At 40.0% G+C, this 71,177-nt stretch overlaps 5 protein-coding genes across 6 annotated transcripts; 1 reads left to right on the top strand and 4 right to left on the bottom strand.

Moving 5' to 3' along the window:
- The first annotated feature begins 32,220 nt into the window (after window positions 1-32,220).
- Window positions 32,221-33,736, top strand: LOC110966283 (protein Hook homolog 2-like). The gene is made up of 3 exons (XM_022215602.2): window positions 32,221-32,400; window positions 32,498-32,572; window positions 33,171-33,736. Exons 1-3 carry the CDS (start codon window positions 32,356-32,358, stop codon window positions 33,285-33,287), a joined length of 237 nt encoding a protein of 78 aa, XP_022071294.1. The 5' UTR covers window positions 32,221-32,355; the 3' UTR covers window positions 33,288-33,736.
- On the bottom strand, window positions 33,592-40,964 carry best2 (bestrophin 2). Its single transcript, XM_022215600.2, has 9 exons — window positions 40,812-40,964; window positions 40,612-40,706; window positions 39,731-39,964; window positions 39,009-39,163; window positions 38,828-38,905; window positions 36,309-36,461; window positions 36,127-36,207; window positions 35,751-35,905; window positions 33,592-35,024 (listed from the first exon to the last, which is right to left on the bottom strand). Exons 1-9 carry the CDS (start codon window positions 40,961-40,963, stop codon window positions 34,280-34,282), a joined length of 1,848 nt encoding a protein of 615 aa, XP_022071292.1. The 5' UTR covers window position 40,964; the 3' UTR covers window positions 33,592-34,279.
- Window positions 40,965-42,092: 1,128 nt separating this feature from the next.
- get3 (guided entry of tail-anchored proteins factor 3, ATPase) lies at window positions 42,093-48,780 on the bottom strand. Its single transcript, XM_022215601.2, has 7 exons — window positions 48,607-48,780; window positions 46,705-46,852; window positions 45,869-46,017; window positions 44,869-45,019; window positions 44,674-44,781; window positions 44,056-44,253; window positions 42,093-43,970 (listed from the first exon to the last, which is right to left on the bottom strand). Exons 1-7 carry the CDS (start codon window positions 48,747-48,749, stop codon window positions 43,842-43,844), a joined length of 1,026 nt encoding a protein of 341 aa, XP_022071293.1. The 5' UTR covers window positions 48,750-48,780; the 3' UTR covers window positions 42,093-43,841.
- A 1,458-nt stretch (window positions 48,781-50,238) lies between these two features.
- On the bottom strand, window positions 50,239-52,359 carry LOC110966290 (noggin-2-like). Its single transcript, XM_022215614.2, has one exon. It carries the CDS (start codon window positions 51,894-51,896, stop codon window positions 51,030-51,032), a length of 867 nt encoding a protein of 288 aa, XP_022071306.2. The 5' UTR covers window positions 51,897-52,359; the 3' UTR covers window positions 50,239-51,029.
- A 98-nt stretch (window positions 52,360-52,457) lies between these two features.
- On the bottom strand, window positions 52,458-67,060 carry LOC110966288 (target of Myb protein 1-like). Of its 2 annotated transcripts, none has more exons than XM_022215611.2 (15): window positions 66,838-67,060; window positions 62,152-62,236; window positions 61,250-61,328; window positions 60,870-61,019; window positions 59,714-59,848; window positions 59,478-59,627; window positions 57,401-57,517; window positions 56,201-56,334; window positions 56,048-56,090; window positions 55,800-55,926; window positions 54,054-54,123; window positions 53,402-53,477; window positions 53,234-53,293; window positions 53,094-53,136; window positions 52,458-53,013 (listed from the first exon to the last, which is right to left on the bottom strand). In XM_022215611.2, the coding sequence occupies exons 1-15, from the start codon at window positions 66,908-66,910 to the stop codon at window positions 52,865-52,867; spliced, it is 1,491 nt and encodes a 496-aa protein (XP_022071303.1). In that variant the 5' UTR covers window positions 66,911-67,060; the 3' UTR covers window positions 52,458-52,864. The 2 variants fall into 2 exon arrangements, with proteins under 2 accessions (XP_022071303.1, XP_022071304.1); XM_022215612.2 differs by having other exon boundaries at window positions 53,094-53,133.
- Window positions 67,061-71,177: the final 4,117 nt, after the last annotated feature.

Here is a 71,177-nt window from a genome sequence, read left to right as displayed (position 1 = left end):
GCCGCTGATGTTCATTTGGCTTCCATCCCAGCTTTAACTCGCTCCCTCACATCTCACCTCGCTGAAACAACCTCCGCAGCTTATTCAGGCACTAAAACACTTGCCGACGTTATTAAATGAACCTGAAGTAACGTCTCTCCTGTGTCTTTGGCAAGGTCTTCCATGCTGGAAGCTCGATGACCTGGAAGCGGCCTGTAGGTATGGTGAGTCAGGTAGGGGTGTTCGTCAGGGCAAAAAAGCTGGCTGTCCCCCCGAGGAGAGGACAGCTCACTGCCTCACACAGCATATTGAGTCCAAAGACTGTTAGTCAGTCCTTAAAGACTGCGTGGGTCATTTAAATTTACGCTAACAAGCAACCATCAGTTTCTCCTTCACCCCCTCATCTCATCGTTGAACCAAACCCCTCCAACAGCCCTCTTGTTCCTCCTTCCTCCTTGTCGTTATTTGGCTGCCTGTGGGAAATCGAACCGCCTTGTGCATGTAATCGTTTTAATGAAGGCATGTTTAATCAGCATATTCTTCGTCTGTAGCTCCCAGATAGTGCCAAGAAGCCTTGTAGCGACGAGAGACCTTTAGCACAAGACATGATGACTGCTGGGGCCAAATGAGTGTGGCAGGAAAAGACGGTTGGACCCAGCTGTCCCCTCGGGCTGACGTAACGCATATGGAGCTGTCCTTCCCACTTCTCCTCCATCTACATGGCTGCTTTAACTCCCTGTCACTCTGCCAGTTTGTAAAGAAAAGGCTAACAGCAGGAAGTGGGGCAATTAGATCTAATTTGATTTTACATGCCCATTTGGTTTATTAATTGCGCCAGCTCACTGCTGCCTTTTATGTCTGAGGAGGAAGAAAATGTTAACTTAATTGTGTGGCAAGGATGAAACCTTAAGCACAATGGTGTCAACTATGAGGTTGAGAAGTGTATTGTTAGATCTTAGTCAAAGCCGTTGGAGGCAGTACCTCTGTTGTTCTGTTCAGTTCACCAGTCAGAACCAATATTACAACGATCCAGAACATTAAAACTGCTGATGGGTGAAATGAATGACATTGATCATCTAAATGCAAAACAATGTTCTAACGGGAAACCTTGAGTCGTGGCATTTATGTGGATGTTACTTTCACACGTACCCCCCGAACTAAATGTTTTTGCAGACCAAGCTCACCCCCAAATGGCAAGGACACTCCTCGTGCAGAAAAGTACACCCTGTCACATTGCAAATACTGCTCAGGAACAGCTCAAGGAACATAAAAAAAAAAAGAGTCCAAAGCGTTGACACGGCCTCCAACTTCCAAAGATCCCAAGCAGATTGAACATCCATGGGATATACCAGAAGAAATCCCATCCAACAGGAATCAACCACCCAATAGATCCGTCCATCAGGTCCTGTGTTCATAAACCTAAAGGTAAGAGCTGTTTTGGGAACTTGAAGCCTAACCCTAACCCTTACCACCTTTTCCCAACCCTAACCCTGAACACCTTCTTCTCACCTTAACCCTAACCCAAACATAACCCTGTATGTATATTTGTGACCCAGAGCAGATTTTGTCATTTTATTCCAGATGACCTGTAATAAACATGTGAAATAACCAAAATGCGAGCATTTGCAGGATATATCTGCAGAAATTCCATCCTTGGAGGCCCATCCAACAACCTGCAGGACCCAATGGATCTACGGAGTTCCTGGTTCATAACCCGACAGGTAAGAGCTTTTTTGGGAACATGAACGTACCTATACGATATTAAGCAGCTGGTTTGAATGTTATACAACTTAACTAATTTACAATACTTTCCATCTTTGTTTAGGATGTTGGCTTTTTTAAAGGGATGGTGGTTCTAAATGAAAAGGGGATAAGTAGACGTACTATAATTCTTTCTCAGAGTAACACGAACATCTCCATGGCAATCCAAGTAATACACATTTCATTCAAAGCTGCAGATGTCAACCTACAAGAAAAGTCAGATGTTTGTCAAAGTTAATACAATTTCTGAATTTCTGAATCAAATTTCATGAAAATTCATCCAACCATGGTTGAGATGTTTCAGCCTACCCAACCAACCCACCGACCAACATGGGTGACTTACAATCTCACTGCTGACAAATGTTAAAACTTCCCCCAGTATGAACTTTATTGCATCTATTAAATCTGTATTTAAATATATGGTTGTGACACACTCATCAGTGCATATTGCTCTCTGATAAAAGGAGAACAAACCTACTTTACCTGGCCTAAATAGAAGAGCCCCAAGCGAACCAAAGAAACCCACAAAGGGTCATAGCTGGTGTCTGTATAAGCATACTCAAAAAATGACAGAGGTGAGTAAGAAACCAAACACTGCATTTTCTGCAAACGCACCCAAACAAGACACATCATACATTTGCTGTGAAACTATGAGGGAGGACAGACATACTGTAAGTGACTAAAAGGTTGCTCACTGTGTTGTGACATATAAGGAAGATTAACCTTTAGTATAAAAGTCCATATAATTATGAATACTCTAAAAAACCTGCATCAAACAACATGCATCATAGTAGTCAGCATGATCCTGCCTAGGCCTTTCCACGTTTGTTTTTCACCTCAGTCAGCTAACAGATGATATTTGCATTCAGAATTGACCTAAACTGTAGGATCAAGGATGTGAGGGGGTTTGTGTTGCGGACATTTCATTCCTCAGTCAGACCCTGGCCAAGAGTTCCTCTTTGCATGAAGATTGGAGAAGTGAATGTGAGGTGGCAGGAGGCCAGGGTGGGGAGGATGTGGGTACACCGCATTTTCATTTCCTCAATTAGTTGCAGCAACGGGCCAGCTGTGGCAACCTTCAGCAGCCTTGAGAGGGTTCAGGTCAGGAATCACGATAATGGACCCAACAGGTCAGCAGTTATTTAAGAACAATTCAGGTGTTCCAATCTCTCTGACAGGTGCTTTATGAACCCATCCTCTAATGGGACAAGTAATGGTAGATATAAAGCTCTTAATACACCAAAGCCAGACTTTTGAGAAGCTTAAATCATACCATTACTATCTTGATCTTCATCTTTATGAGTCTCGTGTCACTGACTGAGTCATGGATGTGTAACAGAGTAATCATCAATAAATAGTGTACACTGTAAAAAAAAAAAAAGCTGTTAAAAAAGTGAATATTTTGACAACTTGGATGCAAAAAAATACTGTAAAATAACAGAAAATAACCATCTCATAAAAACACGTACATTTTCATAATGAAAAAACATTTTCTAGGTTTAATTCTTTATGAGATCATGACTTTTTAATGTTCAGTAATGAATATTTACATGAGTATAGTACATGATAGTACGAAAAGCTAAGTTTAATGATAGATGATATATTTGAGAAAAACTGTATCTTCACAAACTACCAATGCTTTTATTGCACACAAATGAAAACACATTAATTTAACATTTGTGTTGTGAAAATTGTGTTATTATACAAGACAAATCTGCAGTATGTGAAATTACAGAATCCATCTCTTTTTCCCTTGGTTCATTAAAACTAGTTGTATGTATTTTTTAGAAAAACATCTAAAATGAAATATACACCAAATATATTTCAGCTTTATCTATTAAATAAAAAGGAAATATATGAGAAATTATGATCAATTTCCAAATGTATTGCAATTGTTTTTTATGTCAAAATGTTTTGTGAGCTTATTATTTTTCATGTTTTTCAGAAATAATGAAAAAAAAACTGTATAAAACTATAAAATCATGGACATTTTCCTTAAAATGACAGTTTTTTTTACTGTAGCAATTCACTGCAGTGTCTTGAGTTGCAATGAATGCAAATGTGCCTGTTCAGACATTTCATCCTGCTGTTGTACATCACTGTGAAATATGTCTGCCGCCTCATGTTCACTACAGATGCCATTAGAACTCTGTCATTTTATATTTCGTCACTAAGTTCATTTTCTTGTCTCACACACAAAAAGAATAGTTTGACATTTTGGGAATCATGCCTTCTTTGCCATGAGTCAGATGAGAAAATACCAGTCTGAGAACTGGAAGCAGGGAGAAACAGCTCGCCTGACTCACTACCCAAATGATTAATGTAGCAGCACCTCTAAAGCAAACTAATTAGTACCGCGTTATGTCTTGTTTTTTATTCCATACAAAAATTACAAATTGGTAAATAAACCTGACAAGTTGTGTTATGTTGTGGCTGATCATTAGCAGAGAGAGCTGTTTGTCTGGAAAATACATGCCAGCTGTTTTTTCCCCTGTTTTCAGTCCTTATTCAATTCAGTTTCATTTATTATTTAGCGATAATTCAAAACATAAGTCACCTCAGAGCACTTCCATTACGCTCTAAAACATAATTTTCCCAATGTAGATGTTTGCATTTAAATTATACACGAAATTAAGTTGATACAATGATCAGCGTTATGTCAACACAAACCCATTAAAACTTTGCATTTAATTAACTAGTGAGAATAGTTACTTTTTAGAGTGCAGTGAGGTCAAGACTTAGAGACTGATAACTAAGGTTTAATTGAAATAAGTTATAGCTAAGCTTAGTTCTAGGACAGGTTCATCTTAACTGGAAGATTTCTGCCATTCCACCTCTTCTGCTTGCATGTGGAAGAATGGAATAGTTAATATAATAAATGAATTTATTCAATGTTCAGTTATAAGATCATTAACTAACAGACTTAGATAAAAGAGATCTGTATTTAGTGATCCACATTTAATTATCTCCGTTCTGTTACAGCTCAGACGTGCGCACTGCAGATGCTTTTATCATTGGACAGGACGTGTGCAGCTATGCAAGTACAGGACCCGCAAACCGCTGTGTGTTCTGACGCGTTTCTGTCATAGCAGCATCACAGTTTTCAGCAGTTTGTGCTACGGCAACTCCTCTGTTTGATCAGACCACATTGTGAGCGTCTGGTGTCCATGTCCCTTTCACCAGTTTACCTCACCGGCTATCCTTCCTTGGTCCATTTGTAGTCAACACTAACTACGGTGAAAATCCCACCAGATCTCCTATTTTGGAAAGGCTCTGGCCCAGTATCTCATCACATCACAATCTGGCTCTTATTATGCTCAGAATCTTACATTTACTCATTTTTCCTGCCTCCATCACATCGACTTCATAACTGACTGTTCGCTTGCTGCCTAATACCACACAGGTCCCAATGTAACGAGATAATTGTATTGTTCACTTCAGTCGTCAGTGGTTTTAATGCTCTGGGTGATGCGTGTATACTGACCTGTGAGAAAGAGAACTCATTCACATGAAGGTAGAGTGTAACATTAATCACAGTAGCTGGTAAATGACTTGGCTTATTTACTCTCGAGATGTCAAATGAGAAGCTGTGGTATTGGTTTGAGGTTAGAGCCTCACTCCAGCCTACACAATTTCCCAGCAGGTAATTTAAATGAGAGATTGCAGCTATGTTTATCTTTCGGTGCAGAGACGCTGTTACTAATGATAGACCATGTAGATAAAAGGTTAAATTGGCATAAGAGTTTGAAACCCAAACAATTCGCCCAAGAAATGCAATTTCCAGGAATTGTTCTGTCCCTCCAATTTCATATATATATATATATATATATATATATATATATATATATATATATATATACACACACATGTGTATACATATTCTTACTCAATTGTGCATACCCAGTTCATATAGCCTATCTAAAGCTTTATTTTATTCATTTTATTTTACATGGCATGGCGTGAGTATTCGAATTTGTCACTTTTCCTTTTTAGTCTCCTTCTTATGGGCATTCCTGCCAGCAACTGCGAGCACCTGCATTATGAGAAATGTTTACCAAAAAGACGTGAAGTAGCTACAGGGAAAGGACAGTGCGTCTAATTACGTGGTTACTGGCGAGATCAATGGTGCGAGTTCGGCTGAAACTGTGTAGGCGCCCGAGACGCATTCTGATGCTCTCACTGTCACTGATGATCATTGACACTCAGCACTTCTAGACTCCATTTCTTCCTGGAAATTAGGCAGAGAGACGTGTACAGAAGTGGATGTCATGATATGGCTGCCCTGATTATCATGAAAGTCTTGTTTACGAGCAAACAGGAGACAATATAGGGAACTTGTTAATCTATATAGGTGAACTCTTTCCATGTTTCACTGTCTAACTTCCGTTACTGCACCAAACCACAGAGGACTTCTTCAAAAGGTGTTTCCCATCCATTGATTCATTCATTAAAACAGCAACTCATAAAACTGTACTCCACATACATTTTGCTAACATCTTAGACTCTTGATGCCTACGCTGTCCCAGTTTGTTTCTGAGATTTGGTCCTACATTAAAAGCTTGACACAACTAAGAAATGTGAAGAACAGTGTTTCTAATGCGATCTCTTCATAATGTATCAATTTGAAAATATGATTCACATATCCTACTATAATATTAATCTCATAATCAATTGTTTACAGTGAGAGGGACTACAGTCATAATACTTGCTAACTTCATCTCCTAATTAGTCATTCAAGCCTCTCAAACTTTCATCTGAAAATTCTGCAGTCAAACATTTCACTCAGCCTCACTATTTACTGTCTGTCTCACAGCAATGCAGAGACGACAACAGCAAGCAAAGCCCACTTCTAGTTTATTTACCAGAAGTGGTTCACAAGCTCGGGTTTTCACTAACACTTATGTGCACACAGACACACACACACACACTGACAGGAACTTTCCTGTCAAAGGATAGTAGTTCTCATACTAAGAAAGCCAAGTGCGCGAGTGCAAAGGCGGTCAGAGGCAATTGCTTTTTATATCTACGCGCAGTGAATGCCTCCACTCAAAGCTATAAGCAGGCTCCGCAATAATTTGTGCCAGCATATATATGTGAAAAGAGCTGTTTCAGTCCTCGAATGGGAAGATATCGATGCTCCATCATTTACTGTATCTGCCTGTTTTTAAGTCTTTTTACTGACGTGTGTGATAATTCTGTCAGCCCTTTTGTGCTCGGATGCCTTTTATCTGACAGCTCTCTGATGTAAAAAGAATTTCCTGATTCTTAGTCACCGTCATATTACAGCCTACAGACCTTTTAGTGCGATGCATGTGAAAAGGTAAGCTGTATGAGTGGTCGTGTTGGCCTGCCACATATTGAGCAGGGGAAGATTTGCTAATTACTAAATTGCACGCATTAGCAGGCCTTTTGAGAGCATAATAATAATAAACACTGGTATAAACATGAGACTCATTTGTGTCATCGGCACATCCACATTCTCTGTTTGAGTTCCCTAGTTACAGATGTTTGTATGCAAAAGGCAGTGTGCCTTAATTCTAGCTGTATCACATGTTCAATTCTATTAATTGGCTGTAATAATAAAATTTCACAAAACCAAATGTGCTTTCGTTGTATCTTGAAGTCATGTGAAGACAATCAATATTTGACATTGAATTGCAGTGTTGGCAAAGTTGCACCTTGGCCACTCATGTTTGGCAAAACATCTCACCGCATCGTCAGCTAAAGAGTCCAAAAGCATCTAAAAAATACCCTCTCTGTTTCAGGATACTTGAAGTTGAAGCACATGTGGACTATACAACACCAACAGGTGGTATATTTCACTCACAACTGAGGTACAGGTCTGTCATTCAGTCATGAGTAAGAGGTAGCCTATCTATGCCTGTTGTTCATCAGCTAAGTCACTCTTTCGACTTTAGTGTCTCAAGTCCCACTCCCATTCCCATGTCAGACTGGGAATTTAAGAGGAAACATTTGTTTTTGAGGGGTGTATATGTGGAGTCCACAGCTGTAGTCAATGAGACAAGCGGCTTTCATGTCTGATGAGACAAGCAGAAAAACGAAAATGACGAATCTGTGCAAGGAATATATCAGGTCATGGAACTCCGAAGAGATACAGTGGAAGGCAACTGGACTCTCCTTGGGGTTCTTGAAGACGTTTTGCCTCTCATTCCAGAGTTCCTTGAGTTCTAACTGCCTGATGGGGAGTGCTAGATATACACTGTCTCCTCCAGTTCACATGGTAAATGGCCCATTAACAACCCAAGCTTGGGATGTAAATAGTTGTGAAACTGCCAGGTGATGGATGATTCAAGATCCTAATGATAATAAAACGTTAGAGTCAGTAGAGACCTAAACACTGCATTATAAATACCTGTTAAGTGGTGCTATAGACATCTTAACAGGTACTTTTAACGGAGTCTTGTGATCTCAAGACTGTATTATTTGTAGCTGTTAAGTGGCGCTGTAGATCCTGCCTCTGTTGGAGATGGCCGTTCCACTTTAACAAAAAAGGCTGTCTTCACTCCTCTTAAACCATCCGTCTTCTCTGTCCAGTATGTGAACATAGGTGTCTTCAAAGAAATGTCCCTTATCCTTTAGATGCTGTTGGACTACCGAGTCTTGTCCTGAGGAGTTGCTCTCCTGTATTGAGCTATACAGTTGTGGAGCAGTTCTTTAGTCTGGCCTATATACGTATAGGTCTGTGCACTCCTCACTGCATTGGACTGCATATACAACATTGCTAACTGCTTTGGGCAAACTTTTCGTGCCTGAAGGCATGTGAGTCTTGGGTTTGACAATGTATGTGTGGGACTCCCCGTCAGTAAAAAATAGTCTGCTGGATGAGTGATGTCCAGTTTCCCTCGGGGTGAGTGAATGTGACTGTATAGTTCCTGTAAGGGACTCATTTCACATAAACAAATCACTTGTAAACATAATATCATTATCACACTGATTGGTTGCGAACTGTAATGTTAAAGACACTTTACCAACAGGGGTAAACAAATATGTAAGTTAATATTAGTGTCGTCTTGCTGTCTTTTGCAATATTAGCAACCAAATCATTGCTTTTGTCCAAAAGAAATTGACACTATAGCACTGAAACAAGTTCTGCAAAACATGAGACAAACATACCATGAAGAGATAGACCTTAAATTGCTGCCTGATATTTTCTTTTAGTGCTATGAAAAGCAATAGGTAGACAGTTAATAAATCAAGTGTTAGACGGATACAGAGCTCTTTGGGCTGTCACTTGCATTTAGGACTCCTCTGTGGCTCTAAACTATGTTGCAATTTATATCAGTTTAAACTTTGCACTGAAATCCATGACGCTGTGAAACCGTTCCCCCTCAAAGACTCTGAATACATGATGTGACTGCAAATGTGTCACAAATACATGCATGTGGGACATTTTGTTTTTGCATGTTTTCAGGTTTGGTAGATTCCACTGTGGTCAGCGACTGCATAGTAAACAGCCCTCTACTTTCCTGTTGTGAACATGTGATGTCACAGCTGTTGTATTTGGGTTCATCTAAATGGCTTGGTTTAAGGTAGAATGGATTATATTTAAGGTGAGACACTGAGGAAAAACATGGCCTTTTCATGTGCTGGTCAGTCTTGAGATGTTTTCATTCAATAACATGTCTTGCTTTAGACTAATGGAAAGAAAACATTCCACACGCAGGGGTTTATTTTACTACACTTTTTCAACTCGGGTCTGCAAATAGTATATATCTTTAAAGGCTGTTTCCACAGTATGCCTTTTGTCTGAAACTCTGAGCTAGAAATCTTCATTTCAGTAGCACCAAACTTTCTATTTTGTCTTAGCTATATTCTGATGGTCTTTTTTTTTTTTTTTTTACTGAGGGGGTTATCTATGTATCATCCAGAGCCTGATTCATAGGAGGTTTCATCGATATATACCTGGCAAAAAAAAATGCTATTTTTATTTCATTTGTAGCTCTAAGATGCCAACAAATTTAAAAAAAATGAAACCGACTTTATCCAGTTTTCATATTTCTTTTCTGGAAATTAATGCAAATTAGGGAATTTTAGTGCATGTAACACCTTATTTACATATTTGATGTACATTTTTAGAAAACTTGTAGTATATAAAGAAATGGCATTGCTCTAACCAATCAACTGGGAACTATCTGGTAATTTCTATTCACCTGTGGTGTCTCCACACTCTTCTTTTGCACATAGGCTTTTTTCAAGTAAAGCAGACTCAGGGGCGTTGCAGCCAGAGTCCCACTTGGTGTGTTATGACAAGATGTCCGTGGTGAATAGGAAAGTCTGCAAGATTCTGCTGTGTAACTGTCACTACTGAGTAAATTCGCTGACTTTATGAGCCGCTCGGTGTGGTTTAGCATTTGCCGTTACCTCAGAATTGTCACTTTGTGGCCACAGTCTGGTTTTTAGGCAAAGTCACACTGACTTTAAAAGAGAAATGGTAAAGTACTTACTGAAAGCATAGTTTAGATATGATTTGATTCCTCAGAACTCAGTTTGCGGTTTATCATCCAAGTTTGCACTGGGGCATTTATTTTGTTTTTGAATGTGTGCCCCACCATGTATACATCATAGTTCTCCTTTTTATTAATTAGCCTAAATACACTGAATAATGTTGTTAGCATGGCAGATTTTTTACTTTCAGTGGCAAATACACGTTACATTATCCTTCATCACCAGTGCATGTCTTAAATGATACAGCGAAGACTTTAAACAATTCAAGCCTGTTTCTTGCAAATTGTTCATTTGGCATAAAATTTAAGGTGTAATTGATCAATTTCATTATGCTGGATTCACATTTATTTTTTAATTTAAGTGTAACTTATTAATTGAATCATTGTCCTCATTTGTTTTTGATCACCTAGTTTGGGTGAGTTTCATCCCTCATATTTACTCCCCTGAGATCGAGGGGAAACAGAAACACAGCGAGGGGGAAATGCAGAGTCATTTGTAGTCTGAAGAAAAAAAAACACAACGCTTCTGCACGAGTATTGAAATAGAGAAGTGGCAAACACTTCATTTTAAGCATCTACATAAGAGATCTGTGCTAGCCACCGGAAGTCTAGAGTTTTATCAGACTGCTTGGATTCATTTCAGGGAGGTGCACAGATACACACCCTGCTATCGCTCCTGAGATGCAGCGCTTAAAGGCTTACAGATGCCTCGTCGTAGCGTTCAGTCGTCTGTCAGGTTGTGGAAGAGACAGGCGTGACTGGGAGAGGTCGTGTGACACTTTCATCAGCACTCACTGGAATGAAACCACTAATTTATAGAGACTGAGAGAGAAAGCTTTTAGTCAGACCAACCACAGCCAACTCAATTCTGTCCGGCAGTGAAACGGTTAAACTGCACTTTTGCTTTTTCTGCCTCCCAGCTGTCTGGTATTACTGGTGGAGTCTGATGCCCAGAAATGAGGTGGAGGGTGTTATCACTCAATCAGATGGGTATGATAGTAACCATCGGGCAATGTGTAAAAAGATCTCTGGTTGGCTTTGAGCTTTTCTCTGAAAAAGCTTCCATTTCTTCTTTCTTAATCTATCTGTCCATCTATCTGCCCGTTTGTCTGCCTCTTTTTCTCTCTCTGTGTACATTCATACATTATGTGTGCTTTACTGAGTACGGTGTATTCGCCCTTTGGGTGTTTTTTTTGTGAGTTTGCAGACATTCTTGGCACAAGTACTGAGTGTATTTAAAAATCTGCCCAGAGGCAACACTTGACCCTTGTTAACAATGAAGGAATACAAAGGTGTACGCACACTAATGATGAGATGAAGTCGTCTTGTCATACAGTTACTTAATCAAAACCACACACACATGCACATGCAGATGCTGCTGCTCTGCAGACTTGGCTAATTGACTCTCATGAAGTACTGCTGTTGTTCCATTCAAACATCTCACAGAGTGCATATTAATTTACAGTATGTTGTTTTATTAGCTTTTAAATTAGGCAAAAGTAGCTATAAGCAGACTTGCTTTTTGGAACTGATGAGTTTTGTCAGCTAAAATGTTTTGTGGCCTATTCCACCTTTCCACCTCCTGCTCAATGCAACCAGAGTCCTAACTGAAGCAGCACCCAGTCGGGCCTTTGAATCCTGTGGATGCAACTGAGGATTGGAAAGATTCAAAAACTGGTTCAGCTGGATGTACAGGGTGGCTTTGATTTAACATAAGCAGCTTTGATGCGCAGTTTCTGTAATTCTCGTTGTATTCATATTGTTATCCAAGTTCATTTGTGTGCAAACATTTTGATTTTCTTATTTGGCTACATTGTAAATGAGGCATTCATAACTTCATGTACCCTGAGATGAAATAAAGCTTGAATGAAACAATAAGTATTGAAGTGCTCATTTAACTACTTGGGGATTGGGTCAGGATCAGACAATAAAACTCATCAGCACAAACCGAGCATTTCTTTGTTTAGCAACATTTGAACAAGGTGCTGGTTACCTGTTCTTTGGGTTTCCACTAAGGTCTAGCAATTGCATTTTGTTTTCTCTTAGGAAAGGTGTTGAAACTCACAAGAGTCTACCTACGTGCCCCTTTCTCCTTGCAGTTTGTCAAATGCATTACACACAGTGTAGGAGCGCCAGCCTTTACAGGAGGAGGATGAGCAATTAGCTGCAGCTGCAGCAGGTCCAGCAGCTCCTGCTCGTCCTCTTATCAGCACCGTGACATTAACAATTGAAACTTGAAATGGATACTTCACTAAAATAGTTAGCTAAAAGTTTAGGAACTGGAAATTGTTCACCAAATGTGAGACTAAACAGTTTAAACTGTGAAAACTGTCAATAAACGGTTGAATTATCCAGCTAAAATTGGGAACAAACTATTGGAAATTACTTGTTGGGTGTTTGACTAACAGTTGAAAGTGTTGGTTAACAGTAGGCTGTGGGTTAATAGTTGAAATGAAAAGCACAGAAATAGTTAAAATAATTACCTAAAAGTATTGGTAAAAGAAAAACAGAAATTGTTCACTAAAAGTGCAGCAGGATAGTTTAAATTGTTAGCAAATATGCTAAGTATAAACAGCTGAGACTTCTAAAGGAATGAATATACAGTATATTTGAAATTGTTAGTTGACAGCAGCCAGAGGTTAGCAGTTGTAGCTCAAAGTAAATAAATAGCCCAGATAGTTAAAGTATTGATAAAGAATTGAAATTGTCTGTTAAAAATAATTGAAGTTGTTTGCTAACATTTGTATTAACAGTTGAAACATTTGAAGGTTAACACTTATGACTACAAATGAAAATATGCCACTTAAACTAATGAATAGCTCCTACTGAACTGGTGTGAACATTGGCAGTTCAAGTGAATGAACATTTGTTAGCGTAATGCACTTAATATGTTAAAGTGTTAAATCAGACCTGATTTAATACAATTAATACATTTGAACATGAGAAAATCTGACATTCAACACAAAATAGCTCACTTCCTGTTGGGTTTGGAATGTGGCTGTCACTGACTTTTCTGTTCGGTAGTGTCTACGGATATGGACCCGTACCCGTAGCCCACAGGCTACGGATACGGCACTTTCCATTTGCCAGACAGATACAGACCCGTACGCGAGTCTCGCGAGTCAAGAAGCTGCTAACCACTGCAAACTGTTGAAAGGTAAGCAAAGGTTAAGGTTAGGGTTAGTGTTAGGGTCAGGTTTAGGGTCCGTACCTGTCGTACCGATGCTACGGGTCCGTACAGCTAGCTTCTACCGGGAGTCACGTGACCAGATCTCGCGTATCTGATTGGCAAATGGCAAGTGCCGTATCCGTAGTCCACAGACTACGGGTACGGGTCCGTACCTCTAGCAACAACCTTTGTGTTCAGCCTGATGTGCTGCATATGTGTACCAAATTTGGTAGATACACCCCCTGTCAAAAGTTGTAGGACAGGTTCTACTTTATTTGAATGTGAAAGTATCCTAAAACTTTTGACAGGGAGTGTAAACTTGCATTGAATTTCTTCAGGAAAGAAACAAAACTACTGACGAATGGTTGAACGAAAATTTGGTGCAGTAAAGTCTTCATAACAGCAAACGTTAGCTCCAACTTTTTTATTACACCTCCGTGGAACAGTGGAGTTATATGACGATTGGCGTACATTTGTCCATCTGTTTGTATGTCTGTCTTTTTTGTGTGTCTGTCTGTTAGCAACATCACTCAAATGCGGACTAATGGACATGGATGAAATTTTCAGGGAAGGTCAGAAATGAAATGACACAAGGACCAAGTGATTAGATGTTGGCAGTGATGTAGCTTATAGTCTGGATCCACGGCTTTGCTAAAGATTTCTGTATCATTGCGAGATAGCGTCACTGTAACTATGACAAGTGATCGCTACCTCAGCTGCCTGCTGACGATCACATGATTGTGATCCTCCTACAAATTGACCGTTGTGTACTTTTCGACACTTATCCGTCAGAAATAATACAAGGAACAAGTGATTAAATTGTGGGGGTGTTTCTGAGTCCCATCAGTTCCTGCCACTCGCTACATATTTAGGTCTTGTGATTCGGTATCCGTACATAACGTACACATGCATAACACACACCTCTGGTCAGTGCAAGGTCATTTTGTTTGTGGGTACATCTATATTAAATGGCCACATTCTATGGTGCCGTGATTTCTGTCATAAATTCTTTCAAGATTTCAGCCATCCGAAATGATACGACGATTGAGCAGCCTTGGCGGAGTACTGCGCTCTCTGAGAGCTTTTCTTGTTAGCCTTGCATTGCATCTATTTGAAAGAAATTCAGTGAAAAACAACTTACATTTTTACCACACATCCACACATATAAAGGGAAATTTAGGCTTCAGTTCAAGAAAAAATATACCCCTGCATGAAAAACCTCTGAGAATATCCAATCAGCTCTCTCAGCATGCCTCCTTTTATACTCATCTAAGTACACATTCGTACCCTTGTGGCCTTTAAAATAAAATAAACTGATCTTCATTCGTTAAATGTGTGGGAGCAGGGCGTCTCACATAAGTATGATTACTGCTGATTATAGTACTTCAAAAGTGCTGTGAGTGAGACTGTGGTGCACAGTGAGAGTGCCTCTCATTCATAATACTCTGAAACACGGCGAGCTACTAACCTCACTTCCTGTGTCAAATGCAGCAGGAAATGCTTGATGTGTAGGTGGTTGGGGGGTGGGAGCTGGTGTGTGTGTGTGTGTGTGTATGTGTGTTTGTGTGCATTTGACACACTGGTATGTGTGTCGACATTTTGTCTACATTCGAAGCTCTTATCAACCACTATCTATGTTTCTCAGAAGCATCCTCTGTGGGCGGTGCCTATTTAAATTCAATATATTAGAACATCCTGTTTATTTTCAGGTATAACAGCTTCCTCTTGGTGATTACAATGGTTACCATAGATGGCTGATGGTCATTAACAAGTTGCAAATAAGTGTGAAGTTCTTCCTTATCATCAAGTAGTAAAGAAAGTGCACCTGATACTGTTGAATCCGTCCAGATTTGTTGTTAGCCCTGGTCCCCAAATGACGTCAATGAATTTCTAAGCAATCATATGATCTGTGAAGAGACTTGACACGTTGACATCATTATGTGACTGCAGAGCAAAAGAAATACAGACCTGTTCTGCCACCTGAGGGCCTCTCCTGGGTCTTTTACATTTTGCTTTTGGTTGCAGAGCTTCCGCACATGTGATGACTTACTGAAGTGAAGAAAGTAGCCCCCGAGTAAGTGACGCAAATCTGTTGAATTCACCAGAATTAGTGACCTTGTTGTGCAATTTTGGCCACATCCCTTTTGACTAACAAGCTTTTTGGCAGCTGCGTGGAACACACACATACACGCAGGCACATACACACAACTGCCACCTCTGATCCCCGAAAATACTATTACTGTTGTCTAGGAAACAACCAAAGCCTACCGTGTGTGTGTGTGTGTGTATGTGTGTGTGTGTGTGTGTGTGTGTGTGTGTGTGTGTGCGTGTGTGTGTGTGAGTGCATTTGTTCATCTTGGAATAGCTTCAGTGACGCATACATTTGCTCGCAAACACCATGCCAGCTAACCGCCCTCTTTCACCTCCCCATTCTGTGTTACAACATACATCCATCTGTCCTCTGATCTTTTCGTTCTCTTCCCTCATCTCTGTTTATTTCTACTCTCCTCCAACTCCTTTTCATTCTTCTGTCCCCTCTTTTCTACAACATGCATCCAGGCTCTCATGGAAACCCTTCATTCCAACCTCTTCACGGAAAACACGAAGCTCTCCGGGGATGAGACGTTTCCCCTTAACCCGCTGATTGATTCCCGTAATTTCCAGTCATCACATTTTATTGCCTCCAAACCTCATGAAAACTGCAGTGGAAACTAATCAATCTCTGCTGAGTTGATTAAAAAGCTACTATTTTTTTTCTTAAAGAAAAATTTCACCCAGAAAACAATAAAGAAGAATGCACTACAGCCTGCCAGAGCTTGTTAGTTCGTGATATCAGTGTTAGCAACTCTGCTTATGAGCCATGTAAGGTTTATTTTTACAGGCAGTAAAATCCCATGAGGGACCGATGACTTCATATTGTCTCTGATTAATGGTTCTACATGATGATGGAGGGGGGTGGAGTGGATGGAAAACTCTGCCAAAATCCCTTTTCCTCCATCCCTTCAAGGCATCTACAACCTACATTGAAAACAACAACAGCGACTGACACGCGTGGCAGATTTAAATCTTATTTTCATATCTGAATGTTGATTGAAAAGGCTGTCCAGCTGTCAATTTACACACGGCATGAGTTTCATTATTTCAGATCCCCACGAATAGAGATGTCACCTGCTCCAAGACCTTGTATAACACTTTTGGCATGTTTGAGGCTACTAATATGGATTAATTCTGACATGACAACAATAGCTATATTTAAAGACTAATCCCTAATCCGTCATCAAACAAGATTCCAAACTGCTGTCCTCAACTCCTAAATAACTTGTCACTTTCACGGCTTCTGAGAAACAATGCATGTGATTTACTCCCTTTTAACTATGCGCTGATGATAAAAACAGAGATAACCGACCACACGTGAGGACAAATCACAAGGTCATGCAGCTTTGTGGATGAAGTGAGGTCAGAAAACTCTTTGTTTCAGCTTTTTAAACCGCTCAGTCTAAATATAACAGCTCACATCTACAGGAGCGCAGAGGACTGCAGCCAATAAAGTTTGTCGCAGTTTGGCATTTTGGTAATGTTTGCGTGTATGTGAGAGTTTGTGCTGTGTCTATGACTCGCTCTGAGTCACCGCTGTCCCCCTTGGCTGCACAGCCGGGCAATGAAGAAGGTTTTTATGTGTGAGTGCGTGTTCGAGAGGGAGTGAAGACAGTGTGTACATGTCGGGATGCACATGTATGTATATTAGCATCCATACATTGGTGCGTATGAGAGAGTTTATTTGTCCTGTGGAGCTTCCCTGTCTTGAACGTTCACATGACTCAACGCTGTCTAAGTTTATGCCTTTTCAAAATGTTGTTTTGTTGTCATTTTAACACCCAATCTTAGATATTCTTTTGCGCTAAAGTCTAGCCATTTAATCAAAGCTTTCTTTTTTTCTGTCTAAGTTCATGATGTTTTAAAGTGTTGTTTTGTTGTCATTTTACCACCTGGTCATAGTGTTTTTCATCATCAGTGCTTAAGTCCAACAATTTAATTCAAATATATATAGTTTTTTATTCATAAGAAATCCCATGAATAGACCAAAGTCAAAACATGAGTCATTCCTATTTGCCATAGTTCCCTACAGCTGGCCAAAAATGATTAAAAAGACAGAAGTGAGATACATTGTTTCTTTCTTAGCATATTTTTAATTGATCCCATATACACTGTCCTGCTCCTGCAAAAACTTACAAGAGTTAACAATGTGCTTTAGTCTGTAGCTGAAAATAGCCCCTAGTTTACACTCTATTTCCTCCTATTTGAAAACACAGTGGCTAGCTGGTTAAAGATATTTTTGTGCCTTTTTTAACTATAAATTTGTGGCTCCTTTTATTTGTCTTCAGGAGGAAAGGAGATACCAATTGGCCTGGTGATTGCAGACAATCCCAAAAATAAAGAGCACCAACATTGTGCTGGTAGGTAATAATGAAGAGAAATTAAAAGTGAATGCCGCTTCTAATGCCCGAAGGTAAAACAACACAACAAGAACATGAAGAAAAGATGGACAAAAGAATGACTAAACAGCAACAACATCAGTGAGGAGCCCTCAGCCAGCTGGTCCAAATCATATGACTGGCCGTTAATCAGGCCTCCTGTTGAGTGTGAACAGATTCAGCTGGGAGTCAGTCCACCTGAACTTCAGCTGTGAGTCAGTCCCAGCAGCAGGCGAGTTGATAGGGAACAGATACCACGGCGTTCTCCTCACAAGAGTCAATTAAGCTGTCAGCATGTGTGTGATTGGAGTGGGTCTGTGACTCAGGACGCTGCCTGTGAACCAAATGGAAAACCAGCATCATTTTGGGGTTTCTGTCTGTGTTTTTTTGGGGGGCCTCTGTCTGGACCGAGGGAAGATGAAAAGAAAAAAGAGAGGGAGGGAGGGGGTATTCTCGCAGTGTTGGCGTTTTGCAATTTGACTTTACAGTAAAATCTTTTCCTGGCATGGTGATAGGGAAAAAACACAACATCAGTCTATTGCAAACATTCTGCTGTGATTAAATGTGTGGCTTCCTTCATGGGAGTTTACATCATATGTGATTATGTGTGTAATTTTGTGGTTGCAAGAGTGTGTTAAACGTTTTAAACTTCTAAACAATTAAAAACATGCCAATCAAAATGTGTTAAATCTACAGGATTGTGTATTTAGCGTAGTTTACACATGACCTCTAGCTGAACTGAGTAACTGAGAGAGAGGATCACTTTCAGACAAGCTTGAGAATGACTTGTTTTCTTAGCAGCTGGTGTGATGAAGGAAGCAGCAACATCAACAGCATTTGGCTGAGAGGACCCACGGAGGTTAAAAGCTCCTTGCGGAGACGTTCAAAGACAATACGTCTGAAACTAAAAAGGGGCCGTTTCAAACTGCTCCAGTGACTCACTGCTCCTTCTCCCGGCTTTACGGGAAGTGGAATGTGTTTTTAATTTTTCAGTTTTTTTTCCTCCCCCCACTCCTCCTTGCCTTGGTAGGCAGTAGAGGGTCAGACTGTGGATTAATGTTTGTCTGTCTGTGTGAATGTTGTGGTTTGTGTGTTTGTTCATGTGCGTGTCTCAAGTCTGTACCTCGAGGAAGATAAGCCAAATTATTTCACAGGCGTCTGGAGAGAGTTGGCAAAGACAGACCTACACTGTGACTTCTGTGAGGCCAAAACACTACGATAGAATCAATCAAATAATTGATCGACTTTAGCTTTAAAGTAAAAATATAAGGAGATTTCAAAACTTCAATGTAAAAAAGAAATCAAAAATTTCAAAAACAATTTGAAGTTTTAGGAAATACACTTATGTTCTTTCTTGGTGAGAGTTGGATGAGTAAATCAATACCACCGTCATGTTTGTACAGTAAATATGGGGTTATACAGGTAACGGTTGGTTAGCTGAGCTTAGCATGAAAACCTTAATATGAGGGAACAGCTAGTGTGGCTCTGTCCAAAATAAATGGCACCCCAAATCTGACAAATTGATCCACTGTTGAAATTGCAAAAACTGCAATTCCTCAAATGGCCACTTGAGATTTGTTCCAAAAGCAGATTATGCTCTATAGACTTATATGTTAAAATGCACAACTTTTCAGCAGAAATAAACATGTTTATAGCCCGGTATAAACACCAGATTTGGTCTCTATAGCAAATTTCCCCATCCAGAAAACTGCAGGAAGAGTGAGCCTCATGAAGCTCACCGAGAGAATGCCAAGAGTGTGCAAAGCAGTAATGGAAGCAAAGAGTGGCTATTTTGAAAAATCTTCAATACAAAACATGTTTTGACTTATTTCACACTTTTTATTTTACTACATAATTCCATATGCATTCATTTATAGATCTGATGTCTTCAGTCAGAATCTACAATGTAAATAATCATGAAAAAAAACATTAAATCAGAAGGTGTGTCCAAATTTGTGACTGGTAGTGTATGTACAATTTCATTAGCAATTGCAAAGTTAAAATGCTCATATTCAGTACAGAGTGCAGTAGGAGTTCATCTCTGAGAAAATTCTTTGGTCTCATACCTGTCTGATGAATATTAAAAAGTAGACTAAGGTTGCTTTAACAAACATTAGCCAACTATAACACAAGTTGCTAATCTCTGTGACTTTGTAACATCTAGAATGGGAATCGATTCAAAGTTCCCATGAAAGATCTTAAAATTTATCAATTTTCCCTAAATATAAATTACTAGTAGTGGGCAACTAGTCTGCTACAAATCCTCTAACACTACCACAGCAAGCATCACCTTATAAAGGCTGTATATAATAAAAGAAGCATTCCTATAATTAGTGCCAATCAAATACATCAGCCCTATATTAAATACTACTTTTTCCAAGCTTAAATTGTTCTGTTTTTCTGGCCTGTATTGCGCTGCGCAGCTGTTGCAGCTCTAAATAGCTCAGGAACAATAAGAGCTTTTATTTATCTGCTTCTAACCATCACCTTAACGCAGTAAATGCAGCGTCTTGTTCTGCTGCCCTGCGGCTGTTGTCAGTCAAAAGCATCACCTCCGGCCCAGACTGGCTTCCTTGGAAACTCTTGGCCTATTTCTGTTTGTCTTGGGTTTTTCCAGCCTGAGGTGGCTATTTTGGTCAGATAAATACAATGTTGTCTTGGGAGCAGGGGCTGCGGAGCGAGGCACAGATGAGATCACCTCTCAAGGCTCCTGAGCAGCAAAACAACAGGCAGCAAGACAAGACAAGAACTGCCATGAACAGAGGTGGAAAATAAAGGCTTGGGAAATTATTGACATCTCGTCCTGGCTTCAGGTTGGCCTGAGGCGATGAACTGGAAGAGAAGCTGTCCTGCAGTCTCTTGGAAACAGAAAGAAATTAGGAAATGTTCAAAAATAACCACTGAAGAGATACTTTCAGGACACACTGCTTTGTGGAACTGAAAAGAACAAAATGTGTTTGATAGGTGTTGAGGTTATTTTAAGGCCTTCACCACAGAGCAGACCAGACACGTCTGTACTTTGTTATACGATTACTTTTGTTTGTGTGTGGCTGTGAGGCCATGGGAAAATGCTGCTCATGACTTCAGAAGCTTTTTTTTTTTCTGGGAAAGAGGGAGTATACTGAAGTCGATTTCATATTTGCTTGGCAAGAATGTCTCTTGCTGCCTTACTGTCTGTCTGTGTTTAGACAATGGGAATGATTTGTGCTGCAGTTATCTTCTTATCACTGGCTGCAAGTGAGTGCATGGCGGTGGTGTGTTGCCGTGTAGAGTTCATGTCTGTGTGTAAAGGAGGGTTTATAGCTGTGTGGTTGTCTACGATTCCAGCCAGGTGTGGTGGTAGACGACGGCTGGCTGCTTCTGCTGCCAGGTACAACACCTGCACGGACTCTGGACCAAAAACATCTCAACACAGCATGCAGTGTGCACTGGTGGAAAGTAACTAAGTACATTTATACATGCACAGGGTTCAGATGCATTTTATTTATCTCAAAGCAGCAGTGTCTACTCGGTCTTCCCCGGAAACTTCAGTTTAAGATTCAAAAGTGTTTCACAATAAAGCAACACTTATAGGAAAGTACCAGAAGAATTCAGCAGAAGTTCTTTGTTTACATTTTGTCTCTCTTTCTCTACCACATTATTCATCTGACAACCACTCAGACTTATCCTGTGGACCTTTTCAAACCTGCCGGCCGGTTTACCTGTGTGAGTGATGTTAGCCTAATTGGTGTGTGAATGTCAGTATGAATGGTTCAGTTCCAATCTGCACCTTAAAGGCTAATCACCTCTTAACTGACATCACCTGTGTGCACAGCTGTAGTAACTGAATACGTGAGTTCACATGGACTTGAAATGGTATAAAAAGGAGGAATTGGGCACAGTACTGTGAAGGCATGGGTTGAAAGAATGGGGTATTGTTTTAGGGTTTTTGTGGGTTTTTTTTAAAAAACGTGAACTGGGGTTTCATTTGCAGTTTGATTAGCTGCTCAGTTTGTGACATTTTGGTGTTTACGTGTTTCAACCAACAAGCCAGAAAAGCCACAAACGCTTGTAAAACCCACACGGATGTTACAAATATGAAACATTCAGCAAATGTGCAATAACCACAAGAGTGAACTGCCACATGCTGTCACTTACAAATGAGCCTCTTAAAGGATTTTATTCTTGCAGCAACCATGCTTGTCTTGTGCAAATTTTGTGGGGGGCAAAACAACCACGTTTTTAGGTCACAAGTGCAATTTAGAGAGTCTGTAGAAACTGTATGTAGACTCAAAGAAAATCTACATAGTCTGCGCATAGTGGCATCAAAGGCTAAATCTCAGCTTACACATTCACAGATTTACAGGTTCCCACTGTCAGATCAACAGATGCATGATTATTATTACTTGTTTTATTTTTGATTGTTTCTTAGCATTATGTGTTGTTATGATAGCGTGTCCCCTTCATCCTCTCCTATGAAGTCACTCAGCCACCACAGCTGTGATTCCAGTTTAGTTTGTGGAGGTTTAGTTGCTGAGATATGGACAAAAAAGTCAACATCTGAGACCTCATGCACATGACAATTTGAAAGCGAGACAGCGCTGAGCCATCACATTCTTATCGGGAGCCTTTGTCAAAGTACGCAGAATGTGATTGGGCCAAGGATTGTCTGTTTCTCTGGATGTAGCTCATCTTCCAATATCAGCTGGGATGAGCTCCAGCTGTGACCCTCTAAAGCAGTGGTCGGCAACTGGCGGCCCGCGGGCCAAAACTGGCCCGTCAGGAATAATACCTGGCCCGCCAGATGATTTTGAAAATTTGATTTGGCACGGAGCCAAGCCGGTCCGTCACCGCAATACGAAACTCTCGTGGTCGGCTGCTGCTGGGCATTTCCGCGTTCGCGCTACTGGTCGAACAAGGTTGTACCAGCCAGATTTCATTGAGCAACAGTGTGTGCAAAACATGTGTGTGTCTCGGGAGTCATTTTTAATACATCTGTGATCAGAATTGAGACCTTGTGTCCCAAGCAGTGGCGATCAGCTGTAGAAGCTCCGCTGCCCCCCCCCGCTCGCGGAATCGGAGCGCACCCCCGGCAGGTTGGCCCGCTGTTAGATTGTTTATAAACATTTTGGCCCGAAGCCACATCTACTTGCCGACCCCTGCTCTAAAGGATTACCAGGTGCAGTGATAGGAAGGAGGCCTGTCCCTAAATTAGAATGATCACTGTTATGCTCAGAAAGAAAGCAAGCAAGAAAAAATCTGAACAATTTAGAATTGCAAATCCTTGATCAATTTGTAATATTAAATGATGAAAACATATAATATTGTAAGTAACTTTATTTGTGCAGCACCTTTTCAAAATCAAAGTTACAAAGTGTTTCACAATAATTTTAAAAAGCCAAATTGGAAAAAAAAATTCAAATGGTAAATAAAATCTTTAGCGTGCAATATAGCAAGATCTAATAAACAGGTCAAATTTTGGGGATTTTTTTGTGTGTGTGTGTGTTGCAAAACACACTCAACACAATAGCCGTTGAGTCAAAGTATGACTGGGGTTGTGGAAGTAACCTAACAAGTGTAAATATTTGGGTCAAGACCACACAGTGTCATTTAAGGTGTCAGTTTACCTGAGTAATTTACATATTAGGGATTTAACCCTTTGAAGATGAAGAGTCATTTTGGTCTCTACCAATATGCTGCTGCAGATACATTTTTTTCACCCTTGTACTATTTGTGCTGTATTTATATTTTGCATTGTATTCCTAATATATATTCATATTTTTCTTTTTTGAACACTGTGGGGAAAAAGTTCACTTTGACTTGAAACGTTACATGAGATACTGCTTTACCTGACTACATAGTGGGCTAAGACTCTACAGTGCTGTTACTTATGGAAAATAACCACATTAATGTAATATTACCCCTAAGTCCTTATGGAAACATAAATTACAGAACTTGACCTAACTAATGTAGATATTGTGGCCACAGCACTGTTAATTATGCAGATTAGTATGATTAATAGAGCTTAAGTTTTGACAATGCAAAAATATATGTGAAAACCCAACAAATTCAAGAATCCACCAGATTCTCTACGAATAAGCTTTGTTTTTATTTCTTTGTGTTTTATTTGATCCATTTTAGAGTATTTTATCATGTTGTTACAATATATTTTAGTAATAATAATGACAGATTTCATTTGCGTAGCGATTTTCAAAGCACTCACTTTGCATACATTTTTTTTACAAACATTAAAATAGAGGAACATCATAAAACTAGTCATAAAATACATCATAAAAGTCTGTATTAAAAGCAGTTCTAAACAGGTGGGTTTTGAGGAGTGATTTGAAGGTAATCAGGTTGGTGCAGTCAGTGATAAAACTATGAGAGGGAGAGAAGAGGCAAAGATCTCTTCAGTGTTGCTTTAGTGTCAGAAAATGTCCAAGGCCGACTCCTTGCTAATAGCATAATTTGTCTGTGTTATCATTGTGCTTGTTTACTCTAATGCCATACAGAGAAAAGTACAAAAGGCAAACATGAGTGTGCACATGTTTCTAAGGTGTGTGTGTGTGTGTGCAGCCTCACGCATCTGGAGCTCCTTAAAGAGTTTGTGTGGGCGGAGGGAGTTATTCGGTAAAATGAGGTCATCATTGCTGTTGATTTATGTGACACACGCTATTACTTACACTCCTTTGACTCCACCGACGTCTCCGCTGACAGCATGAATAATGCATGTCCCCACCGAAAGATGACATCCCGCACTTTCTCCTCTCTTCATCTGCTATTTTGTAAAGTTTACTTCATCATTACTGACCTATGTCAGCGTGGAGTGTGTGAGTGTGTAGGTGTGTCCCACTTTTCTTCCACATTGGGACTCCTGTGCTGATTATCTGCCATCTTCCATCCAGTTCAGCAGGTTCAGCCTTTGCCGGTAATTTATGAAATTGCACAACATGAAGCGGGAAGGAGTGTGTGCGCTTTATAAACAACGCCACACCCTAGTTTTAAAGAAAAGTGACCGACATGAGGTGATCATCTCACTCTCGTGATGCATTGCGTAAGTGCTGTCTTCAATACAGGTGTCAAATTGACTCATCTAAAACATGTCTTTTACATTTGAGTCAAGATATACGCACTAAACTACATTTTTTACTGTTTAAGAGGCATGCAGCAATTTGCCTGTGGTGTTGGGAAACCAAACACCAGAGATTAGTAGTCATGGATGGGTGGCGGATCCATGTTGTGGATGCGCTTTTGACAGCCAGGACTCAGATGTTTCGTCTCCCAAGAAGCTCGGAGCTGAGCCACAGGACGACAGCTTCCAAAGAGAGGTCACGATGGTCGGGGCCGAATGGGCAAGAGCGAAGGGGGAAGGAGACGTGGGGGAGGAAAGAGGGTGGAGGAGGTGATGGGCTGGAGAACCGAGGACAGACGTTACTGTCATCCTCCATCAGGGAGCCCAGGGGTGACATGGGAGCAGGCAAGAGGGGAGGAAGCATAAAGGGAGGAGGAGGAAGAGGTCAAGGCAGGGAGTCGGGCCTGGACTAGTCACCCCTCAGCCCTCCAGTGCACTTGTTCACCGTTCCACACAACGCTTCACCATCTGTTCACAATGCAGATGTGTAACCCTGCAGCTGCTGGATTTATTGACATGTTCCTGTTTATGGGGTCATGACTGTTGTCTTGAAGGTTAACCTTTTAAACTAGAAATGTTTTACCGATCGCGATCTGAAACACAGAGAGCACAAACAGAAACTGAAGCTAGAAGCTAAATGATTAAAGAAACAGTCAGGGCAGATGTTTTTGTACAAAATAAGAGGGAAGTGGTTTGAAGAGAATGAAAATAAGAGATTTTCGTCTTTAAAGAAATGATTTGATCTGTAATTTCTTGCTGAGAATGAGATAAGAAGACTGATGGAGCAGGAGGCAGCAGCCCGTTAGCTTCACATAAAGGTTGTGAACGGAGGTAAACGGCTCACGTGGCTCATTCAGAGGAAACAGAAATCCTCCTACTTACACATATACAGCTCATTAATGAAATATTTCTAGGTTGGGACCAGTAACTTTCCAGTCTCCACTGGTTGTTTCATAACTGATTCGAGTCATGAAACTGTAACTCTTGGAAAATTTCCAGTCTGTATGTTTGAGCTGTAACGATTAATGAATTTGTTGTCAACTAATTCACCAAAAACACGATCAAAATTAATGCTTTAACTGTAGTTCTATAATCCATATACTGTTATTTTACAGTCATTCCCTGTTTTGTTAAATTACAGATAGCAACTTATAACATCACGGTTACAAACGTGTAAATTCAGGTTAACTGTAAAAAAGGCCAAACTGTAAAAGTCCGCAACAAATATCTGTATTTACATTTGATGATTTACAGAGTGATTTACATGATTTACTTTTTTAAACATTATTTAAATAAGCAGATAAATACAGAATGGCATTATTTTTGAGATATTTACCATTATTTAGAAAAAAACATACATATATATATATATATATATATATACATACTAACGATTGAGAAATAGCATTAAGAACTCACATTTTGTCAAATTACAGATAATATCTAGTAAAACTGCTGAAAAAAACTTAATTTACGTGTTGATTGATCACATCATGAATATTTTTACAATTTGTGGCCATAGTATTACAGTTTTTGCTGTATTTAAATCAGCAAAAATATAAATATTTTACTGATTTGCTGTTGTTGTTGTTTTTTTTAACAATTTTTGCACATTACAGTATTTTTTACAGTGTGATTTTTGTTTTTCAAATGTCAATTCTCAAAATGCAACTTCTTAAATTTGTATATTTTCTGGTTTCTTTACTGTATTACAACAAACTGAATATCTTTGTGATGCGGACAAAGACATTTGTAAATGTTTTTTTACTTTGAGAAACACTGAGACTGAAAACTTTTTATGCTTAATCTAGAAAATAATCAACAGCATTAATAGCCCCTAAAATAACTGTTATTTGCATCCCTCCTACATGCTGAACTAAGGTTGCAGTCTGTGGCGTCACATTTACTGTACAGAAAGCGAGGCGTTTAAATCTTTTCATCTGACTTTCTGTTTTTATGCTATTTGTTCAGTTACCTTTGCATTAAAATGGCATCTATGTTCTCATCTAAATTCCTTTGATAAGATGAGCACATTTCTTAGAGTACTGCTTCATATTTAAATTAAAAAAAAAAAACACACACTCAGGAAGTAGTTTCTCTGCTGCTTTATGACACAGTTACAGTCACTGCGGCTACTTATCAAGCCTTCAAAGCATATCAGATCTTTAGCTGGATAATGACTCAACCTTTAAAGCAGCATTTGGTTTGATTTCCTTTAGAGTTAAAACTTGTTGGTCACAGTGAACAGCGCGCTTTATATTTATCTGTTTGTACTCAGTCAAATGTCCAACAGGGACTATTTGGACATCCACTGTCCTGTTGATGTGTTCCAGGAAAGTCCAGCATCCAATATTCATGAATCACTCGATACACAAGAATGACCAAAGCTGGTAATCAAGACTAAGTCTACATCCAAATGCATTTGGCTTTTGGTTAAATTTTTACCTCAAATAAACCTCTACATACTCATCAGAATAGCTTAAGAATGCAGTGCTTTAAAATCACTGAAGTCAAAACTTTTTTTTTAAATGCATCTAATTTTTTTTTTAACATTGTGATTATTCTCTTTTGCCCAACAATTCCATTGAATTCACTTTATTTGAGTTTATGAGCAAATCAAACATGTTGGCACAGATTCAGAAGCCTGGAACCAGATTAGAATTTGTGTCAAAACTGTAAAAGATCATTTTATATTACAATTTAATTAAAATCCAAACCTAAAATTTCACTTTGCGTACATTAGAGCCAACAGTAATGAAAGCAAGTTGAACCAGACTGATCACTTCATGACAGACACACACTTAATGTCACCTGAAAATTATCCTTTTACTCCACTTTGCCAACACCGAGCTACAAATCTCCTCCCGTTTCTAGCGTTTGCTCCATCTCATCTTCAACAATAACATCTTCAGGTCGGTAATAACCTGCAGTCTGACTGTGGAGACGTCTCACAGGAGAGAAAAAAAAAAACATGTTTTGCTGCTTCTGGCCGCTGCTGAAGCTCTGCAGCCCCAGACATAAACAGTGGCGTGGCCGTGCAGAGGAAGCTGTGACCAACTCGTCCACGGCACTCAGGTGTAAACACTCGGAGGACTTTAAAACACGCTGAAGACACTCGACTGTGGGGGAATCTGGCATCTGACACGCCAGAACATGAGGAGTGAATCTGCGATGAGCTCACTGAGTGTGGAGGTTCCAATCCTCTTCGCATCAAAGACTCTTCACCTCCACCCACAGCTCACCTCTTTCCAAATAAAACGATTACACCACGGACCCCAGATTAATTTGATTTTAAGAAATGATCCTCTGGAACCACATCTGAGGAGACGGTTGTTGTTAAATATAATTTGGTACAGAATTATATAACTGATATTTGATGCCAGAAGAGTAAAAACCCCGTGAGAATAGTCCTTATATGAGCATATTGTGTGCTCGTGGAAGAAAACCTTTAATCTGAACCCCGGATATTCAACCCAGAGGAGACAAAATCCACCAACCAGCACCTCAAAACCTGTGTAATTAGTAGAGTACATCTCATTTTATCACAAGGCATCGAGCTTTATCTAGCTTTTTTAAAAAATGTAATCAAGATGTGACATCTGTCGACCGATTTAAACACACACTTAGCCCAAGTGCAGACACACACACTTCACAAGCCTTCAAAATAAGTCGTTGTGCTGCCGTGCGTCTTGATAACATTACGCTGTCAGACAGACCATTAACAAACAGTTGATTCATTCCAGATCAGACGCTGCTGATAAAGCGTTTAAATGAAGCCTGTGTTTGTGTGTGTGAGACAGTGTGTATCAGACCTGGCTGATAGACAGACACACAGGCAGAACGAGACAGACAGGTCCTTGTGCACAGGCAGTACTGTTTCCAGAAGCAGGGTGTGTAAGACAGGGAGTGCCCGAAAGACACACAACACACACACACACACACACACACACACACACACACACACACACACACACACACACACACACACACACACACACACACACACACACACACACACACACACACACACACACACACATGTTTGTACTTCTATCTTAGTGAGGACATCCATAGGCGTAATGCATTTCCTAGAGCCTTACCCTAACCTTAACCATCACAACTGATTGCCTAACCCTAATCCTTACCCTAACCCTAACCAAACCTCAATTCATACCTGTTCTCTAAAAACAAGTCTTCACCCTCAAACATGGCTGTTTCAAAGTGAGGACCGGCCAAAATGTCCTCACTTTGTAAAAATGTCCTCACTTTGATAGTTAAATGCAGAAAATGGTACTCACCATGTAGCAAGTACAAGAACACACACACACACACACACACACACACACACACACACACACACACACACACACACACACACACACACACACACACACACAGAGCAGACAAAAACAAATGTGAAAGTACAGGGTTAGAGATGGAACAACAAACACTGACTGCACTGACTCAGTTTGCTTGAAAGGAGCCCGTTAGAAGACGACAAGTTGAGGTTGGGAGCATTCTATGTGCGTGTGTTTAACTAAACAAGCAAATCAATACAAATGCTAGTTATATTGTACATGAATGGCTTGTTTTCAAAACTCCTTCTCCAGTCATTAGGCAGTTTCTGGGCGCTTTTGTTTGCTCCTGTCATGTTTTTACTCACTGAGGACTCATATTTCTCTGCAATATAAAGTCCTGCACCTCTATGGAAACAAATACAACCATGTCTACAGGTATAAAGAACATAAAAATGTGTTCTGTGCAGTTTGACAGCTATAATTCCTGAAATCATAACACAACTGACAACCAAAGTTGCATTTCTTGGAGTATTATTTTCACCCAATTTTAAAAATTAATTGGAGTCAACATGTACAACATTTGTCCAAGTGTCCACGGTGTCATCAATGCTGGTAAGAAACGAATGGTGACTCTCCAAATTATACATATTTTAGTATTTACATTTTAACTTTGTCTGCATCCAGTCTCTTTGTAAACACTCCCTGCAGTTCAGTCCAGTTAAGTTGAAAAGTCCCTGAATTTTTGCCACATGACAGTTGGTCAGAACTGAGGAGACATGAAGAATGAAGCGATTCTGATGAAATATCACAATAAGATTATAAATAGATTTGAATATCCTAGATGAGCACACCAAGGAAAATGGACATTTCTGTGATCGTTTAGTTTTTACAGTTTTTGGCTCTGATAAATAGTCATTTTGTCTGTTTCTTTCTTTCTTTTCCCTTTTAAACCACCAGTGGGTTATGGCACTCAGAGGGTTAAAACTCGACAAGTGAATCTCCACATTTAGAATCTTTTCCCGTTAAAATAATCACTGCCTGCCTTAAAACGCTCTTTTAATGTGTTTAAACTGTTGGCTATTTTAATGAAAACCTTACAGCTCCATATTTTTTGACATAGTTATGTTTTTTTTTTTACTGTTGGTTATCCTTCTAGTATTTGTAGAACTGCAGTGTCTGGTGTCTATTTTTTAAAAATTCAACCTTTTTAATGACCAACTCTGTCATCATGACAGTGTGCACTTCATGGATCATGTATTCATTGCTCCTGTCTTGTTTATTCACACACTATATTCTCTACTTTCCATCAGTACTTGTAGTGGATTCCTCTCTGTGATTCTGAAGACATCACCGGATGTTCAGGCAGAAAAGAATCACAAAGAGTCATAAGATTGGCCAGGTTGAAGAAGTATGTGGAGGAGAAAACAAACACAACAGAATCAATAGTACCATAACTGTATGTTGAAATCTACCACAGTGAAAAGTCCGACTTCCCTGTCCAGCTTTAACCTACTGCACTTAGTGTGTTTCTATGCACGCAATTTCCGTTGCGCTCAAAGGTTATTACCGACATTGTAGGTGTGCTCACTTTCAATTTTATTTCAAAACAAGATGATCTGGCCAAAGCCATCCACTTGCTCATATTTCTCACCTCTGCTGGCCATTTTCTCACATCTCTAACTGAAAAAATGATGGTAAAAAATACAAAAATAGATGTAATGAACAAGAATTTCTTTGGATATTTATCGAGTTCCCTTTTAGAATTCAACAGAACTTGATTTGTGTAATGAGCTGATGCCAGGAAACTGACTGTGATGGAGCAGAAATCTTCCGAAATTTCAGTCTGTGATTCTGCGACTCAGAAACTGCATCAGTAGGAGGAAGCTTTCACAACAGATGTTCGAGCAGCGCTAGCTAACAGGAATCTGCAGCACTTCGTGTGTCTGCTGTGGCCTTGTGATCCGCATCTCTCATAACAGAGTAAACATTCACAAGTTTCAGATTCCAAGAAGCTTATCTGTGACACTTTCCTCTCTTCTCACATTTTTTGTTTCTCCTTTTTTTTTTTTTCCATTGCCGTTTCTGTTTCAGGAGCGCACATCTTATCCACAAAGTCCACAAACTGAAAGTAGATGGTGGCCCTGTATTTGGTTTGATAGGTGAAAACACACGTGGTAAATATGATCTGATCACTTGTGAGGAGCTGCAGTAGATCTGTTAGTTTCAGTAAGCCTGCCTGCTGACCTCAGTTCTCCTGGTTCCAGAGAAACACACAGTTCTTTGAAAATCCTCCCCCACACTTGTGTTTTCACACTTAATGACAAAAGCATAAACCACATTTCCCCTGAAGCCAGCACAAAGGCCTTTGTAAAAAAAAACTGACTGGGAGAGAGAAAATAGAGGGACTCCAGTAAAAAAAAAAAAAGCTTCCCACAAGTGGCTGGACAGTTTCTCTGTTGCTTGATTTCTCCTGGTAATCAGATTCTGCAGAGCTTTGATGCTGGTCAAGTGATAAAGTAGGGGAACTACGGTGTTTCTGGGTCACTGAAACTGGTAATGACTCAGTTAAACAGACAAACAAACACGTGTAATAACTCCTGGATCTTTGTAGAAACATCAGAGCGCTGTGACATGATGCAGATGACACAAGAATGAACAATATTCCTTCTTATTCTCTGCTTTTCCAGGTTGTGATCTCTGTACTAATAGGATTTTAACGCACCCAACTTTACTCCGCAACGTTTTAACATGTGCCACATCTACTGCCAAGCTAATTGCATGGTGTCACGGTTCTTACCTACTAATCCCCTGCCTGGTGACTGACTGTTTAACAGTGAATGTGCCCGAGTCAGCAGGATGGCATCTTTGACTGTGGCGAGGAGCCAGAGCACTTAAGCCTGCAGCACCTCTCTATATTGTTCAATCTGTCACACAACAAAACCGGGGCCTCCGCTGCAGAATACAGCCAAGAGCAGCAGTGAGCTGCAGACAGACGGGGTCGGTCACAAGGCTGCCACTATTGCACAAGCTGGGCAGTCACGCAAATGTTTTTTGGTTCTATCTTGTTTGGATTTGTCCGTGTCGTAAACAATTTTGAATAATGAGCAGCAACAAGGAGGCCGGTCTGCTGGCGGCCGCCTCAAAGGTGAGCTAGTTCAGGCTCTTTTTTGGGCTGTATTGGGCCTGTCATCTTGTTTTTCAAATTTTATTTGGTGAATAACTTGAAACTGTCTCAACTACAGGACCTTCAGTGTGATAAAACAAGGAGGAGACAGGAACAAGAGGAGAGATTGATCCTGACTGCCTGGCAAAACATGGTGAGAGCATCATCAAAGAAAATTCTTAGAACTGGGTGAACAAATCTTTTTAAAAACTTCACATTATTTAGGACATTTTTTATCATAAATGCTTGGAAATTTAAAAAACAAAGATGTGGGGCGATGTGCTGTGTTTGTGAACAAGATTTAAATCCACAAGTGGCTGTGCAGATTATGCAATATGTGTTTTGTCAAATCTCAATCAAGCATCGCTTCTGTTGTATTTGAACAATCCTCACTGCTACACAACAAATCTCCCACTTTACAAGTAATCTTTGCACTCTTTCACTTTTAAGTCCTTCAAACAATCAAAACTACCAACAAGAATTGGGCCTTGCTCTTCTTTTGACTCCATGTTGCCCACGTGTCCCTTTATTATGACAGTAAAAACATTCTGTGTTTACTCAGAGCTGACATGGCTTCATGCCATGCGTTGCACACTATCAGATCTAATGGCTACATCATTAGCACTTTAATCATTTGTGTCAGTAGCTTATATATACCCTGAGGTTCATAGATGTGGTAGACATGTCTATAACAGTCAGTTCTGGTTAACAAATTATCCCAGTGTTTCCACTAAAGCTGTTGCCTCTTGCAGCAGAACAGCCTGAGTGAGGACTCCAGAGCTCCAGGCCTGCCTCAGTCTTTCCTGGCTAAGCAGAGACAGTCCACCCAGGCCAGGAGGGCGCTGTCTCCCCGGCTGGAGCCCAGGTAGGAGCCCGGCCCACTCATGGGCAGAATGGAAATCAAGACTGTGGAAGAAAGTGGGGACTTTCTGTCTTTTTTTGTTTTTTCTCCAATGTTAAACCATCTGTGCTGCTTTTGGTTTGCTGCTATCTCCCCCTGCTGGTCACTGCTGGTACTGGCTTTGCAAATAGGGTCAGAGGCCACTGTATTGCTTGTAAATAATCATCAGATTGTCTCTGAAACTCTTCACTGTATCATATTAGTGTTTTTTGTACACATTTTTAAAATGCAGTTTTCATTAGTAGTGATGCAAAACAATGACATGTGTCATATACATGTAAAAGTGTGTTGTTTTCACACTCATTTTATTCAATATTTGTCTAAATGAACAGCAAAATACACAAAATAATGCAGTAGAAATCATTCTATTCACAGGACTATTTTTAATAATTGGGCTGAATAAAGTGAAGAAAGTCATCAATGAATTTTGTCTTCTTTTCAGCAATATTTCTTGTGCAAACTTTACTCAGAGAGTATCACAGACTTTGTAGTGAATTTTCATATAAGACTTGAGATTCATTTACAGGAAATTTGCAAGTAACCTGGATGCAACGTTTAAAATAAAACAGATCAACAAATCATTTACCCCTGCTTCCAGTGCCCATGCTAAGCTTAACTAAATGCCAAAAACTGTTGTGGTGAATGTACAGATGTTAGAAACACTCACAAAATGTAAGAGTGTTCCTTTACAGTTACTATCAGTGCCAGCATATTCACAAATTTCCCAATTTCCTGCACTTTTGATCTTTGAAATGCAGCTCAGTTTACAGTTCAACTTCAACAGTTGTTTCTATGACAAAATCAAGAATGGTTTTCTATAATAAACTAACTTCCAAAAAACTGCATGTCCTCAAAGGCGCTGTCATCTGAGAGTAAGATAAGAAGTTCCATTCCAGTGACTAATTTTAAAGTGTGCAGTGAATCAAGCATTATACTGTAAAACACCACAACATCGTCCACCTAAGAGCCTGTGAGCTCTGAGCCCATGCTCACGCTGCGAAAACGCTGAGGTTCGTTGTAGGACGGCACAGCAAGGAAGGACATTTTGTTTCCACCAAAAGGAGGTTTGGGGATGGTGGGGACAGCCCTGTTTTGATTGATGGCTGGCTGGGAGCTGCAGTGCTCCAGACTGGAATGGGCCTCTGGGTGAAACAGGAAAGCAGAGTGGTGACCGGAGGCGATGGCGGATGCTGGCCGAGCGGACGTCTCTCTGGTGGACTGAGGCGGAGGAGGAAGCAGTGGAGCTCTGGAGGCCTCCCCCTTCTCTGATGTCGCTCCTTCTCCCTTCATCTGGCCCTCTTCCTCGCTCCCACCGTCCTCTCCACTCACCTCCATCCTGTCAGGCTGACCTCCAAACTGAACGTCCAGCAGCGGTGTTCGGACGCTCTTCTCCTCCCTGAAGCTGCACATGGTGCTCTGGGTCTCCTGTCCAAGGCCAGATGGCAGAGAGCCACCTTTGCCTATTTTACAGCTGCCCTCCTCCTCCTCATCATCACTGGTGCACTGCTCAATGCTGGGAGAGTGGTGGAGCCTCTGAAGCTGTGCTGAGGTGCGACGAAGAGCTCCTCCCATGAAGCCGGTTGGGGAAGGGGCTGCATTGAGGAGCCGGTTGAAGAGGGCCATGTTGGGATGGCGTGTGCCCGACTCCTCCAAGTTCTCAGCAATGTCCTCTAGAGGCTGGAAGTGCATCTCCTCCTTGGGAATCCTGCCAAGTATCAGCATAACTTATATTTCATGCTCCTGAAAATAGCAGAACACTACTAAATAGAAAAAAGTGTGAGATGGAAAACATCCTACTGGTGGATCCATAACTGCACAAACAATTAAATAAAATAAAATTTTAAAAAGTGCTTAAAATAAATCAGCTCATATAAAAGAAAAGTCAAAATCAATTGTATGAATGAAAATGTGCATCTGGACTGATGTACACCACTGTTCAAAAGTTTGTGGTCACTTAGAAATGTCCTTATTTTTGAAAGAAAATCTTTTTTTCAATGAAGAAAACATTTAATTAATTAGAAATACAGTTAGGGAAACACAGAAAGGCTAACTGGTGATTAGAAATCTGTTGTGCAATACATGTTAGCACATGAATAAAAATGTGACTTTTGGGTGACCCTAAACTTTTGAGCGGCAGTGTGTATAAAATTTTAAAAAATAAGCATGACGATGTAATATAACCTTCATGATGGGAATGAGAAACATTGTGAAGTTATTTGAGTACCGCTAAGGTGGAAAGCTCCTATATAAGCACAAACCATTTACGATTTACACCTACTGTGTTGTGTTATTGCTCTTTCTCAGACTCTCTGACTGCTTCACACGAAGAGTACTTTTACTTTCACCACCCAGACTTTCCCACAGTCTGAGGGGATTCCAGCTGAAAGTGTGATAGCCACAAAGTGAGAAGGTAAAAAACACAGACACTCACGCCATGTCAAAAGTGGACCCCTGGAAGGAGGGTTTGCGGAGGACAAAGAGTGTGGCTGCAGTGTAAGGTGGCCGGGGGTTGGAGTCGTTCCAGTAACGATCTCTCTCCATCATCGGCAGATCTCCGTACATCTCATCCACCGCCATCATGGACACCTGCAGCACCGAACGCAAACAGACGCATAGTATCAACAACAAAAGAAAGAGCTCAACTTACTGGCAAAGAAGCAGAAAAATGCAGGATTTGTATGACTAACTGCCAATAAGACATGGCGGTGAAGATAAAATAGGAAATGCTATGAAGCAGTATTTGATAATACAGCCTCAGATTTCCCATGTGGTATCAGAAATAAGAAAAAGAGCCAGAATTAAGAAACCTGGAAGTTTCTGTCTATCAGCCAGTTGGTCTCAAAGTCATCATCGTCTTCTCCAAAGGGGTTGATCAGCTGCTCCGCAACCTTCAGGACAAGTATCAGAGAATATAACAGAGCTGCTACTACAGAAAGCACTGATGGTTGTTGGCACCACAGAAGAGAGCAAAGGTAAAACCTTTACTGACCTTGAGCCAGCCTGCATAGAAGAAGAACTGCAGCAGGGTGAAGATGGGCACGTAGAGGTCCAGGTCATGATGTGGATAACCCTGACTGGGATCCAAGAACTGCCGACCAATTAGACACACCAGGAAAAAACTGTACACGGCCAGAGTCACCACCTGAGGGATGAATAGAGATAACGGACTACTCGCCAAGTTTACAACAACCTGTCTTGTATATGTTTAGATAGTGGGCCTTTCTCACATGTTGTCGTGCCTTAATTAGAGCTGGGTTCCATTCAGATCACGGTTTAAGCTGAGTCAATTATGATATCTCAGTTGCACTGACAAGCACGGAATTGCTTGTTTACTTGTTTTTTTCTTAGCAGAATCTATTGCAAAGTGTTTATTTTGAGCAAATATTTTACAGATATCTCTCATTTTCATATTTGCTACAACCACCAAGATCTGCACCTGCGGCGGACATCCTTATTGCAACATGATAAAATTCCTCAGCCTAAAGTTGTGTTTCCTGCAGTGCTCATGATGGAACAAGAGCAAGACAGCTAGTTATCTGCCAGTCTCGATGACCTCCAGTTTGTTCTCTTTGGTGGTCAAATGGTCATTTCAGGTGTGTTTTTGAGTCTCACTTCTCAGAGATCCAAACAGTGTCGCCTCTTTCATGTTGCCCCATCTTACCCATCCAGTCTGGTGAACCCGTACGTCCCCACTCGGTTCTCCGTTCCCAGGGGACGGGACTTCTGAATATCCCAAAGGTCCGTAAAAAGACGTTGGGGAATGGGCTTTTTCATTCTGGGCACCAACATTATGGAACAGTCTGCCTGCTGAAATCAGGCAGGCATCGTCCATTAATGTATTTAAAACTAAGCTGAAGACCCACTTGTTTTCTTTTACATATGAATTTTAAATTGTTTGTTTTACTGATGTCTTTTTTATTGTTTTGTTTTTATCTGTTTTTATTGTTTTTATTTCTGTGTACAGCACTTTGACTGAAAGTGCTTTATAAATAAATGTATTATTATTTTTATTATTATTGTTGTTACTCAGCCGACAAATGGTGCCAGGGCCACGCCTCCATAACAATCTGAGGTCACCACACATGAAGGTGGGAAGGGAATAATGTCTTCTCAGCAAGCTTGTTGCCCCACCGAGCCTGTTAGGCAGAAAGCTAACTGATACATGATGGAACATGTGTCACTTTGCGTGCGAATGTCACTCAGTTCATGATCCTGTAAATGCAACGGCCTTCATTTAATACCATTAGTGGCTCAAAGGCTCATTCACCATTGTTTCACCTCATCTGACAATACAGAGTGACTTAGCAGTTATTTAAATGAAAACCATTGAGATTTACACCATTAATCTGTTTGTCCACAGCTAGATAGAGTCCCATGAAATCTGACCTGAATGTTATGTTCCAGCTGAGGAATCAAAACTCATCCAGCTCAATCCTCAGTTCTATCTTCCTCTTCCAGGTGAGCTTTTCAAAGCGGCCGGCTCACGGTCAGGTGTATTAACTCTTTAGAGCTACTTCTGCTTACTCTAAAATGTTTCAAAGATGACCAAAGCTCACCAGATGTTCTACTTTTGGTTACAAGAATGCACACAAGACTCTTTATGCACTCCTAACATCTGAAGAACTGAAGACTAATAGAGCTACTTTTTTGGTTTTTTTTTAATGGCAACGTCCCTACAACAATAGGAGAATCTTTGGTGTCAGCCCATTGTACCACAAACATGACTAACGCCAGCAGTAGCTTTAATGGTATGTCCACAGGTCAGAGATCTGTGGAAACTTTAGGACTGATGTGAAACCAGTAAAAAACAAGAAGTTTTACCAAACTTGGACCGCCCGGCGACAAAGATGACCCCTGTGACCTTGAAAATGAGGTCAAGGTCACCAAATGCGAACTTGACTTGTGTCTTATTATGGTAGACCTGTGTACCAAATATGGTGAGGCTACATCAATATTTTATCGAGTTATCGCGTGAAAACGAAATTGTTACAGACAAACAAGCAAGCAAGACCATGCAGCTGAAAACAATACCTTCCGGAAAACGATGTTTTGCCGGGTGGTAAAAAATACACTGGGTTGTCTGTTCTGCTACAGTGAAATTTAAACTCAGATGGTGTTTACATCTGTTTGCTTCTCGAGTGAGGGGTGTACTATGAAGCAAGTTTGACATAGTCGGGATTTCTTTCTGTGAGTCGGCTGGACAGAAGTTAACTTTCTTTGTTAACCTTATTTCTGGTATTATCAGATGAAAAACTGAAAGACATATTCTGCAAATCTGTTATTTGAGTGGTGTACATCAGTCAGTATAAACACACGTCTTCCATCAACAACAAGTTCAAGTTTAGTTGTCATTTTAATTGTAACAAATACAGTTACACTTATATAATGGTTCTTTGTTCCACAGCACCACAAAGCCATACCAAATATTTAAAAAACGAACGTGAGGCGTGTTCTACGTGTGCGAGAAAACCAGAGTTCATTTACAGATATGTGAAAGTCAGCACTTACCTGAGTGTACACCAGAGGCACACTGATCATGTCGTAATGAAACAACATGCTGCACTTTCCTCTAAACCCATTCAGCTCCTGTTCACACACAAACAGAGATTTGCTGTCTTTACATCTGAAACTGAATCTTCATAGAAACAGGGCCTGCAGTCTGACGGTGTATGTGCTTGTAATACTGCACCTCCAGCAGCAGTTTCAGAGTGTGATCGTCTTTGATTCTGCCCTCGCAGCGAGCCACAGCAGCCAGGTTGGTGAACCAAACACAGGGGATCCAGTATTTGTTATAAGGAGAGTGGAGGCCCTCGAACTTCTTTCTTTCCTCTCTCGTCATAAATCCTGCACAAACAGCAGAGAAAGCACTTCAGGCCTTGGAATTTATTGACTACATTTGCAAAATGTGGCAAAAAAGGAACAGCGCCAATTGGAACTGTTTCAGTGTGTCAAGGAAAGTCTCAAATCATGTTTAACATTCACTCTCTGTTTGTTGGACATAATTCCATGATGCAAATCAAAGGTGCAACATGTTTAATAATAAAAAAAAAAACAGTGAGGAGAGGATTGCTACTACAGTGTCTCATGATCTTGATAAAGGCTCATGATAGCTTCTTTTTATCACCAGGGAATTTCATGATGTGCCCGTCCTTGTGGCTTCTTTTACGCTCCCTGCTGCAGAGAATGTACAGGAAGGCAAACATGATGTGAATGAGTGACTGATCGCATCACAACGTTTCAGGTCACTCCTCCACTGCACTGTGAGAAAAGCCATTCTAACATATGAAACTCACTGTTTACTCAGTCAGAAGTGAATTGGCTCAGAAAAGGAGACTTTTTTGTGGATTTTCATGGACAGCAATCACAGAGGATGCTGCTGGCTGAGAATATCACCACCCCCGTCCTTCTCACCGGCCTCGACCACATGGTCCATGGTGGGGAAGCGTTTGAAGACGGCGGTGCTGACAGAGCGGAGGATGAGCAGGGCTGACAGACTGGCGTAGCGCATCATGGTGCGTCTCAGCAGGCGACCTCGCTCATCGCTGCCCTGGAGGCCCCCCGATAGGACGCACATGAGCCTGTCAGGCAGCGGGATGCTGGTGTACTGGTTCCACCACCGGTTTACCACCAGGGTCACGTAGAAACCTGCAGGCGGTAGTGGAAAGAAGAGGCACAGGTGCTCACCGCTGCAGGTACAAGTTCGGCAAAGAGAGGCTAAAATGTAGCTTTCTAAGACTTGGTAGAAGAAAGTTTTCAAAACTTATAGTTTTTTTGTTGCATAATTTCTCCTGAAATCTAACACAGAGACTGGACACTCAGAGATAATGTTGGCTTATCTTATCAAGCAGGTGTTTCTAGGGATATAAATGCATGATAATGCTTTACAAGACAGTAACAAAGAAGACGCAAGTGAACAAAGAACAAATGAAATATACATTCAGTAAACTCAGTGCAGTGACTCTAGCAAACTGGTATCTTTTTGACTCAAATGCAAATGTCAACCACAGTGTTTTAGTCTCTCCTTGGCCTAGGTTAGACATACATCCCAAATGAGATGCATTGTCTTCCATATATATCCCTCTCTATTGTAAAGACTACTTTATAATCCCTTCAAACACAGCTCTTCAGGTCGAGAAGTGAAGATTCTTGATATGATAATTAACATAAAAGTAACTCAGACTTGTACTATTTTGCAGATCCCTCTTATTTTAAGCTCCAAACATGCAAAAATCAGAAATGTGAACATGAGAATGACCCATTACACCCTTTACAAGAACACAATTAAAGCCTACCCAGCACAAAGGACATGGGGATGAGACTGGCATAGTCGTTACAATAGATAGCCAGCTTTTCAAAATACCTCTTCTGGTCATCATAAAGTAAAAATCTAAAATGATAAATAAAAAAGAGAGAGAAATATCAAAAATGTGTTTATTATTAATGAAAGATAAAAAGCACTGAGTCTTTTCTGAGGAATTCTTTCCCTTCTTACCTGTAAGTGATGCTGATGGCAGTGTACATGGCAAAGAAAGCCACGAACTCTTTATACAACACCTTGTAGATGCTGCCTTTCCAGGCCAAAAGCAGCTTGGAAAAGCCACAGAATCGGGCGTTTGCAACTCTGGCTGTATAGGTGACAGTCATTGGTGACAGAAGATTCAAAGGTCTTCAGGAGAAAAGAGCTGGAGAAAGAGCGGCAGAAAGTTAAACCGGTGGGAACAAATGTGCGCCTCTAACAAGTTCAGGTGGAGAGTTTGTTGCGTAATTGACAAAAGGAAGACACTAAACAATTCTCTGGGCATCTTAGACTTAATTTATTGCACAGATCAAACGTTTCCCTGCGTTGTTGTACTACTGAACTAATTGGTAATGCATTTACGTTTACAAAGAACAGCATCTTCTTACCTTTTGTAGTCAATTGCTCAGCGCATCCCCGTGCGTAATTGGCACCGCTGGAGAAGGGAATTCACATTTTCACGCAGCAGCATCGTCCTCTCTGTGCTCACCGGTGGTGTTTTTTCACAGAGCTCATAACTCTGATATCCCCTGGCGTCAGCTCCGTCAACTCGAGGCTCACTCGGCTGCATGGCTGTAATCCTCGGTGCCTCCTCGGTGCGTCCAAGTGGTCAGTGCGCCCCGGGGTAAATCCCCAAAACGAGGAGGAGGAGGAGCTCGTTAGCGCGGCCCCCGACCGGGAGAGCACGGCTCGGTGATGGACCACAAGCGACAGGCCGCAGCGCCGGGGCACAAGGAGCGCACAGGGCCGAACAGTACAGTAGGAAATTATGAAACAGGACAGAGCCAGTGGACCGTGGTAAACTTTCGTGTTACGTGATATGAAAACAACCACCAATTCCCCGGTTATGGGTCTTTAATTACAACTTGTTGCAGCTAAAATGACAAACAAACCATCATCACAATGCAGGAAACGTTATGTCACCGAGTCTCCTTCACTTTTGTTGACCTTGCTTTTGGAGAAAAAAAACGCAATGAGGAGTGATAATCCCACTTGCTCGCATCTGGGCATAATGTTTTGCCATCAACCATGACTTACAGATAATATTCTAAGCAGAGTTGACACTTTAAGTGCTATGGATACTACGTCATATTTTCTTCTCACTTTTACTCTCTTGATTCTACTTTGTTGGCCCTGAACTGCTTTGTCTGAAGGTCAACTGAGGCTTCATGCTCTGTCAGAGTCAATCTGCAGGCTGGAAATGTGCTTCAGTCCACTCCAATTAGTCAAAGGAATAACCACAATAAAAGCTGTGAGCTGAGGCAAGTTTGTTTTAATTAACACTCGCAGTATAATTTAAAGAAAATCTATAGAAAACAGATTCTGACTCAAAAGCATTCAATGACAGACAAGGGGAAAGTATGGTTTAGCTAAAGGGTCGATTCAGCTGTCATCTTTCTGTTCAATCTGACTCCAGTATTCAATCACCGGGGCATGGATGCTTTAAATTTACTTCAACAACTCACCGTTCATTTGTTCAAAACACTTGATCAAGCAACATTCAATATACATATTTATTAACAATGCACTAAATAAGGCTACTAATATCTTTCAGTGTTCCCATAGCGGTAAACAGGATGGACATGAAATACTTGACAGAGATGAGAACTGGAGGGTTCTATGAGCACTGAATGGGAACTGGGAGTTCAACAATGTCACGCAGCTTCTTTTAGCTTCCAGTCCCTCAAATATCATTATTCACATCACACATTTGTGTCTTAAAACCGGTTCTGTGTCCGGAAACATTCCACCTGAAGCAACGAGAGGCGCTTAAATTTTCGACAGAGGCCATAAAGTTCAAATGACACATGGCTGCATGGGGATATAGAGCTCCTAGTTTGACTCGATTCAAAATGAATTCAAAAAGAAACACTGTTGATCAGCTGACTGCATTTAAGTTAGAGGGGTCTTATGGTCTGTCACATGGTAAAAGAAGCACTTTTGCTTCAGTTTTTGCTTATTGAAATTACAAGTACGGGTCAACCAATAATAGGTATGATCTGATATTCAGCTATTTTATTTTTGTAATCAGTTCCCGGTGAATTACATGAATTGAAAAATGTTTTACTTTGTCTCAAAAGCAGCTGCATCTGTCTTTAGCTAAGTCCCGACTATGCCACTGTCTAATCAGTTCCATGTTATTTAATGTTCTTAAAGATAAGTGCTTAAAAGTTTTCTTTGAATCAGACATACGTGACATAAATAAATGCATTTCTATGGCATTTTGTACTGGAACTTGTCTCATTCTAAATTTTGACACCAATATTTTCATTTTTCCTGAAATTAAATAACAGTAATTGGTCTTCTTGACTAGCTCTGAAAACGCCTATATCAGTCGACCCCTAATTGTTCAAGAATCAAACTTGAAGACCACAGGCTATATTCTGTTTTTTTTATTATTTTCAAGAGTCTTTTTTCACTGCCCCCCCCCCCCCGCTACAACCTGAATCTGTAGAAATTTGGATGGAACTTCCAGATGTGTTTACAGATGCGGGGGAGACAGAAACAGCCACCAAATTGCACAGAATAAACAAAGCATCAAACATCAACCATCTGAAAAAGCTGCTATATCCTGGAATACACAGCACAGTCACTGGAAACACTTTGTTTTTTTCACAACTGAGGCTGGACACTGCGCAGGATGGAGGAGGAGGAAGAAGAAGAGGAGGACGAGGGTGTTTTTTAGTTGAGAGGACGTTAAATGCTTTAAGTAGGAACAGCACAACTGTCACAGTAGATATGAAGACAGGAGAAGGTGAAGTGAGCGTGAGGCAGCACACACATGTTGCTGTCTTATCTCTAGCGATGCAGAGGTGTCTGTTGTGTGTGTTGTTGTCAGCTCCCCTTTGCTGTGGGCGTGCTCTGCTGTAGATGATGGGCTGAGGAATGACGATTGAGGCTTCTGCTGCAGGGTTTGAGGCTGGTTGGGGGGAGCTGGGACTTCAGAGGTGTTGTCTGTAGGGAAGGGATTAGGGAGACGAGGAGGAGGTCCTGCAGGGGGGCAGATCACTTGTTTGGGGGTTTGTAGGGTTCCAGAAGTTGCTTAGAGAACGTGTTGACCTTGTCGGCACCTCGAACTTCATGGGGCAGCAGCGGCAACTTGACTATGTGGAAATCTTCATAAAGATCCTCCATCTGTAAGGAAGACGGCAGGCTAGCAATGATGACGTGTGACATTTACAGCTAAACATTTAGGCTTCCATAACACCACTGTACATACCTGATCTAAATACTTGGACTGAATTTTATGGCGGGCTTCACACATTTTACACGGCCTCTCAGCGTCGGGGAAAACAAGTTGGTTGACAATGATGTTGTGCGTGTCGATGCGGCATTTGGCCAGTTCCTGGATCAGCCGCTCTGTCTCGTAGAGCGACAGGAACTCAGCGATGCACACACAGATGAAGGTGGTCTGTTCCTGATGGATGCAGAGGAAAGTTTAACAGAGTTACAACACAAATACAGAAAGATTTTAGCACAAATGGCTCAAGTGACGAATTGTTCTCAGCTGTTCTATGTGTAGGGTTTCTAACTTTGATATGGTACCTGCATAAAAATATTTGAATTAATACAGCTACTGTACACTCACACACTTGAATACTTTTGCAGGAATTCAAATTATTTAAACACCTTCTGCTTAACTCTAAATCTTGTTTGCCGTGGACCATCTTTTCATTTGCTATCCATTGTTCCACCTTAACAGGGCTCCACATCTTCACTCCCTACCCTAAAATGTAATCTGTGAGAAGTCTCAATGAACACAAGGAAAACCTTTAATTAAAGCAACTGTAATGTGCTTCTGTTACAACTACTACTGTTCTATACAAGTGTGACTTACAGGATCTTTGAACTGTTCACTGACTGAGCGAATGACTGGCAGGGTTTCCTCGAGCTTGGAGGCCAGCTGGTCTGCGTTCATGTCGCCCAGACCGAGCATGTTGCACATCTAGGGAGCGAGAGAGAGACTGCTCTAAGGGCTTATGTCAGCTACATTTTTAAATAACAAATAACTCTTCTGATTGTCTCTCCTCACCTGAGAGATGAACGGGCTGATCTGGTTCTTGATCTGCATGAGGCGGCCCAGACCTCGCTCCACAATGGTGGGAAAGTTCAGCAGTCGCAGTGTGTGACCAGTAGGGGCAGTGTCAAAAACAACCACGGAGAAGTTCATTCCTTTTACTAACCTAAGGCGCAGGCAGACAACAGAACCGAGTTAGGCTGGGTTCCTGCCACAGAAGCTTTCAAACACTGACACTTCTACATCGCACACATAAGAAGAAATGCCACAGATCATTTCCTCTCTAATTTCAGCCAAGATTTGAAAATAATCACACACTACAGGATGCTATGAAGAATATCTTGCCCCAGGGACCAATTAGGGAGCAGAGCATCATGTCACATGATCTCATGGGGACACAATAATAAAACAAAAACAAAATGGAGACTGTGGAGCATTAACTTGCTGGAACACTAACTATATTTTGCAGTAAGAAAAAAAGCAAAAAGTTAAATATGTCTGCAGGAGAACATGTTTGGAGAGATGAGGTCACCACAGTTAGTCTGTTCTTTAATGAAAACTGGAGTTGAGGTTTTAAATATCAGTTTTTTTTATATCTGCAGCTAATGTTAGCCTCAAGGGCTACAAACCTTAGCTTTGCATGGCAACTGCGTCACGGGTGCATGTGCTTCTGTGATAAATGTAACCATCTGAAATTTAACGCATAAATTTCAAACATGGTTGATATTCTCAGGCAGCCCTGATGAGTCTGTGAGCAGCTCAGGGGGGCTAAGGCTGGATCTGTAAACGCCTCACATCGCCAAATAATCTGGGTCAAGCTCTGGTTTAGATCAAGGCCCCAGAGCAGACTACTCCTCTGACGATTAGGAAAACGTGTGAATCTGCCTGAAAGTTCCTCTTCATCTAACACTCACTACCTTTTCTTGATAAGCTCAGTCATGGTACAGTACAAATGCAGAATTAAATAAATATTGAAAAAGAATTATCTGGCGTCCCTGTGACCACAGTGATTTACCTCATGACTTCTGCATAGCTCATGGCTTCATCAATACCAGGGAAAGCGCTCATGGCCTCCTGCATCATCTTCTTGCCCATACTGAGCATGTTGTCTTCCTCGAAGAACTCATCAGGTAATTCGGCCACACCAAGGCTTGGGTCAATTTCCTGTATGAAGAAACACACTCAACAAAATCAGCACATTACAAAAGATCTAAACAAGTTTTTACGCCCTCCAGGGATTCCGTTTGGTACACAGTGGTGCTTTTGAGTCCGACTGTCCTCATGACACTGAGTAACTTCATGCACTAAATTTAATTTCTGAAAAACAGCATAAATATACCTCTTTGTTTGTCTCAATGGCTTTAATGTAGTAAAGAGGAATTTTTGAATTCGAGGCATTGTCACAAAGTATAATCACAGACATAAAATAATACAAAAATACAGATTTCTGAATCTTTAGCTGCTTCATTTTCAGGACTCACTGTCTCGTGTAGGCTGGCTTACCGTCACCTTTGACTGTGACATTTAAAGAGCTCTGAGCCACTGTTAATGTTGTTAATAACGTCTGTGCGTCTCCCACAGGTTAAAATATCTGTTATGAAAAAGCCACATCACAGAAAGAGGCATTCTTCTGCAAAACTGGAAGAACTACACAGGAAACTATTCCTCCTATTAAACAGTAAACGTCCGACTTCTTTCACTTGTTTTCATGATGTGATTAGATTCCTTTAGTTGTATGTGACCTAACAGTGAATTGTTAATATACAAATTTCAGTACATTTAATGCTCTACTCCCTGACCTTTCCTTTTTTTACAAAGTGCTTACAGATTTCTCACTGTGGCATGACTTACCATTGCAAAGAGGTTGTCATAGCCCTTGACCTTAGTCGGCACCTTTGAGAACTTCTGGTCAAAAGCGTCAGAGATGTTATGGGCAGGATCTGTGGAGATGATAAGGACGCTCTCTCGGACAGCAGCCAGCTGGACAGCCAAGCTGCAGCTGGCAAATGGCAGAGGAGAGGAGACGGATTTGTCCAACAGGCAGACGGATGTCTGAAGTGTCCCTCAAGTCAGCACCGCATCAATAAATCATCTAAAAGCACTAAGTTAAAGCATCATTACTTTCAACTATGTAGGAACCAGTTACTGCAATGAAACTAGTTCATCAATTATTACATTTCTGACTGTCACACAGCATCTATATTCTGACTGATATTCTTTGCATCAGTCAGTGACTTCAGAAACAGTTAGAGGAGACAGTGTTTAAACCTTAGCGCAGACTTGACTGCTAATGCTAGCATCTTTACCTCCGTGTGTTGTGGGTGTCTGTGACCTTAAATTCAAGTTAATATTGAGGAACACAACATAGCGTAAAATATTCTCTCAATGAATAAGGGAGGAAAGGTGGAGAAGAGGAGTCTTTCTGTGTCACTTTCATCGTGATTAGCGGAGAGTGTCATAAATCCATGTGTCAGCTGGACACGACGCTGAAGTTGGCTCCAAATTCGTATCTTCAGAGTCGGTGGTTAAGGTAACCTTAAGGAAACTCAAGTTAGAGTGGTGAGACTGATTCTCCGTTTTTTCCATTCTAATTGTTTAAAACAGTATTTTTTTTATTTTTATTTTTTTACCTTTATCCTATTTATGCACAAAGGGGGAAGTAAGATCTAAAATCTCTGAAAACAGACTGGTGGACAAATCTGTCCTACAGAGATTCCCCTCTAAAACAGTCTCTGCTTTACAAAACCTTTATTCTATTTGTTAAAATGCAAAACTGGGGGAGAGATGTCACTGCTTTTAGTGAATGTATAAGGGCAGGTTTAGACAAAAACTACTATAATTAGACTGATCAAATTTAGACTACACTGTGTCTGAGATGCCAAGGAGTCTTTTAAGAATAAGGGCATTTTGAATAAACCTATAGTGCTGTCGGACATCCCTTTTTAAATATGAAGACCTTTATTGTATTAGTCAAAATGATAATAAAGGGAGAATATCCCACAGGTGCTAATTAATTGCCCCATGGGGACAAAAAAAAGTTTTCTGAATCTAAATCTGAAAGAATCTATAAAATCACAATTTCTTATTTATGATCTAATCCAGATTTGATGACATCTGTACATGTAGAGACATATCTTGAACTGTTCTAATGTGGTCTACTTGCTAAAAAAAAGCAAGGATTTTTTTTGTACGTAATTGTGAAATAATGTGATCAACATTCAAAGCAGTTATGAAATCTACCTTATAGCATATTCACAAAATATATACTGACAGCACAAATTTCAAAGTGGGTTTCAGACAGCACAAAAGACTTACTCAAAATTTCTATCAAGGTTTTACGTCATTGAAATGTGAGAAAAGTAAAAAAAAAAAACAAAAAACCATCAGTTTCTTGGTAACTCTCCTTAACTTCCTGTATTACTACTAAAGCTGAAGCTACGAATCTGAACCTAACTTCAGTGTCGTCGCGAGCTAACGTTAGCTGGTGACTGTGCTTGACAGCACTCGACCACCGGCAAATAGACACCTGGCGATCATCTAAATGACCTAAGACGTAACAGTGGTGAAATTTCTATTCCAGCGCGTCTTAAGCTAGAGAGCTACGTCTCCTTAGATTCACATCGTGGAGAAATTAACCCATTTTATTCGTTTGCTCACAAAGATCCACGTCAACTTATGGTAACAGCTAATCTAAGCTAGGTGTGTTAGCCCGTGTCAAAACCGGCAGGGAAATAGGTTTTTTATTCAACTTACCTACATGTCGTTTTACCAACTCCACCTTTTCCACCCACAAATATCCATTTCAGAGATTTTTGCTCAATGATATTCTTCAGAGTTGGTTCTAACGGCTCCACATCAGGCGCATCTTCGAATTCGTCTTCCAATGAAGCTGCCATCTTGTCTGTGTACAGTCAACGTACAGCTCAAGGGGGCGGAGCCTCACTGCTGCGTTCAGGCCGTGTCGGAGCTTTAAAATATGCATCTGTCTCGGGTTAAATTTAAATAATGTTAAATCAAAAACAATTTCTAAAATATTTTAGTGGTTGCTGCTGTAGGCGTGTCTCTATAATTGTAAACGTCTAGCAGTCACGTAAGTTAATTTATACAGCGCCTGATTATACACAGAGCATACTCTAAGTGCTTTAAAAACAAAAGTAAAATACAAAACACAACAGAATATTTAAAATTTTTAATTTTAAATGACTGAATAAACTACACATGAATTTTATAGAACAATTAAACTGATAAACTAAAACAGCAAAAATAAGAAAAATAAAAGCATGTAAAAGATTAAACATGCAATAAAATAGAAAAAAAATAGACGTGAGTAAATGAAAGTGCAGGCAGTTGTATCAATCTACCTTCAATAATATACTCTTACATCAGTAGTCATGGTTATATTCTCAGAAATCAATCAATCAATTAAGCTTTATCTGTAAAGCATCTTGAGCTCATTGTAATTCAGATAACCAATAAGGAGATCAAAAGACAGAAGAAGCAGAGAGTAAATTCATGCTACATTAAATCAGAATAAATAGAAATGCTTAAAACAACAAAACATGGATATAAAATAAAACACAACTCAATTGCATTAGCTTAAAAGACAAAAATACAATAAAATAATTTTTGAAAATTGATTAAGACTTGAACAATGTTAAAACAATAAAATAGATTGACTAAATAAAAAAGGTAATGTCTAGATACCACACTAAATCAAATTCTAGGCTAAAGATAATGGATTTCATTTTATGTTTAAAGATTTCAACACTTACAGCTGTTCTCAGGAACTCAGGCAGACTGATGCAGAAGCCTGGAGCATAACCACTAAAAGCTGCCTCACCAAAGGTTTAAGTCCTGCTTTGGAACTAACAGACTCATGTCAAAGGACCTGAGGGGCCGAACTGGTTCATAAACTACAAGCACTGAGACATATTTGCCAGTGCAAGGTCATTAAGTGTTTTTAAATTTTAAAATCAATACAGAAACTGACAGGCAATCAATGTAAAGATTTGAAAGCAGGAATATGGTCCCTCCCTCTGGTCCTCGTGCATATTCTGACTGCAGAGTTCAGAATTAACTGTAGCTGATTTTTAACATTTTCTGACAGAGCAAATAAAAGAGTATCATGGAAATCAAGCCCGCTTGAATTCAAAACACATATCTGTTTGTCTGTATCGCTCAAACAGAGAAGTATATATTAGTAATAGGTCGTTTTCACCCATTATGATAAGAGTAACAATTAAAGCAAATGAAATCTAGAGTTTAGGGTGATATTTTCATTTACATCTAACAAAACCAGCAAGAAAAGCTTGAACAAATATGTAATAATTGCCAAATATTTTCACCCAGAACAGAAAAAAATGAAGAAGACACTAAACTCAAAACCAGTTTTTCATCTGGACCTTTATTCAATTAACAGTTGCTTTGTTCAATTAACTTGTTTTTTATTTTTACAAGTTGAAAGAAAAGTTGATATTTTCTGCAGTTAGACATCACTTATTGCATAGACATTATTTTAGACAGACAAAACAGAACATTTCTTATCTTGTTTTTAGTGTATGACATTCAATTGTGTGTTTGACTTAAAAAATACTATGCTATTTGCAAAAACAGAAAACAATTGTGCAGAACACTGAAAACATCGCTTCATATTAGACACTGATTCAAGGATTTCCCACGTACATAAATGTAGCACCAGACACATGAAATATGGGGTCATAAAGCCTTCAATAGAGAGAAGAAATCACTGATAAATGGCATTTACTTGAACTGTATATAAACACACTTGTGAGAAAAAGTTGAAAACTTAAGCCCAAGAAAATCGTAGAAAAATAAAAGTGAATGAGCAGCCTGAGCAGCATTTTCTCCAAACTACAGAGCTGTGGTGACACTTCCAGCTGCCTGGCTGTCAAAGTATCACTGAGAAAGCGTAATGATGCTGAAAATCTTTTGCACATAAGAGAAAATATGTTTATAAATTGGACTTAAAGCCAACAACATTAAGATTCATACAGTGTTGGAGTAACTAAAAGTAGATAGGTCTAGATTTCTAAAATCAGTCAGCACAATTTTGATTAAAATTTCAACTAAAAATCAACAATGACAGTGTAAATGCACACCCAGCATGCATATCAAAACCCAGCTGCAAAAAAGGAGTGAAAACATGAACAAAACATTCATTGACATGAACATAGGCATGCTGTGACCACAGGATAAGGCATTTGTCTCCATAAACACCTTTTCTCTGCTTCACCTGTCTCCATCTCCTTGCTGCCATCAGACCTGTTGCCTTTAATCCCTCCGGATCCGTCTCTTATTTCTGTGCAATGCCAAGCCAGGATCCTAATGTGAGCTGTCTGAGCTCGCACACACTTCATCCCACTGGGAAAAGAGCAGCTTCGCTCTCCATCTGCTCTCTCACAGTCAGTCTGCCGCAGCCAGCGTGGCCAGAAAGCTGGGCCCAGATCTACCCATCGGTAGTGCAGCTCACATGTCGCTGAGCGAACCAACCAGCTTCTGACTGAACTGACAACATCTGAGGGCAGAGAACCGAGGTCCAGCTCTGCAGCTTCCTTCTGCAGCTTCTGTCGACTGTTCACTGCAGCATCTCTGAGCTCTGAAGAGGAACTCAGGTTGAACTTCTCCTTGAAGGTGGTGTGCTTTAATAGTCCGTGCTGCAGAGGTCGACTTCCCTCAGAGGCCTCAGATGGCTGATCTATGGACATCCAGAACGGGTCAAAAGAGGATCCAAGGAGACGCAGGAGGCGAGATGGACGGCGATGTCTGGGTTTGGGCAAGTAGAAGTAGTCTTCAGCTCGTGTCTGGAGGGAGTATGGACGGATTGGCTGCGAGTAGGACGGTAGACTGGCTCTCAGCTTGAGAAATGGTGAATCCCAGTCTGCATCCTCTTGATCTTGAACCACGGTCACATTTGGAAGCTGATTTGTGGTTGATATATTTGAAGTAAAGGCAGCAGATCCATGCAGGAGGACACACAGAGAAACCCAGCAAAGAGAGATACTGAAATAAGATGTTCTGCACATGGTCTTCAGGTTTGGACAGAAGCTCAGAAGAATGACATTTGCTCGTTTAGTCTTCCTTTTTCACCCGTTCAGTTATGGTTTTTCCTCTTTGTGCTTTTAGGGACTCTGTGTACCCAACACCAGACATCCTTGAGCTCTTGAACAACAACATGTTTAATGTGGCTTCTTATCAGCACATTATTGGGCGCAGCCACAACACACCCGAGTTCCCACTTCTCATTCAAGGCTCTGATGTTTTGACTAAGTCGCCAATGCAAACAACAGCAGGAATCATTTGCTGTTTCTGAGAATTACTTCAATTTAGGAGGCTCTATTGTGTGGATATTTCAAGTAAATGGGTTGTTATTATGGGGTTGTTAGCAGGAGCTAAAAAAAGTATTATAATTCACAAAACATACAGAGTAAGACACAAAAAAGTCCAATTTGACTTCAGTTTGGTGGAGCTGTGTCACGTCAAACACAAATTGCCCAAAATGAATATCACTGGAAGCCGTCATTACATGAAATTTTGTCATTTATGGTTAAAAAATAAAACAAAATCTAAAATGAGAACAGATGAAACATGTTTGGGTCCCATTTATTCTCATCTACACAAAATCATCTCTCTTGGTCAAAGGCACATGACGGTGTGATATGAAATACATCTTCTGCATGATACGCAACTGTAAACATCTAAATATTTTTGTTTACATCAATATTATAATCATACATCTTAAATACAGTCACATAAAGTTGCTTATATGTACATCAAGACAACAAACAGCAGACATACACAGAAAAATGCAGCATTTATGAAAGGGGTTGATTAAACAGTAGCTCTGTTTTCAGGTTTTAATTCCTATGTGTCTTCACTTGCAGAGAAAACCTGATTTGACACCGTATGTGTGTGTGTGTGATTGTAGGTATATTTCAATTTGATGATATGACTATGTTGACCTCCACCCGATTCCTCCCGTTTGTTCCCACCCTCAAAGCGTGAAAAGCTGGTCATGTGACGTGTCCTGTTGCCGGGTGGATTGAGACGGTGGCGGTCTGGGCGTGGCGGGCGGCACGCTGCGAATCGTCTGGCTACTGTAGTCCGCCACCTTTGTCCGATCCTCCAGAAACTTATCAAACTCTGAAAATCACACTTGAGGTTAGAAGTGTGTGCGAAGAGATCATGTTTGCACCCAAATAGTAGCAAAGAAAACAACAAACCTTCACTGGAGACTCCCTCACAAACAGAAGACTGGTCCTCCTGCTTTCAAAAAAAACACAAACAGGTTTTTTTTTTTTTTTGGACAATACAATTTTTTACACAACATAACATCATGTATACCACACGTGCTTTCTCTTACCATATCACTAGATAACCATTTGTCTATGTTGCTCTGCATGGAGTTTTTCGCTGGTTGCATCTAGAAGAAAAAAGTAATCAAGAGTGACATATAAGGACTCGAGGTTTTATTTATTTTGCAGCATTAGCATGGAAATATTCAGAACATGTGTTACTGTGGTATACACACCCCCGCTGTGACCTGCAACCTTGTGTCCAGAGCTCCAGCGAGGCCCTCCACAGCTCCTGGATCCTCATATCTGACACTGAACAGACAAACAGAGAGAAAAGATGTGAGGTGCAAGGATATGCAAGGATAAAGGACCCACAGCTGCTAAATGAGACATTCTTTGTTCCATCATGCCTGCCTTCAGTGGTCCCATTTATTTATGCACAGTTCTATCAGCTCTCAAACTAAACCGACAGTCTCAAAGGTGCAGCATTTATATGCCATGCCACTTGACAGAAGATTTCCGCAAACTAAGCACCTATTTTCTCGCTCTAAGCTTCTCCCAAAGCCAAAAGCTCCCAAAGGTGGATTTAGGCAACTGACAAATTCTCCATGATGGGAGAAAGGAGACTGAGGGGGAGTTATGATGCATGTAAATGTTGCTTATGTGTCTCTTAGGCTGTGGATAAAATTTAAAATTCAGTTTAGTGGCAAAAGCAAAATGCTTTGATAGATATCTTAAAGTGTCTCCGTAGTTTCCTGTGATGCAAAAAAGCAGGCTGGTCATAATTAACCAGCAGATACCTGTCCTGTAAATACAATCAAATTTATGTAAATGCAGCAGGGATGATGATATAATAAATGTCCTCCATCACCAGTTTGCTCCACTCACCTTTTCCTCTGCTCTGCCAGGGAGCTGCCTCTGCTATGGGCAAACATGTCAAACTCCTCTTCTTCTTCTTCTGCAAAAGCAAAATTTCAGAAACTCTGAATGTGCATCTGTTAAGCTATGATAAAAAATGTTGGATGACACATTACTGTAGTACATTTCCTACATCCCATTACCCAAAGTAGCTTTTGTTATGGTGCAACCTGAGTATTATTTGAATATTAAGTTTTATCTAGTTTATTTTATTGTTTGTTTGTTGCAACACTTGGTCGGGTACTGAAGTGGGGAATCTGCTGCATTTGTGTCCATATGGAGTTGGCCCTAACCAGTCGGCTTTCAGGTAGCCCTGAGCTGGAGCATTTTTAGACATTTCTCTCATTTGTTATGTTCAGTCTTAACATCCTGCTCTTTTCGATCAGAAATAAAGCAAACTTTGAAAACAAGACTTAAAGGCATTATGGAGGATGTTTTTGTTGTTTAATTTGCCTGATTCACATAAAATGAATATACTGACCTTTAGTGGACTTGTATGTATGGTTTCTAAAAGAATTTAAAAAAAAAAAAAAAAAAAACTGTGGACATGGCAGGACCTGAAAAACATCAGCCAATCAACGCGCTCGGACCGAGGCGTTTGCTTTGCTCCCTTTCCTGTCAATCAAAAATCTTCCGGCTCAGGCCTAGTTACGTAGATTTCGTACGCCTTGGACTTACGTGTTTTGTGTATGTGTTGCTTTGGTATAGCTTCGTAGTTAACCGGCGACTTGTTTTGCTCATCTTTTCTTACATAATGGCAGATAAAGATCCAGGGGGACCCAGCCGTAAAAGAAAGGCATTTTTTGAGGTCAGAGAAAATAAAAGACGACTGGATCGCGAGAATGCAAAAACAAAAGTGATTATTGGCGAGTCATTTGGGCGATGGCGTCAGCTCAAGCAACAAATGGCCCTAAAGACAGATGCCTTGGTTGCTAAATTCCTTCTGGACAGGTAAAATGTATTATTGTATTATACTGCGGCTGAAGGCAACTTCACGAGTCGTACGCAAGTTTCTGGAGGGGGGCGTTTCTTCATAAATGTTAAAAGTGGGGAGGTTAGAGGGGGGTGAGGGAGAGGTTGTATGTGCGCATGCGCATGCTACGTTCAAAGTCGTAGGAAATTAAATCTCCTCTAATGCCTTTAAACACACAGCATGTAGTTTCTCTTGCTCTGGGTCTCTCATTCAAAAGACAGGATCAATGCAGCTGTTGTCTTCACACTCTGACAGGACTTATACAGAAATTATCTTATCAAATAAGTTACTGTGTTACACTTTCATTTGTTATGGTTAATCACATACTTATATTCATTTTATGTCATTTCATTCAAACAAAACAGTTGCATGAAATGAGAATTCAATCAAGTGGCAGCCCAGTGCTGTTATTTGTGGTCAAAACAATCAAACTAAAATATTGGTGATTCATCAAAAGTGATTAATACAAAAAAATGGAATGAAAGAAAACATTAGCTTGCTAGTTCACTTACTTAATCTTCTTCTCTTTTTTGCACTCTCTGATGTATCAGGTGCTGTTTATTCTTTTCCCCGGCTACAGCACTATGCTAGACACAACTTCAGATTTCTCTGCATTTGAATGTTAGTTGCTTTTAGACATTTATATGTAGAAATGTTACATATTATACCTTCAAGTTAAAAGAAAACCTTACATACTGACTTTGGGTTGCAAAGGAAACGGAGGTTTTACAAAGAGTGCTCACTGTGATTGGCTGCTTGCTGTGGATTGGTCCCGGTGTTCACTGTCGGCTGGCTGGTTGTTGAAATAAGAGCAGGTTGTCTGGCAGTGGAAGGTCCAGGACTGAGGTCGATAAGGCTCGAGGTAGAGCTCTGCAAACACACAATGCAGGGTTTGTCACACTGAATTGCTGAGAGTGTATGCATATTGCCTAAACCGTGAAGAAACATTTTGAAATCTCAAAAACAGACAGAGCAACAGAACCAGTTTTACCTGCTGCATGTTTGTCATTTGTGCTTTGTTCAGCCTGTCAAACCTAAAACATAATTACAGTACAATGTTCACCACAGTACACTTTAGCCCCCTCCATAAAATAACAGCTTTACAAACACACTGTCCACGCCACAAAGCTGTGCTGCAGCTCACCTCTCATAGCGGATGAAGGCATTGTTGAGGTCATCGTTGACCACGAGCAGCTCTTCAATAAATCCTTCATCTATCAGCTGAGGAATGAGCTCCACCACCCGACTCTGCATCTTCTTACACACTGAGAACAGCTGCTGCTTTGACAGAGAGAAAAACATCAGTTCATCTTCACAAAAATGACAGAGAAGTTAAAGGAAAACACTCATTAATCTGTGATATTTAAAGAGGTATTTAAAAATGAAATTTTGCAGTTTACTGTTTTCTAATCCTGTTTCATGTGCTTTTACATGTCCCAAAATCCTTTGGCAACAGTGTTAGCCCAGAGACAACACTTATAGAGGCAGCATGAGAAACATCAAAGAGAGAAAGTGTGATTAAGTCACATAGGACTAATTAAAAACTAGTCCCTTTGCATGTTAAAATATATTTTACATTTAATGCTTACAGTGAATTAATAGTTAACAGATGGGTAAACGAAATGTGAAACATTGTCACAATCTACCCCTTTGTGGCAATAAACAAAGGCCAAAAAAGTGCTTTAGCAGAACATACTAACTTGACTTTAACTCTTACAGTCAATAATCTGTTTTTTAACGTCGCCAAAGTCTAATCAATTTATTAATGAGTCCGAGGGGCTTGTTAGTGGCAAATTAAAAGAAATTTCCTGAAGGTATTTAAGAAATACTGAATTCATAAAAATGCACAGAGGTCTATTGTGGTATTTTTACCTGCTTTTGGCTTGAAAGGTATCAGCATGAAAGAATGCAGCATCAGAATTGCACAAAAGCAACAAAATGGGATCACAAATATATAGAATGCAAGTACACTGTAATAAAAAATGAACCAAAGTTGTGTTCAAAATCACCTTCTAGTTCACTACCGCCTATGTGATGGATACTCAATAGTTCACACAGCAGTGAGCAGTAAATCAAGACATTCATCATGTCGCATCATCAGCATTAGTCATTGTGTAATCCAACAGTCAATTGGCCTCTACACTGCAGAAAGTAGCGTACATGTCATGGCAGCTACTTTTTTTGTTCCCCTGTAGAATATTTAATCTGAACTACAGCTATAAAGAACAAATTTAAGCACAGAATTCAGACATTTGAATACAGTGATGGGCAGTAAATGTAGTATATTCTGTAGTGTGGTTTCACAGCTCATTCACAGTAGATGCTATAATCAATTCTCACCCACCTGTAGCAGCTCTGTGTCATCAGGCTGACTCTGTCCAGGTTTTAGCTCATTCAACATTTCAGACATCACCATCAGATTTCCCTTCACCAGAGCCAGCTCACTTCGCAGCTTCTGTTCCTGGATGGAATTAACGAAACGGCTGTTAAACGCTGCCAAACAATTGGGTTCACTGCAACGATGCAGAGAAACCGTTTATAACTTCTGCAGTGCAGCTACAGAATACTGGTTTTGTTTTACTTGTCATACAAGGAAAAGCTCAGGAGGAACTAATTATATCATTAATGGTTCTGCTACTGAGATTATAGCAATGCAGTGAAACCGCTGACAGTGTTATTAGTCGCTTTGAGAGACAAAACATTGCCTCTGTCATGGGTCTGTTGAACTTTAGCTTCACTCCACATTGTCCCCAGGGTCATAGTATGTCCTGCAATGTCTGACTGGAGCTGCAAGGATCAGTTGATTGATTGAAAATACATAGGAAACACGTTTTTTTGTTTTTATCAATTCATTATATTAGGTCTTTTAAAATTAATATGTGAGTACATGCTGGTTCTTGCAGCTCTCTATGATTGTGAAACACATAGGTTTATGCAAATACAAAGAAAATAATTGCTATCATGTCTTATTGTAGATTTACAGTTTTTGCATGTGTTGGGTTCATGTCCGCTCCAGGTTGTACACCAAGTTACATGTGTCGGTTTGAATGCCACCAGCTAGTACAGAATTTAAATGAATTATGTGTTTGTCTGACCCTGATGGAGACTAAAGGACTTTACTATAAAGCTGGTTTTGAGCTTAGCGAGTTTTCAGGTTTAAATCTGGGTTTTCAGGACGGTAACACTGATGGTGGTTCACTTCCTACCGAGGCACATCACCGTGGTAACTTATTCTAAACTCCTAACCTGCTCCAGAGCACATTATGTTTGAGATCAACACGTATCAAAACTGTGCCTCAGTTCACCAATCCCGTGGAGATCTTTCCAAATATACTGCTGTGAGAGGGAGTCTGAGGAGGGCAAGAGTTTTAAGGTTGCAATTTCAATGTCACCTCAATGTTTAATAGGCCTTCGTATATTGATATAAAACATAGACTGATAGAAAACTAGTAGAAAAAGCCTTAAACTGTCTTGCACACTGTGAGAGTCTCACATTAAATGTCCAGAACTTTTTTATTTTTATTACTTGATTATTTATTCTTTGCATAATTTGTTCTTTTGTGAGTAGCAAAAAGGTACAACTAAAACTCCAATACAATTCTGTGTTGCATAAATATTATTTTTGCTTAAGGTTATGTAAAAAAACCTACATCTAAGCTATTCATACAGAATTAAAACTTTTCTCCAGTTGTGCCTTACATGAGGCAGTAATTATGAGAATAATTAATTTGCAGCTTCCATTCATGGTTTTGGATGGAGCAGCTGTATCGCTTTCTGTATTGCATTTAAAACTCTTCATACTGGTTTAGTATTATTTGTTCTCCTTGTGTGAAAAGCGCGGCTCACAATTTGTCCATATTTGTGCTCCTATCCAGGTTCAGTAACCCTGGTTCTCTTGCTGAGTAGATAACGAGCTTTGAGGGGCCATTTATCCTAAAATTGTTGCTAGATTTAGTCATGACAGAAAATGAAAAAAATATGCCGAATATAATGAACTTGCTTCACACTACAAGCCCCTGAAGTCAATTCATGTTGGTCTGTTCGTTTGCTTAAATGCTGGAAGAATAAATCGGCAATATTATTTCACTTAAAGATGGAGCACCTTGGTTTATTTCCACTGTTGTCTGCATCATGTGATATCAAGTAAGATTATTTTTGGGATTTTCTCCCACCCCACCAAAGATCACCTGTCAGATCAGCCATCAAAGACTTGTCGTGCTTAATCTTCATACACTGCTTTTTATTGTTTTACAATGCTTATCTGAGCAAACAGAAATATGTGAGTTTCATTTTGTTAAAACAAACTGTCTCTACACATTTCACCATCAGCATTAACTTCTGTAAGTCAGTATCAGTCAGCCATGGTTTTCTTTATCATCCCTATCTAGTCATGTACTGCTAGGGGTTTTATGAAGTGGTACCTGCTCAGCAGAAAGTGATGCCGGACCTTCACTGGGCTGGACTGGAGTTGAGCTGCTCTGACTGGGAGTACTGGAAGGAGCTGCTGGTTGCGACTGGCTTGCGGGAGCAGTGACAGTGGTCGCCTCAGGAGTCTCGTTTTCGGGAATACTCTGTAAAATTTAAGGAACAATGTAAAAAGATATCCACAAATGTATTTCATTTGATGTTGTATTTCCAAATTTGCACACAGTCTCACTCTGTTTGGAGTGTGGATGGGGGACAGAGCGTCCAGGTCTGTCATGGGGAACTCCAGGCCTCGCCTCCTCAGGTCATCGTATACAGACACCACCCCCGCCAGGGAGGGAGAGCTACGAAACGCATCGGCCCACGACTGAAGATGCAACCGAATGCAAATGTGATGAATTGTAAAGACATGACAGGCTCCACAATGTGTATGCAAAAGAACAAACGAGAAAAAACAACAGAGAGGTACTGTCCTGCAGAGTTTTCCAGCACGACTCTATCTAATGTTATCATGCCTTATAGGCTACAATTGCATACAGGAGGTTTTGACCATGTTGCACAGTAATGCACGAAAATATCTGAACGACAATGAACATTAAAGATAACACTGTTTTTCTCAGACATAACAGTCAAACTTAAGTAGGCTGTAAAAGCTGTGGGATTTCGAAACCCTTCAAAATGATCTCATAATAATTCCAAAGACAGTGTCAAATCAAAAAGCAAAATAAGAATTTTAATCAAATAAAACAAAGTAGAGACTTGAACAAAAACAGTGAGTGGAAAACTGCTATGTAAGAGTTTTAGAATCAATGAGCACTAATCATTTCAGTTTCAGAAAAAATGGGAAAGAATTGTTTGGTCTCTGTCCCCAAATTGTGTTTCAATTCAGTTTTCATAGATCAAACCCAAAGCTCATGAAAATACCGATTCGTTTTCATCTGTTTATCAAGCAAACAACTGGCAGATTATTTGATAAGGGAAATATTCCTTTGCTGAGGCCCTGGGGCTTTTATCATACACAATCTTAACATGTTTACATAAAACTACACCGTATATGTAATTTTTGCACTATTTAAGCCATACTTTTTTGTACATGTTCAGCCACGTACAATATCAAAAAGTTTAACTTCAGTTACACAATTGTTTCTGTAATTCCTAATATACTGGATAAGCTATCTTAAAAAGAATAAGCAATCCCACTGTTTTCATAGATACACTTGCACATACCATTTTTTTCCTAGTAAATGTCATATTTTATATTTGCACATTTCTTACTGGGCATTTAAAAAAGCCTGATTGTGTGAATGCACTGAAAGGATTGCTGACTAATTTCTTTGCACAATGTGTAACAACAACAACAAATGTACTGTATTCTATTCTACACATACCTGTATAAGGCTGAGAACTCTGTCATGGAGAACAGTTGGAGGGTTATATTTGGGCAGAATGGCACGAACCAAAACCCCTTCAACAAACTCTTGCGAGGCCACTAAAACTTGGAAGCGATGGCCACAGTTCTTCACACAGGTCTCAAGAACCTAAAATACAAAACAACAAAACAAAAATATGAAAACTGCATCTGAAGCTGAAATTGTGTCTGTGTCGCTTACATAAGTGGGTAAATAATCCATCTCCTCATGGCCACCAGCCAACCAGGACAAGGATCATTTCAGTCCTCATATCACTCTCACACTCAACATTCCTCAATGCAATGAACGACAGAACAAATGAAATCTAAACACGCAACCATCCAGAGATGATTACTCACAGTGAGGGCCAACATGATCTCTCTGAAGTTCTTATTTCCTACTATTCTCTTCTTAATAGCTTTGACTGCATCTCTGGGCCTGGGGATGAAAACAACTCTGCGTCACATGATGTCTGTTCAGTCATCCATTGAGGTATTTTGAAACAAAAATATGCAATAATAATTTAACAAGGAGAGAAAAAAGATACACGGTTGTCTGTTGCAGAAGCATCAACAATAAAGGGTGTTGTGTGTTTGGATCATGTACACGAGTAAAGAGCGAGAAACAAGTCACTCCTTAGGCAAAAAAAAAACATTGCCTTTGACTGTGTACATCTAACTGTTAAAACCACATTGCATTTTGGGGATATAATGAAAGTCCTCATAGCATCAAAACAAAGAGCTTAACAGAGATCTTAAGTAGGCCATTGGGTCACAAACAGCTGCATTCCAGAGCAGAAACCATTAAGGAAGTGACACTGTAAAATGCACGACAGATATAATAAAAACTGCAGACTTACAGAGTACAGTGCACTAATTAGACATAAAGGTGAGCCTACAGATGGGGGAAGTTACTGGCTTTACTGGTCTTTCATTTTCATCTTTACAGCACTAGTTCGGCATTTACAGAGAGATCCAGAAAAAGATAAAAGATAACATTTCAATATTTATTCTTCCATTTTGACATGTTACTCATGATGTGTAATCAATCAGATGTACTGTGGGCGCTCTAGATCAGAGTGACTACAGATGGAGAGGTGGAACCAAAGTAGTGCAATTCTAAATTTATATAATCTATTGAGAACTGGTTAACAATAACAACATTAATAATGAGAAAAATGCCAAATATCTGATCCAATTATGAGCCAGACCAATAATCAGTATGCCCTGTAACCAAACACAATAAATGACATCCTCCCTACCCCTCGTCCGTCTCGTTGATGATGTCACATATCTCCATGTTGAGGCCCCAGTCCTCCAGCTGTAGAGAGCCAATGGTTGCTCGCTCTGTCAACAGACAGGGAATCGGGTGAAAGTATAATTAATACAGTAATACTGATAAGGGAATGCATACACTGACCAGTCACAACATTAAAACCACCTGCCTAATACTGTGTAGGTCCCTTTTGTGCTGCCAAAACAGATCTAACCTGCCAAGACCTCAACTCCACAAGACCTCTGAAGGTGTCCTGTAGTATTAGGCACCAAGATGTTACCAGCAGATCCTTTAAGTCCTCAGTGCTGGAAGGAGGGACCTCCATGGTTCTGATTTGTTTTTCAAGCACATAACACAGAGATCTGGTAAATTTTGAGGCCAAGGGCCCTGTCATTAGGGGATACAGTTGCATGAAGGTGGTGTCATTGGTCAACAACAACAAAATGTTTAGGCAGATGGTAGATGTCATAGTTTCATCCACATGAATGTTAGGACTTAAGGTTTCCCAGGAGAACATTGCCCAAAGCATTATGTTGCCTGTGCTGGGATACTCTCTTCCTACTGTGAAGATGCTGTATAACTTAGCACCACCCTCTGCTCAGCTGTACTCTGCTACATGTGCTGCAGACAGTTCTGAGAATATTCTAAACAGTGGAGTCAGAGTGCCTTCTGCTGGACAACCACTATTTCTAATACGGAAATAGTGTACATCCTGTTCGCTCCTCAGGCAAATGACGCACTGGGTCGTCCTTAAAATGTAAAAGCAAATGTGATTCATCAGACCAGACCACCTTTTTCCACTGCACCATGATCTAGTTTAACGGGTTCAAATATCCTTTATAGGTAATTTTGGTGGTGGCTAGGAGTCAACATGAGCTCTGTGATTGGTCTGCAGCAGGCTACTACTTCAAGCTACTTTTTCATGTCTTCAGCAATATCAAGAAGTGCGCACCAGTTACACTACTGTTTCTATAGTTCTTAATACGCCAAATAAGCTATCCTTACAAACATAAACTACACTTGTACATATGATTTTTCTGCTAGATGTTTATATTCGTAAATCTCCTACTTTTAAAAATGCTGTCTGATTTTGTGTATGCACTGACAGAACTGCTGCTTAATATCACTGCAGATTGTGCAATGACAAAAGGTAATTCTATTCTATTTCTTCCATCTCATTAAGCTGAGATGCACTATCTTTTGACATCTAAATGTGATTGCAAGCATTGCACTCTTTAGTGGGACTGAACCACACAAGCTGCTCTTTATAGACCGTCATATGTATCATTGAGTCTTGGGCATCCATGACATAAGTTATTTATCCTCCTTTGGATTTTAGTAGGAACTAACCACTACATACCAGGAACACAACACCAGAAATGTCTTTCGTCCATCAATCATAGTTTGATCATGCTCAGATTCATTCAGATCCTTATACTGCCCATTTTTCATGCTTCCAATACATCAACTTCAAGAACTAATATATCCCACCCGATGACAGGTGCCATCGGAACAGGACAGTTTACATGTTAGTAGTTTTGATGTGTTGGCTGATCAGTCTAACAGGATATTTTCAGTTTTTCTTTTAAATTCAGTTTCATAGATCACTCTCTGGTAGAAATATGTATCATGATCATAGACTGTATATAAAGTGGACGTAGCATCTGGCTCCAGAATTGAAGCCAACCCGGAAGTGTCAAAAACTTGCAATATCACGCCGTCCGCTAGGGTTGGCTCCAAAAAGCTTTTGCTCCACAGACCCCAATTCATTTTTGGAAAAAGTAAAATTTGATAGACTGATTTTCTACGGCTCAGGATTTTTTTCCCGTTAGTTTTCATGGTCAAAATGAGAGATCAGGTGGCCGATCTTAAAATAAATCAATACTGAATTTTAAATAAATCGTTAAAGTTGGCTGAGCCAGGGGGCGTGGCTATACTTGATAGACAGCAACAGAAGCCTCTGCGGTAAAATGTGGGCGGGATAAGAGAGTCCTCAGCCAATCCTGCCCCTAGTTGCTCTCCGGTCCAGCCTGTTTGATGACGCTTTTACGTCACTGGCTCCAAAAAATCCAAAACGGTGACCAGGAAGTAGCAAAATCCGAGCTTCATTTTCTCGGTGTTGAAACCAACGGGTGACGTCACGGTTAGTTTACGCCTGATCATGATGCACATTAATAAAACATCACATGACAAGACTCAACATGTAAGACAGTAAACAAGACATGCTGCACACAATGAGTTACATTAATTTAAGGAACGAGTTCACCACATGATCATTTGACGGTCTGCATTCATGAGGGTTGTGTTTCTGTTGTATCCATGGATCCTCAAAAACAAAGTTTCACATATCTGCAGTGGTGACAGCTGACATATTTGTACTAAAAATCCAACAAATGTGACTAAATAAGCAATGGTTTAAGATATACCTGCTATTACTAATGTTTTTGGGATCATTAAACTTGAGCTGGGGTTAAGTGTAAAGTCAGGTCGTAATCATTGAGGGTTTATTACAACAAGAGACAGGTTTTACATTACACAATAGTTTAGTCAACTGTTTACATAAAATACTGATTAGTGCAGCTTTAATTAGGAACAGTTTAAAGGTGAGAATCTATAGATCACAGGGACTCAGAAAAGGCCATTTTTTTTAAAGAATGGTCATAATCAAAAAGTCTTTGTGTGGAGCTCTAAGAATTCTGGATACTACAATTCCTACAACGCAGCTTGAAAACATCTTTGACTAGACCTTCTTTTCCTTCAAATTCTCAATTTTTACTACAGTCACCTAAAACAAGACAATAATGGCAAACCAAGACCTGTAACTGCCATGAGATTCTGATTTTTATTGAGATGTAGAGATACCGGTCATCATATTCTTTCTAACAAGGTCCCACATAATTTTCAACCAGTCAAAACACCACAGGGGTCGTTCCATACAAAATCAAGCAAAAGTGAAAGTAGTTACCACCTGATCCCCTCAGAATCAGCTGTTTCTTGGCAACAACTTGCAATATTTTGTAAAAATACTAGGCAAATTTTCAGAGTTACAGGCCCTCGAAGAACATAAGGCCGGGTCAAAATTTAAATTTTCGTTCACAGGACTTTTTCCATAATTTTGAGTCCTTATTACTTTATAAGTATAAACAATAGTTACATTAAGTTTCCAGGAATAAAAAAAAACACATTTTAGTTGTGCTCAAAACTGAAACCAAATCATACATCCATATCAAGTGTCACAATATGAATCCAAAAATCTTCCTTTTGATCAGCACAATTTTTCTATAACCCACTTTGATCAGTATCATGTAATGTTTTATAGCTTTAATAGCAAAATTGCACCAATTGAACATCTATGATATGCAGAGATAGAAAAAAGCGTTGGTACCCAGAATGTGTTGGCTGTTTTCTAATAAGTCACGAGAGAAAACTTTAGGGAATGCATTTTGGACTAACTGTCAGGGTTTGTCAGAACAAGTTATAGCAAATAAAGGCTCCCATTTTTACCTGCATTTGATATCATGCTCATCTTCCAGTTGTGATTGCTTCTGTGTCAGTCAGATGTACTTTAGGGGCCTGTAGCTTGCAGGATATTTATCGTTTGAAGGTACAATTTCGCCCAACTTCATTCTATAAACTAAAATCAGCTGATTGTGAGGGGGTCAGGTGGAAGCACTGACTGATTTTTCATGCAATGACTTGCAGGCAAACTATCAAATAGATCTGTAAGTGGTATCCTCCACTGTTTGTAGTACTAACCTGATTAGGAAACCTCAAAATGGGTTTTCCTCCAAACTACTTAGCAATCAAAGGCAGCTTTCTTTGCACTCCGCCCTTCACAGACTCCTCATAAGTCTCTAAATCTCCTTCATTCCTTTCCACCAGCACTCCCCACTCTTGTCCAAACTCCCACCCTTGCCTTTCTCAATCCCATTCACTCCCTTGCCCTCCTTACATCCCCTCAATCCCTCCCTCCCTGCCTCCCACTCTCCCTTCCCCAGCTCCCTCCACTTCATGTGACTGTCAGCTGCTTCTGTTCTCATTCGCCTCAGAAGAAGCTGACATTTGTGTGTGAGAAAGTGAGTGGATAAGAGGAAGGGAGGCTTGAGATCTATGTGTAACATGTTCATACTACTCATGACTGTCCTGATTACACATCTTTCCAGGCATCATCAGCAGAGCATTTTGTTGGCTGTGTGGGTTTCACAGTTGTTTAGCGGCTTCAAATAACGAGGCAGCCTGATGCCGTTAAAAGGGAAATTCCGAATTGTGCAAATCAGCCATTTAAAAAGAGCTGTAACATTCACAAACAAGGTGTGAAACTGCAGCTTAATAAAACACCTCAATGACTAAGGAAGTGATAAGGGGCACAAAGCAGCTCCCTCATTTGCCGAATGAGTTGTTCCTCAAGTTGCACTGACCAATCACATGGAAGATTGAGGAGAATAAATCCCGCCTCTGCCGCGTCATTGGCTCTGAAGACTTACTTTAATGTTTCTGTCAATTCAGACTTAATTATTACGCATTTTAGAAACCGAAACCCAGAAATCAAAGCGTTACGTGGTGTTTATTAACCAATAGTGGTGAGTTTCTAAAAATCCTTAAACATATGATTTAATACATGCTGCTAAATTGATCCAGCGGAACTCATTTTTCAAAAGCAACTGCGACTTACCGATTCTCTGACCGACGGGCGTAGAGAAGGGGTTTCCAATGAGAAACTCCATTTTCTCCCCGATTCCAAACATCGTAGAAAGCTGTAACAGCCCGCTTTTAAAATGCAGCAGTTTTTTTGTTTTTTTCTGAGCTTCTAACTGCTGCGTTTCCTTTTGCTTTCAGCGTCTCTGCTGCTTCAGAGGCGCACAGACTCAGAGGAGTCACGTGAAAACACGCACACAGTCAGGAAACTGCAGACACCGACGCACAGACACACGCAGCCGCTGATTAAACCTCATTTCAGTAGTCATTGAGGTTGTCTACCTACCTGTTGCAAGTCATGCACAAGTCTTGTTTAAGTACAAATGTGTGTTTCAGCACATAACTTTGCAGAGTGGCTCCTTACACTGCAAAAACTCAAAATCTTACCAAGTCTATTTGTCTTATTTTTAGTCAAAGGGTCTCATCCCACTTGATTTAAGATACGTAACTTCATTAAACAAGAGACATTTCAGCAAGATGTAGAGACTTGTTTTAACCCTCCTGTTGTCCTCGTTCACAGACACCAAATAATATTGTTTCCTTGTCAGAAAAAAAATCCAAAAATTCCGCAGAGAAATTCCCAAAAAATCTGAAAATTTGCAAAACCTTCAGAATGAAAAATCCTTTAATTCCTTAAAAGTTTCTCTTAAAAGTATTATTTAAAAAAAATCACCCAAATTTGGCAAGAAAATTCTTGTAATATGCTCCTACAATGCAGTATGTGTATACGTAGATGTATCTGTATGCTTTAGATGAAAATGGTTTCTATAATAGTTATGTGGTGGCTCAGCACTTGTGGGTCTGGACTAATGATCACTAGGGTGGAGATTCAAGGGTTCAGGTTTATATTCTGCAGGTGGAGATTCGGTCTGACAGCTCATCCTGGATACTGAGAGAAGTCTGACCTGACCGGTTCTTCTAGACTAGAAATGAGCCTAATCTGTCCTCTGAGCTCAGAAAGCTTAGATTTCAAATACATCTGAAACAGGTCACAACCATCTCATGGCCATCTGTAGTTTACAATTTCTGACAACTGTGAAACTTAATACCTTCCTTCCAGGCCATATGTGGAAGTCCCTGATTTGTTCACATACCTACAGTAGAGAAACTTTTGATTCCAACTAAGCAGCAAACAAATGAATAAACTATACCTTAACACACGTTTAACTTGCAAGAAGCGAGCAGAGGAAGGTTAAGTCTGTGCTGTTTTTCCTACACTGAATTACTTATGTCATTGTCCTCTTTTATAAATCCCTCATACCCTCTTTTATAGCTCTGTTATCAAATCCAAGTGATATGATATGTGTGTTACGTGCATTTTGTTGCCTTGATTGCTGGTGATGTTGTTGTTAAATATCTGCCTGTAATTGTGCCAAGAAGATTTCTGAAATGAAATAATACAAAGATAAATATCTAACATGTTTTATATAACTGTCAAAAATAACGAAAATGGGCAAACTCCAAAAAAATGTGTTTTCATTGAAATGTTAAAGCAGATTTCATGCTGGGTTTCATTCTAACCAGCCTAACCCTGCCAGTAGCTGGGAGTAGCCTATGCATTCGTAATTAACTGCAGCACAGTTACTCTCAAAATGTACTTCCTTGAAAAAGAAATCATGTTTCACAATGGATCAGTGGCAAGAAAAGTTTCAGGAACCTCTGTGTCATCTGGTTTAAAGGAAACATTTGGAAAAGATACAGAAAAATATTAAAAAGTAGTAAAAATATGACTGACCAACCGTTTGGCTGTATATTCAAAGAACCTTCTTCAGTGTTGGTTCATGTTGTAGATTGTGAAAAGAGTTGGAAAATGAATATTGTATGAACACATGACAAATGACGTTTTTGAATTTGTAGTTTAATCTTCAGAACTGCCATCAAACTGCCTTCGGACAGATGTCTTATGAACCATGAGACTGCCTTAGATCACTTTGGTTTAAAAAAAAGAAGTGAATTTAACGTGTATTTGCATTTGATATGGATTTTACACGCTACAAGGTTTGTGACTGAATCATCATGGATTTCTATTTGTTTCCACTCAATAAATATTTTATCAGGAGATATACATCTGAGTTTAGATTTTAAAATGATCTAAATGAGCCTGGATATGTTGACACCAGTTATAGTTTTATTATTGAAAATCGCACAAACATGTGGTTTCAGATTTTATGAAATCACTGTTGCAGCTGTGAGGCTGTAGTGTCAGATTGAGACTGACAAAGGGACAGAATTAACACCTCATCTTCCCCTCGTCAACATGGTCACAGATCAAAGAGGGATAATGAGAAATAACAACCCCGTACATGCAGAAGTAGAGCTTATTATGAATAATATGCATATGAGGGGTAGACATGCCTGTACTGTGGTGAGTTTTTGAAACCCCACAACCGATATCTCAAATCAGAGGTAAATACCTGACTGCTTTTGGCAAAGTAGATCAACACTTTTATGTCAACAGCACCACCTTGTGTCTTAAAAGTAACCTCAATTCTCGCAGAGAAAGAAGCTCCAGATGAAAATGTGTGGAAGAGGACTTTAAGTGAAGTTTATTTATAAATTTATTACTGAGCTTTGCATCAGTCATCAACAGTCGCTCAGTAAAGCCACCGACTTAGGATTCAGGCCTCTGACAGACAAGCACTACTTTTTGTTCCTCATTAAAATAAATCTATTTCTCTATTCTTGTAATGACACAGTATCCCATTATTATTCTGGGTTCATCTTGTCTAATTGCACCAGATTTTTAATGTCTTTACGTTTTATTAGAGGGTAAACAGTCAACTGATGACGAGAAAATGACAGGAGGGAGAGAAATGAGGGGTGAAGCTGTGCATAATGTGCATTTATATATTACATCGATTTAACAGTTTTAGTGATATAATTTTTTTTGTTTTTAGTATTTTTGTGTCTCCTGTAGTTTTCTTGATTGCAAATTAAACTGCTGTAAGAAAGGTAATTTGCTGTAAGGATTAAATATAGTAATGATCTATCTAATAATATGAAACAAGGTGATGGCTGGAGTCAAACGAAGGACATCGTGGTTCATGGCCATGAGGGCATCACAGCAAGAACTTCACACAAAACTGCATCTAATATGCAATTTTCATGAAGGATTAATCTCCATGCTGTTTTCTTCATCAGTCAATACTTTATTTATAGTTTTGAGTCTATCCCGGCTGAACGATTGGAGAAAAAAGCACAAAATGTACCTCTGATTTCAAGAAAATATGGATTTTTGTAGTTAAATGGTATACCTTAGTAACCTAATGGTAATATGACGGCATCTTTGTTTGTTCAGTTGCAGCTAGGGACCTGTGTTACATGGCATATCCACCTCTTGTCCTGTTTCTTGATTGCCGCTTTACTTGTGAGTTCAAAAAGGTGCAAAAGGGCCAGAGAATAATCTTTAAAAATGTTATAAGCTACAACACCTGAGTGAATATACTTAGTTGTATCCGGGTTGACCAGGTTTAGTGCTGCAGAAGCAATATCCATACAGGACTGGCATATGAAGTGTGTAGATCGAGACCACACAGTGTTGGGAAGGTCTTACACCTGCACATGCTGCCAAAACAGCTTCACTGCAGCTTTCACATCGATTCTTCAAGTTTCTACCAAAACGTATTCTCTCATTAAGTATTCTGATGATAGTTAAGGGCACTGTCAAACATGGCGATCCAAAATCTCCCATAGGTGTTCAAGTGGGCTGAGATGTGGTGATCGTGAAGGCCACACCATTTGGTTCACTTCATTTACATTCTCATTAAACCATTGAGGGGCTCCACATGCTACTAAAGACAACTTTCTGTTGATTTGCAGTGACCGGTCCTTCTACGGGGACAAATTCACCCAAATTATAGCAGCAAACAGCTTAACAGAGCCACCACATCCGGTGTTTAGGTTTTTCTTTTTATTTGTCACCATTATGTTTCTGTTCTGTATGCAAATACTGTATCTAGTATTTATTTGATTATGTTATATATCTCTGTTCCACTTTGTTGTCCTGGTTTCATATGTTCATTTGGATTTCCTCCTGAGCTTTCTGATGTGTAAACATATACACTTGTCAAATTCTTTAAATGCATAAACATGCTTGGTCGAAAAAGCTTTAAATCCCTTCAATAATGGAGGCAAAATGTTCTCAGTGTGTTACAAGTAAAAGCATTTTTTATGGTGCAAATACTCAAGCAAAGTTCTTCTGATTCCTAAATACCAAAAAAGGATGAACAATCAACCATCTTTCACTCTTTGACCTTCATCTAAAACTATGTCAGGTTTACATCTTGCAGATTTAAATGTGTGCTGTGTCATACCTCC

Source organism: Acanthochromis polyacanthus, chromosome 3 (genome assembly GCF_021347895.1).
Source record: "Acanthochromis polyacanthus isolate Apoly-LR-REF ecotype Palm Island chromosome 3, KAUST_Apoly_ChrSc, whole genome shotgun sequence".
NCBI classification, from domain to species: Eukaryota; Metazoa; Chordata; class Actinopteri; family Pomacentridae; genus Acanthochromis; species Acanthochromis polyacanthus.
This window is presented reverse-complemented; position numbering and strand designations above follow the sequence as displayed.

Excerpts from the sequence above, each read along its gene's own strand:
- LOC110966288 (XM_022215611.2), bottom strand. The coding sequence starts at position 66,910 with ATGTTTGGAATCGGGGAGAAAATGGAGTTTCTCATTGGAAACCCCTTC. Across the intron at positions 62,237-66,837 it reads GCCCGTCGGTCAGAGAATCG|AGCGAGCAACCATTGGCTCT; the intron begins GTAAGTCGCAGT and ends GTCTGTTGACAG. Across the intron at positions 54,124-55,799 it reads ACAGCAAGCAGCCAATCACA|AAGAAGAAGAAGAGGAGTTT; the intron begins GTGAGCACTCTT and ends TTGCTTTTGCAG.
- LOC110966290 (XM_022215614.2), bottom strand. The coding sequence starts at position 51,896 with ATGTGCAGAACATCTTATTTCAGTATCTCTCTTTGCTGGGTTTCTCTG.
- LOC110966283 (XM_022215602.2), top strand. The coding sequence starts at position 32,356 with ATGAGCAGCAACAAGGAGGCCGGTCTGCTGGCGGCCGCCTCAAAG. Across the intron at positions 32,401-32,497 it reads TGCTGGCGGCCGCCTCAAAG|GACCTTCAGTGTGATAAAAC; the intron begins GTGAGCTAGTTC and ends TCTCAACTACAG. Across the intron at positions 32,573-33,170 it reads TGACTGCCTGGCAAAACATG|CAGAACAGCCTGAGTGAGGA; the intron begins GTGAGAGCATCA and ends TGCCTCTTGCAG.
- best2 (XM_022215600.2), bottom strand. The coding sequence starts at position 40,963 with ATGACTGTCACCTATACAGCCAGAGTTGCAAACGCCCGATTCTGTGGC. Across the intron at positions 38,906-39,008 it reads CTCTGAAACTGCTGCTGGAG|GAGCTGAATGGGTTTAGAGG; the intron begins GTGCAGTATTAC and ends GTGTGTGAACAG. Across the intron at positions 36,462-38,827 it reads TGCCTCTGGTGTACACTCAG|GTGGTGACTCTGGCCGTGTA; the intron begins GTAAGTGCTGAC and ends TTCATCCCTCAG.
- get3 (XM_022215601.2), bottom strand. The coding sequence starts at position 48,749 with ATGGCAGCTTCATTGGAAGACGAATTCGAAGATGCGCCTGATGTGGAG. Across the intron at positions 44,782-44,868 it reads TCAGCCCGTTCATCTCTCAG|ATGTGCAACATGCTCGGTCT; the intron begins GTGAGGAGAGAC and ends CTCGCTCCCTAG. Across the intron at positions 43,971-44,055 it reads AGTCCAAGTATTTAGATCAG|ATGGAGGATCTTTATGAAGA; the intron begins GTATGTACAGTG and ends TCTTCCTTACAG.